Below are 72,089 nucleotides of genomic sequence, written 5' to 3'. Positions count from 1 at the left end.
TGTGCGCACGCGTGTGTGCATTTCTCCTATGACCTACAGATGTCTCCAGTCCTCTACAGCTGTTGGTGTTCCAGCGCCATTTGCAATGCCCCAACACTCCCTGTCACTGGACAGCTGTCTAACCTAGTTTGTAGCTGCCACTTCTCAGGCACAAGTAACCAATTATTACCACATTATACCAGTTTTCTCTAATTGATTTGGCTCTCTATCAACTGTGGGCTTTCAAACCTTCCCAAACCTCCCTTCAGTACCCAAAGACTAGCATTCTTGACCATTAGTGACAAATGTGTATTCAATCTGCCCATCTCTGTAAATGACAGTGAAAGACAGGTGTTTGGTAATAGATGGTGAGAGACAGGTGTTTGGTAATAGATGGTGAGAGACAGGTGTTTGGTAATAGATGGTGAGAGACAGGTGTTTGGTAATAGATGGTGAGAGACAGGTGTTTGGTAATAGATGGTGAGAGACAGGTGTTTGGTAATAGATGGTGAGAGACAGGTGTTTGGTAATAGATGGTGAGAGACAGGTGTTTGGTAATAGATGGTGAGAGACAGGTGTTTGGTAATAGATGGTGAGAGACAGGTGTTTGGTAATAGATGGTGAGAGACAGGTGTTTGGTAATAGATGGTGAGAGACAGGTGTTTGGTAATAGATGGTGAGAGACAGGTGTTTGGTAATAGATGGTGAGAGACAGGTGTTTGGTAATAGATGGTGAGAGACAGGTGTTTGGTAATAGATGGTGAGAGACAGGTGTTTGGTAATAGATGGTGAGAGACAGCTCTTTTACGAGGCATCTGGCCAGCCAAACACTTTCCCTGAAATCTCTTCAGAATCAGAATCTAAGAGGCTCCGGAATACTGAAACCCGTTTGTTCCAACCTCTAACGCTATATCCTTTTCTGTGTTGACACTGTTCCTGCAAACATTACTTAGCACAACAGTGCCCTGTGGATGCACAACAATGCCAAGATGGACATATAAACTAATACAATTTGGTGATAGGGTATTGGCACATTTGATTATAAACATACAGTACACAGACTAATAACTACATTTTTAGCCAATGTGATCATAGTTATAAGAACCCTATTTGCTGTTATACACTGAGTGTATAAAACATTAGGAACACATTCCTAATATTGAAGAGTGTGTTTGTGTGTGTGTGCGCGTACGTGTGTTTGTGTGTGTGTGTATGCCTGTGCATGTACGCGTGTGTGTGGAATGGAGAACTTGATTAGCTGGGTCTGTCTGCGGATGAAAGCAGAAACCTTCTGTCCCTGAAAACTCCCTCAGCCATCTCTATGCTCGAGCATGACTGAGCCTGCTCCCATGCTACGATGCTGTGGTTCTTCATATTCTTCTGTCTGGTCACTTCAAAAACATTCCCATGGAGTGGTCCCATGGACTTTTAAAGCTGACCTTCTTGGCTTTCATAAGCAGAATGTGTGCTTTGAAATAAGCGACAGCATGGCATCTTTATTGGCAGAGACTGGTAACATTGGCCAGACATGGCCACTACTATCCCCTCAACACTGTGGAAAATTAACATACAAAAAGCCCCTTGTGAAATACCATTCAGGGAAGGGCTCTGGTAGTCAAACATGCTGTTTGAGAGAGAGAGAGAGAGAGAGAGAGAGAGAGAGAGAGAGAGAGAGAGAGAGAGAGAGAGAGAGAGAGAGAGAGAGAGAGAGAGAGAGAGAGAGAGAGAGAGAGAGAGAGAGAGAGAGAGAGAGAGAGAGAGAGAGAGAGAGAGAGAGAGAGAGAGAGAGAGAAGGAGAGAAAGACAGACAGACAGACAGACAGACAGACAGACAGACAGACAGACAGACAGACAGACAGACAGACAGACAGACAGAAGTAAGTAAGTAAGTAAGTAAGTAAGTAAGTAAGTAAGTAAGTAAGTATTTGGTCACCTACAAACAAGCAAGATTTCTGGCTCTCACAGACCTCTTTAAGAGGCTCATCTGTCCTCCACTCGTTACCTGTATTAATGGCACCTGTTTGAACTTGTTATCAGTATAAAAGACACCTGTCCACAACCTCAAACAGTCACATTCCAAACTCCACTATGACCAAGACCACAGAGCTGTCAAAGGACACCAGAAACAAAATTGTAGACCTGCACCAGGCTGGGAAGACTGAATCTGCAATAGGTAAGCAGCTCGATTTGAAGAAATCAACTGTGAGAGCAATTATTAGGAAATGGAAGACATACAAGACCACTGATAATCTCCCTTGATCTGTGGCTCCACGCAAGATCTCACCCCGTGGGGTCAAAATGATCACAAGAATGGTGAGCAAAAATTCCAGAACCACACGGGGGGGATCTAGTGAATGACCTGCAGAGGGCTGGGACCAAAGTAACAAAGCCTACCATCAGTAACACACTACGCCGCCAGGGACTCAAATCCTGCAGTGCCAGACGTGTCCCCCTGCTTAAGCCAGTACGTGTCCAGGCCCGTCTGAAGTTTACTAGAGAGCATTTGGATGATCCAGAAGAAGATTGGGAGAATGTCATATGGTCAGATGAAACCAAAATATAACTTTTTGGTAAAAACTCAACTCGTCATGTTTGGAGGACAAAGAATGCTGAGTTGCATCCAAAGAACACTGTGAAGCATGGGTATGAGATTTTGAGTGAAAACCTCCTTCCATCAGCAAGGGCATTGAAGATGAAATGTGGCTGGGTCTGTCAGCATGACAATGATCCCAAACACACCGTCCGGGCAACAAAGGAGTGGCTCCGTAAGAAGCATTTCAAGTTCCTGGAGTGGCCTAGCCAGTCTCCAGATCTCAACCCCATAGAAAATCTCTGGAGGGAGTTGAAAGTCCGTGTTGACCAGCAACAGCCCTAAAACATCACTGCTCTCGAGGAGATCTGCATGGAGGACTGGGCCAAAATACCAGCAACAGTGTGTGAAAACCTTATGAAGACTTACAGAAAACGTTTGACCTCTGTCATTGCCAACAAAGGGTATATAACAAAGTATATACCAAATACCAAATACTTATTTTCCACCATAATTTGCAAATAAATTCATTAAAAATCCTACAATGTGATTTTCTGGATTTTTTTCCCCTCATTTTGTCTGTCATAGTTGAAGTGTACCTATGATGAACATTACAGGCCTCTCTCATCTTTTTAAGTTGGAGAACTTGCACAATTGGTGACTGACTAAATACTTTTTTTGCCCCACTGTATAGCCACCTCACAAGTCATACAATGAGTTTCAACTTGCACCCAGCTCTTTGTTGAATTCCATAGAATTTTCAGACTTTTTGAGTCGTGTAGTATCTCAACATAAAACATGCTCTTTTGCAAGCTACCTTTTAAGGTTAAACTATTGAAAAAAAATCATTAGTCTTGTTTGTTTTGTTGGCGCCTAGACGGGAGAGTTTCCAGGTGTTGTGTGTGTATGTGTGCATAAGTCTGGACCATTTGTAAGGAGAGAAAGTCCCCAGAAAAGGAGAAGTTAGACAGACTTCCCTTCATTCTGCTCGCGGAGAATACTTCACGCTCCATATCACCTAGCCCTGCCATGACAGATCTGAATGAGACATAGGCACTAACCATGATATCACTACATAAACAACACTTGAACATACAGTCTGAAACCAGACTCGTTGTATACGCTGAAAGGTTGATTGGGAACAACGTATAGTGAGTGTGTGGGCTCGTGCATGGGAGGTAACACATGGGTGCCTTTGTATTCGTGTATGCACATATGTGTAGGTCTGTGTGTTAGTGTCTGTGTGTTAGTGTCTGTGTGTTAGTGTCTGTGTATTAGTGTCTGTGTGTTAGTGTCTGTGTGTTAGTGTCTGTGTGTCTCAATTTGAGTGGACATGGTCCGTTGAGAAAATGCTTAGGAAGAACATCAGCCAGTCAGTAGTAGATAAGCAAGAGTTAAGAGGTAGATAAGATAAGATATGATTGAGGCCTGCACTGACATAAACTAGAACAGAGAGCTACAGTATGTACACAACCACAATGTCAGGGTTCTCTTTGTATGGAACATGACTGTACAGCACTGACTAACATGTCTTGAAATAGTAGTTTGGATTGCAAACATTTTCAAAGCACTGAACCAGACAGACAGCAAGATTGGGGTGGGGAGAGAGGGAGAGAGAGAGAGAGAGAGAGAGAGAGAGAGAGAGAGAGAGAGAGAGAGAGAGAGAGAGAGAGAGAGAGAGAGAGAGATGATTTGATAGTGATTTGTCCTTTATGGGCAGGTCCTCATTAGTAGCAAATGGAGCATTAGTTTTTGATAAATGAAATATTTGAAATACCTGAAAAATTCCAACTATATTTTCTACTTCTTCTGGCTTATAGTTAAATACTGTAGTTATCCCGCTACATTAATAAGCCAATGACACATACTAATTGTGCCTGACTAAAAGCATAAATCATATTACATAATCAGATGTTGTTTTATCAAATGGCGGTTGGATCTTTTTTCGAGAGAGTTATGAGAAACGAAATCTCTCCTTATATGTTCTTGGGTGTCCTCCAAAGGTCTGTTTAAGCTAGGGTGAGGTTTGAGAGACACTCAATCACACTGCATGAGGTCATGAGAGCCAATGTGGGGTCTTCGGCAGTAATGCACAACACAAACCACATTTCTCTAAAGGTCCTTGCAACTAGCAACGTCTGCAGATATTCTCCACCATCTATAATTTAATAAAGAGATGCTCTTCTTTTTTGACACCACACTCCAAAAAGCAAGTCCTGCAGGCTCCAGATGTGTCTTATCTTGATTGTTGTCCAGTAGAGTGCTGCAAGGACAGACCTAGTTAAGCTGCAGCTGGCCCCGAACAGAGCGGCACGCTTCGCTCTTCATTGTAATCAGAGGGCTGATATAAATACTATGCTGCCAGTCTCTCTTGGTTAAGAGTTGAGAGACTGACTGCATCACTTCTTCTTTTTATAAGAAACAATGTGTTGAAATTCCCAAACACACACTTACCCCAACAGAGCAAATTCAAGAAAGTGTACAGTATTATACAGAGCCATTATTGCATGGAACTGCTCAAACCTGGTTCCAAAAAACAGATAAAGTAACACCTCAAGGCACAACACCTCTTCCCCTATTTGACCTACATCATTTACGTGTCTGTATTGATATGAAGGCTATGTGTGCCTTTTGTAAAAAATAAAATAAAAATTTAAAAAGTAATGTTTCATGTGGACCCCAGGAAGAGTAGCTGCTGCTTTTGCAACAGCTAATGGGGATCCTAATATAATATACCAAATACCATAGCTAGCCTAATGCCCAGTAGTGACAGATAGCGAATGGTTTCTTCAGTCGGGTCTTCTCAAGGCTTCTCCTCCTGCTGTTACAACAGCCCCACAGCACCACTCTCTGGACACAGTGTGTAAATAATCTACAAACAGACTGACTGAAGCCATGTGATACATCTGGTAATAGTGCCATACTGTTGTTTTGCTATTAACTTAATTTAAAGACTATACAAATTCCTTTGTTAAGTTGTGACAGAAACAACAATCGTCCTGCTAGCTGAGTTATCAAGGCGAAGTGATTTGAACACACTTCTTCAATTGTATGAAAACAAAACAAAAAAATACTGCCTCAATAAATACTGCAAAGTTGTAACTTGCCTGATGTCTTTGGAAGGGGACAAAAAGCTATTGCTCATCGTTCCTCTATTTAAGTCTCAGGTAATGACATGTCGATGTTGTGGTTAATGGATGGGGTAGAAAGGAGCAAGTACATCTTGTAATATACAGGATTTCTAGATTAGCTCTGTCAGAAGTCAGTGATGTCATCCTGAGTTGGAGTGCTGATAAGGAAATTGCCGGTTTGTGGCTGGCCACGTCATGTTGATCTGTGAACACGCACACACACACACACACACACATCAGTGAGGGTGGGTGGTGTTATGTTGCATGGGAGAGGAATGTACAGTTTATTTAACGTCCTGTCATTCAACAGGATGTTCTCAGAGGGGTCACTGTGTTCTAAAGAGATGGAACCTGTAGAAAGTGGGAAAGGTAACAATGACTAAACTTTGTTTTGCTTAGTCAATTAAATGAATAGTGACGTGTGTGTCTGCGTTTTCGTGTCTGCGGAGTATGAAGTAGACGGAGATACACTTACTTTTGAGGCTCTTTGGTCCACTTTAGAATACTAAAAAACAAATATTAGTTACAGTATTTATTTATATGTGTGTTTGTTGTGTGAAAATATGTTGTATTTACGGTGCAAAATAAATGGACCCTTAACACCACCAGAGGATGTTATCACTCAGGTTGTAAAATTTGATTTGATTTGATTTAGAAAAGCTCCCTGTACTGCTCTCTCTATCATTTAAAAACCCATCCTCTCATTCAGCTTATTATTAAAAGAGGACATCATTTTGCCTCTGATCGTGATTTCACAGCATCCCTTTACCTCATTGGTCGTAATGAGAGACACACACAAACACTGATTATTATGGGATGGAATGAAGCAGTCAGGGCTTCGGGTTCGGGGCTCTGCTCTACCTCCCTAAATCAGTTCTGCGAACTCATGGATACCATTTTCATGTGTCTGTGTCCAGTATGAAGGAAGTTAGAGGTAGTGTCGCAAGCCAATGCTAACTAGACTAGAGCAATGTGCTAGCAGATACACATAGACTTCCTGTCATCTGACCATGAGGAAGTAGATAAAGGGCATCATTGCCAAAATCCCTTTAAGCAGCGTAAGAACTCCAGTGCTGTGTCTATAGAGGCTATTGACTTTTCAGGGAAAGAGAGAGAGACCGCCATGCCACCCTGAGCCTGCCAAGTTTCCTTTCCTCAGCATCACTGTTATGTCCTGTCCTCTAAACTAATAACTAATAACATCTCCATCCCGATCTGTAATGGAAACAGGGATTTTTTAAAACGGAAAACAGTGGCTGTTAGTGGTCGCCATAGTTGGTGGAAAGATGCTATAGGCTACCTCACCTGTCAACATAATAAAGTTCAATGACGGTAATCATTGACGGGAAAGGAAATGGTTGTGTTTTGAGACATTCAAATGTCATGGCTTACATAAGTAGAGAACATGAAAGAGTCATAGATATCGTAGCTCTGAGGGTATAGCTGTGCTCTGTCTTTTTCCAGAGTCAGTGTCAGCTGAGGTTAGAGAACTAGAACAACCTCCCAGCCAGTCAGCCCATCTCTGCCCATACCACCGCCAGCCCAGTCAGTCCATCTCTGCCCATACCCCCGCCAGCCCAGTCAGTCCATCTCTGCCCATACCCCCGCCAGCCCAGTCAGTCCATCTCTGCCCATACCCCCGCCAGCCCAGTCAGTCCATCTCTGCCCATACCCCCGCCAGCCCAGTCAGTCCATCTCTGCCCATACCCCCGCCAGCCCAGTCAGTCCATCTCTGCCCATCCCCCGCCAGCCCAGTCAGTCCATCTCTGCCCATACCCCCGCCAGCCCAGTCAGTCCATCTCTGCCCATACCCCCGCCAGCCCAGTCAGTCCATCTCTGCCCATACCCCCGCCAGCCCAGTCAGTCCATCTCTGCCCATACCCCCGCCAGCCCAGTCAGTCCATCTCTGCCCATACCCCCGCCAGCCCAGTCAGTCCATCTCTGCCCATACCCCCACCAGCCCAGTCAGTCCATCTCTGCCCATACCCCCGCCAGCCCAGTCAGTCCATCTCTGCCCATACCCCGACAGTCCATCTCTGCCCATACCCCGACAGTCCATCTCTGCCCATACCCCCGCCAGCCCAGTCAGTCCATCTCTGCCCATACCCCCGACAGTCCATCTCTGCCCATACCCCCGCCAGCCCAGTCCCCATCTCTGCCCATACCCCCGCCAGCCCAGTCAGTCCATCTCTGCCCATACCCCGACAGTCCATCTCTGCCCATACCCCCGCCAGCCCACCCATCTCTGCCCATACCCCCGCCAGCCCAGTCAGTCCATCTCTGCACATACCCCCGCCAGCCCAGCCAGTCCATCTCTGCCCATACCCCCGCCAGCCCAGTCAGTCCATCTCTGCCCATACCCCCGACAGTCCATCTCTGCCCATACCCCCGACAGTCCATCTCTGCCCATACCCCCGCCAGCCCAGTCAGTCCATCTCTGCCCATACCCCCCAGCCCAGTCAGTCCATCTCTGCCCATACCCCCGCCAGCCCAGTCAGTCCATCTCTGCCCATACCCCGTCCATCTCTGCCCAGACAGTCCATCTCTGCCCATACCCCCGCCAGCCCAGTCAGTCCATCTCTGCCCATACCCCCGCCAGCCCAGTCAGTCCATCTCTGCCCATACCCCCGACAGTCCATCTCTGCCCATACCCCGACAGTCCATCTCTGCCCATCAGCCCAGTCCCATCTCTGCCCATACCCCCGCCAGCCCAGTCAGTCCATCTCTGCCCATACCCCCGACAGTCCATCTCTGCCCATACCCCCGACCAGCCCAGTCAATCCACCCTAACATAGCTCTGTGTAATGGAAACATGTCTACAGCACAGCGCTGCAGACACAACACTGAGTTCAGCAGGAGGGAAGACAGTCAAAGAGGGGATGCCTTCAACACACGCGTGCATCCCACACACACATACTGAAGGGCATGCATAGCGCGGTGCCTGTGACTAATGCCCTGATAAAACAGCTCTGACAGTGTTTGTCTGCCTATACACTCTTAAAAATAAAGCTTAAAGTTGGAACCAAATAAGGTTCTTCAGAGTGAGGCCATAGGGGAACCATTTTAGGTTCTCTGAAGAACCTTAAATGGGATGGTTCTTTCTTCTTTGAAGAACCATACACACTCAACATATTATTAGCATATTTCCCAGGGTGCCTTTCAGGTGGATTTTAGCGTTACCAGTACCACCCATGACTGTGTTTGCTAGTGACAGAGACATTGACGTTTCATTCATACATTTTCAGTTGTGTGTCCTTTATCAATTGAGATCCTAAGTGAATGTGTTGTCATTCTAAGTAAATTATTCAAGACAAATCAATACATATTTCACAAGGCCTTATTTGGAGGGCCTAGTTTTACCCTATTACAGTGGCCTGAAACTCATGGTTTACAGGCCACATCAGGCTGGAAAGTCACATTATGCTGGCTTGCAAAGTGATGTGTAATTCCTATTGGAATCCAGCCAGAGCGGGTATATTCACCTGGCAGACATTCAGAATGACTGCCAGGGTAGGGAAGACTAAGATATGAGACTTCCTAAAGCATCTCAACTGGAACAACCATTTCAGTAGCGGGTAAATTAAGTCCAAGTAACAGATTGGTTTAGTTTAAAAATCTTATTTTATTCTAGTAGCATAACATTAATTTATCAATCAATCTACATGAAAAATAAACTGATATTTAAAAAAAAAATTTTTTTTAATTTGACCTTTATTTAACCAGGCAAGTCAGTTAAGAACACATTCTTATTTTCAATGACGGCCTGGGAACAGTGGGTTAACTGCCTGTTCAGGGGCAGAACGACAGATTTGTACCTTGTCAGCTCGGGGGTTTGAACACAAACATGAAAAAAACTACCTGGAATAGAGCATGCTGAAAAATATTAAATTGATGTGTGTAGTTTTTGTTCAACCCTGGTTTATATACACCAAACATAGGGTTATTTTATACCACTGACTGTTAATTTAACTATTTACCGTGTTTTAAATGGCCAATGCAATCAAAAATAGATTTTCATTTGTTAATTTGTTAATTTCCACACTATAAGGCACTTTCAGTGAAGGAGCTTTTTGAAAAGACCTGCCTGAAATTTCAGCCTGTTTTGATGGCCTGCTTGGTGACATTAGGTTTGGAACTCTTTCTTATTGGTCTATTAATTAATTTACCCCACCTGGTGATGAAAAAGTTATCCAAGGAACCTTAAGAGCTGAGGAAGAACCATTTAAGAACTTTCCTTTTTTTTGTGTAGGTCACAGTCTGCATAGCTTACCGTATATTATGAGGTAGGTCGGCACAAGCTAGTGGTGTAAAGTACTTGTGTAAAAATACTTTAAAGTACTACTTAAGTAGTTTTTGGGGAACAAATTACATTTATGTTTTTGACAACTTTTCCAATTCATGCACTTATCAAGAGAACATTCCTGGTCATCCCTACAGCCTCTGATCTGGCGGACTCACTAAACACAAATGCTTCCTTTGTAAATTATGTCTGTGTGTTGGAGTGAGCCCCTGGCTATCCGTAAACCAAGAAAATTGTGCTGTCTGGTTTGCTAAATATAAGGAATGTGAAATGATTTATACTTTTACTTTTAATACTTAAGTATATTTTAGCAATTACATTTACTTTTGATACTTAAGTATATATAACTCAAGTATAATTTTACTGGGTGACTTTCACTTTTACTTCAGTCATTTTCTATTAATAAGGTATCTTTACTTTAACTCAAGTACGACAATTCTGTACTTTTCCCACAACTGGCATAAATTAATGTACTGTATAATAATTTGGCCCTGTAAAGAAATGACCACTAACTACAACTTTCTTTGATCATTTGTTTTTGTCTTTAGAGACCTTGGGGTGACAAGCCATGTTTTCCTTCTAACCACATGCACTCAGTCTCTATCCTCATATGAACTATACAGATAGAGACAAGTAGCTGGCCTCCCCATCCTTAACCTCCCCCCTCCGCTCCTTCGCTTGGAAGACACATCAGTTTTGTCAGCTCCGTGGGGGCGCAGGCGGGCACTCTTTGCTGTGCTGCTGTGACCCACATCGTGCCCAGGGAGATGCCAGTATCAGGAAGATGGGCGTCCCGTGTACCATCCCATGCCCAGTCCCTCAGCCCACGCTGCCTGCTTTAGTGCTTTCATCTTAGAGCTAGTTTTATCTCTATCCTAAAGTCTGATTCAGGACTGATTCACGTTGGCTGCTCTCCTACAGTGCTGCAGTGCTTTAAGTACAGTGGCAAGAAAAGTATGTGAACCCTTTGGAAATACCTGGATTTCTGCATAAATTGGTCATAAAATTTGGTTGGATCTTCATCTAGGTCACAACAATAGACAAACACAGTCTGCTTAAACTAATAACACACAAACAATTATACGTTTTCATGTCTTTATTGAACACACTGTGTGAACAGTCACAGTGCAGGGTGGAAAAAGTATGTGAACCTTTGGATTTAATAACTGGTTGACCCTCCTTTGGCAGCAATAACCTCAACCAAACGTTTTCTGTAGTTGCGGATCAGACCTGCACAACTGTCAGAAGGAATTTTGGACCATTCCTCTTTACAAAACTGTTCAGTTCAGCAATATTCTTGGGATGTCTGGTGTGAACCTCTCTCTTGAGGTCATGCCACAGCATCTCAATCGGGTTGAGGTCAGGACTCACTTCAGTGACTGGGCCACTTCAGAAGGCGTACTTTTTATCTCCACATATAGTGTTGTGTGTTCCTTCCAAACAACTCAACTGTAGTTTCATCTGTCCACAGAATATTTGCCACTATGCTAGTAGCGCTGTGGAACATCCAGGTGCACTTTTGCAAAATTTGGACATGCAGCAATGTTTTTTTTGGACAGCAGTCGCTTCTTCCGTGGTGTCCTCCCATGAACAACATTCTTGTTTAGTGTTTTACGTATCGTAGAATCGTCAACAGAGACGTGAGCATGTTCCAGAGATTTCAGTGCTGATCTTTCTCCATTTATAGATCACTTGTAGAGATACTTTGTAACCCTTTCCAAGTGTAAGACCCTTTCCATTGTGTTCTCCAGTCTCATAAAACATGAAGAGAAAAAGGCTCAGTGCTGTTATCCTTGCAAGGTGATGTATTGAATGGTCTTGAGAACTTTGACCCCTACCTTTTTGAGAATTTGTCTTAACTTGATAAACAAAATCACTTTCTCTAAGCAATTGTATTAACAATTGTAACTCTGTGTTGTTGTATGTGTCAAACTGCTTTGCTTTATTCTTGGCCAGGTTGCAGTTGTAAACGAGAACATGTTGTCAACTAGTCAACCTGGTTAAATAAAGGTGGAAAAAAATATATAGTATAAAATGATATGCTTTTGTGGAGCGTACAATATAATTATTTATTTTATACAGTATTTTTTGCTCATCTTTATCAAGGGTGTGAATCATTTCAGACCCCACTGTATATTTACTCCTCTACACTGCACAGTCCTTGTGCTATGTGAGCTACAGTGGCAAGGAAACGTATGTGAACCCTGGAATTACCTGGACAAATTTGATCTGATCTTCATGTAAGTCACAACAATAGACAAACATAGTGTGCTTAAACTAATAACACACAAATTATTGTATTTGTCTTATCTATATTGAATACATCATTTAAACAGTCACAGAGTAGGTTGGGAAAAGTAGGTGAACCCCTAGGCTAATGGCTTCTCCAAAAGATAACTGGAGTCAGGAGTCAGCTAACCTGGAGTCCAATCAATGAGACGAGATTAAAGATGTTGGTTAGAGCTGTCTTGCTCTATAAAAACCACTCTCAAAATGTGAGTTTGCTATTCACAAGAAGCATTGCCTGATGTGAACCATGCCTCGAACAAAAGAGATCTCAGAAGACCAAAGATTACGAATTTTTGACTTGCATAAACGCTTCGAACACACCGACTACGTCATTGCATCACTGCTGCATAATATTTTGCACAGTTGGGCAACTATACTGATACAGGTATCTTTTGCAGATGGTCGCATCCGGTTGGACACATGGAGAAGAGAATAATTTCGCAGTATCCTCAAAACCGTGTCCTTTTGACACAACTGCTGACAGCTACAGGGATATAAACACAAAAAATGCTGCTTGGAGACAAGTGTCCACGATAGTAGTGTTGTCAGTTAGGTTTAGTAGTGAGCTTGTGCTAGATGTGGCTAGTTAGCTAACCTAGCCAATGAGGTGTGTGTGTGTGTGTGTGTGTGTGTGTGTGTGTGTGTGTGTGTGTGTGTGTGTGTGTGTGTGTGTGTGTGTGTGTGTGTGTGTGTGTGTGTGTGTGTGTGTGTGTGTGTGTGTGTGTGTGTGTGTGTGTGTGTGTGTGTGTGTGTGAGTGTGAGAAATAGTCATACAGTGGAACTCATTGTATGACTTGTGAGGTGGCTATACAGTGGGGCAAAAAAAGTATTTAGTCAGCCACCAATTGTGCAAGTTCTCCCAATTAAAAAGATGAGAGAGGCCTGTGATTTTCATCATAGGTACACTTCAACTATGACAGAAAAAAATGAGGGGAAAAATCAAGAAAATCACATTATAGGATTTTTAATGAATTTATTTGCAAATTATGGTGGAAAAATAAGTATTTGGTCAATAACAAACAAGCAAGATTTCTGGCTCTCACAGACCTGTAACTTCTTCTTTAAGAGGCTCCTCTGTCCTCCACTCGTTACCTGTATTAATGGCACCTGTTTGAACTTGTTATCAGTATAAAAGACACCTGTCCACAACCTCAAACAGTCACACTCCAAACTCCACTATGGCCAAGACCAAAGAGCTGGCAAAGGACACCAGAAACAAAATTGTAGACCTGCACCAGGCTGGAAAGACTGAATCTGCACAAGGTAAGCAGCTTGGTTTGAAGAAATCAACTGTGGGAGCAATTATTAGGAAATGGAAGACATACAAGACCACTGATAATCTCCCTTGATCTGGGGCTCCACGCAATATCTCACCCCGTGGGGTCAAAATGATCACAAGAACGGTGAGCAAAAATCCCAGAACCACACGGGGGGACTTAGTGAATGACCTGCAGAGAGCTGGGACCAAAGTAACAAAGCCTACCATCAGTAACACACTACGCCGCCAGGGACTCAAATCCTGCAGTGCCAGACGTGTCCCCCTGCTTAAGCCAATACATGTCCAGGCCCATCTGAAGTTTGCTAGAGAGCATTTGGATAATCCAGAAGAAGATTGGGAGAATGTCATATGGTCAGATGAAACCAAAATATAACTTTTTTGGTAAAAACTCAACTCGTCGTGTTTGGAGGACAAAGAATGCTGAGTTGTATCCAAAGAACACCATACCTACTGTGAAGCACGGTGGTGGAAACATCATGCTTTGGGGCTGTTTTTCTGCAAAGGGACCAGGACGACTGATTTGTGTAAAGGACAGATTGAATGGGGCCATGTATCGTGATATTTTGAGTGAAAACCTCCTTCCATCAGCAAGGGCATTGAAGATGAAACGTGGCTGGGTCTTTCAGCATGACAATGATCCCAAACACACCGCCCGGGCAACAAAGGAGTGGCTTCATAAGAAGCATTTCAAGGTCCTGGAGTGGCCTAGCCAGTCTCCAGATCTCAACCCCATAGAACATTTTTGGAGGGAGTTAAAAGTCCGTGTTGCCCAGCAACAGCCCCAAAACATCACTGCTCTAGAGGAGATCTGTATGGAGGAATGGGCCAAAATACCAGCAACAGTGTGTGAAAACCTTGTGAAGACTTACAGAAAACGTTTGACCTCTGTCATTGCCAACAAAGGGTATATAACAAAGTATTGAGATAAACTTTTGTTATTGATCAAATACTTATTTTCCACCACAATTTGCAAATAAATTCATTAAAAAATCCTACAATGTGATTTTCTGGATTTTTTTTCTCATTTTGTCTGTCATAGTTGAAGTGTACCAATGATGAAAATTACAGGCCTCTCTCATCTTTTTAAGTAGGAGAACTTGCACAATTGGTGACTGACTAAATACTTTTCCCCCAACTGTATAAGTGATGTTAGTTAATACCCCTGAAAACTTTCCCAAATAATCATGTTTGAAAGAGCGCGAGTGTGTATGTCAGGTAAATAGTAATAGAAATGGTAGATACTACTGTACCCCTTGATAATTTGGTCAGATAACCGTGTGTGTGTGTGTCTATGTCTACAGTAGGTAGTCCTATAGTTATGCTAGGTAATGGTTTGGCTTATCATGTTCATGTCTATGTAGAAGAAGACTGTAGAAGGAAGTGGTGAGGACTCGGGGACAGGTATCAGAGAGAGAGAAGGGCAGAGAAAGAGAAGAATAAGTCCAGGTCAGCAGCTTCAGGCCAGCAGCCTTGAAACCCTCTACAACGTCTACATCCTCCACAAGTATGACCACCATGGAAGATGATGAAATGGACAGCCAAGAGTACAACTGAATATGTACCCTTGTAGTTGTAGAACTGCGAACCTGAGCACGGTGGAGCCTGGATTACTACATGTTTCCCTTCAATGGAGCCAAGACAGTTGGGGAAATTCCACCTCTCCAGGAACTCAGCAGCGATAGCCCTCCAGTCTTCCTCCATGGGGACAGGAATGTATTCACCAACCAGACAGTCCCAAATGGCTTGTTCCACAGAGGGGACAATGCCTACCACTGTGGACCATCTAACTCGGAAGCTGAATCCGATGGTCCTGTAGGAGTCCCCTGTTGCCAAGAATCTAAAATATAATTCCAAATAATTATCAATATTGTGTGTAACTTGAATTCCACCCACATATTATATGAACTCATATATCTACCTCATTACTGTTTATTATGCTCTACTAATTATATTGTAATACTCATCAACCATCAATAAAAATGCCTTGAAACAGTACAATTCAGTCTATGATTATATCAATAAAATGTAGCCCAGGCCAACTCTACTCTTAGAAAGAATGGTACTATCTACTTAAAAGGGTTCTCTGGCTGTCCCCACATGAGAACCCTTTGAATAACCATTTTTGCTTCCAGGTCATATCCTTTTTAGTTCCAGGTAGAACTCTTTTGGTTCCAAGTAGAACACTATTGGGTTCCATGTATAACCTTTTCCACACAGGGTTACACCTGGAACCAAACAGGGTTTTCCTATGGGGAAAGCAGAATGATACTTTTGGAACCTTTTTCACTAAGAGTGTATGTGAGTCCAATAAGAATGTAATGAATGACTGTAACTATATTGAAGAACAATGGGTCCTGGAGAAGACTAGCCTACCTTCATCAGGGAAGAATGCACCTCAACTTTATTTTCTTTTGGTAACATTGCATAATTAAAAAAGGATTATAAACCAACTTTGGTTTATTAACCAACTTTAACATTCTGTAAAAGTACATCTGATGTCAAATAGGGACTATTAACTAGAGAGCCCTTTAGCTAGCTAGGTTGCACATTAAAAAATGTATCAAATATCAATCAATTATGGTATCAAAGGCTTTAAAAATTAACTAGAATTTAGCTTACCGGAAACAAATCGCCAGGCGTTCAACTGGGCTGATGGACTCCCGGTAGTTGGTATCCATCCGGGTGATCCTGACTCCAACCATCTGTTGCAGGTGATCGAACTCGCTTAGGTCCAGACGAAAGTAACTTCGGAATTCCTCTCCACACAGTCGAAGCTCTTGAATTAGACGGTGGAACTCCCCTGTCTGCTTTCGGGACTTTAACCATCTCTGGACCCACACAGACCTGCGCTCTCGGCGGGGCTGGTCCCGGTCCAACAGCACGATCAAGACCACCTTCCTCAACGTTGGTCTCATTGTTGAAAGAGCCTACTCTGATATCTTGACTATTTATTATTGCATTTTGCTCTGCATTTTTTAGGGAAATTATAATATAGGCTCTCACAATTAATTTGTGGATGTCATCGAATAAATAATATACAGTGCCTTGCGAAAGTATTAGGCCCCCTTGAACTTTGCGACCTTTTGCCACATTTCAGGCTTCAAACATAAAGATATAAAACTGTATTTTTTTGTGAAGAATCAACAACAAGTGGGACACAATCATGAAGTGGATCGACATTTATTTGATATTTCAAACTTTTTTAACAAATCAAAAACTGAAATATTGGGCGTACAAAATTATTCAGCCCCTTTACTTTCAGTGCAGCAAACTCTCTCCAGAAGTTCAGTGAGGATCTCTGAATGATCCAATGTTGACCTAAATGACTAATGATGATAAATACAATCCACCTGTGTGTAATCAAGTCTCCGTATAAATGCACCTGCACTGTGATAGTCTCAGATGTCCGTTAAAAGCGCAGAGAGCATCATGAAGAATAAGGAACACACCAGGCAGGTCCGAAATAATGTTGTGAAGAAGTTTAAAGCCGGATTTGGATACAAAAAGATTTCCCAAGCTTTAAACATCCCAAGGAGCACTGTGCATGTGACAATATTGAAATGGAAGGAGTATCAGACCACTGCAAATCTACCAAGACCTGGCCATCCCTCTAAACTTTCAGCTCATACAAGGAGAAGACTGATCAGAGATGCAGCCAAGAGGCCCATGATCACTCTGGATGAACTGCAGAGATCTACAGCTGAGGTGGGAGACTCTGTCCATAGGACAACAATCAGTCGTATATTGCACAAATCTGGCCTTTATGGAAGAGTGGCAAGAAGAAAGCCATTTCTTAAAGATATCCATAAAATGTGTCGTTTAAAGTTTGCCACAAGCCACCTGGGAGACACACCAAACATGTGGAAGAAGGTGCTCTGGTCAGATGAAACCAAAATTGAACTTTTTGGCAACAATGCAAAACATTATGGTTGGCGTAAAAGCAACACAGCTCATCACCCTGAACACACCATCCCCACTGTCAAACATGGTGGTGACAGCATCATGGTTTGGGCCTGCTTGTCTTCAGCAGGGACAGGGAAGATGGTTAAAATTGATGGGAAGATGGATGGAGCCAAATACAGGACCATTCTGGAAGAAAACCTGATGGAGTCTGCAAAAGACCTGAGACTGGGACGGAGATTTGTCTTCCAACAAGACAATGATCCAAAACATAAAGCAAAATCTACAATGGAATGGTTCAAAAATAAACATATCCAGGTGTTAGAATGGCTAAGTCAAAGTCCAGACCTGAATCCAATCGAGAATCTGTGGAAAGAACTGAAAACTGCTGTTCACAAATGCTCTCCATCCAACCTCACTGAGCTCGAGCTGTTTTGCAAGGACGAATGGGAAAAAAATTCAGTCTCTCGATGTGCAAAACTGATAGAGACATACCCCAAGCGACTTACAGCTGTAATCGCAACAAAGTATTAACTTAAGGGGGCTGAATAATTTTGCACGCCCAATTTTTCAGTTTTTGATTTGTTAAAAAAGTTAGAAATATCCAATAAATGTCGTTCCACTTCATGATTGTGTCCCACTTGTTGTTGATTCTTCACAAAAAAATACAGTTTTATATCTTTATGTTTGAAGCCTGAAATGTGGCAAAAGTTCTCAAAGTTCAAGGGGGCCGAATACTTTCGCAAGGCACTGTACTTGGCAAATAAGTGAATTCAAATGTAAAGAAATTCTCCAGTCAAACTGTTTTTATTATGTTGCCCACAATTTTTTACTGGATATGTGTGCAGCAAAAATTAAACATTGGCATTTTGCTCCTTTCTGTCAAGTTTACGCATGCAATTTGATGCAGACATTCGATAAATCCAACGTATGCACCACACAGCTGCATGCTGTGTGCAAGGCAAACGCAGCGTTCCATTGGAAATGAATGTACTTCTGGTGTATCAAAACGCAATGACGGAGTCGGTATGTTCAAAGCATTAGACCATTCCTCCATACAGAATCTTTCCAGATCCTTGATATCCTTACTCTGCACTTATGGACTGCCCTCTTCAATTCAAACCACAGGTTTTAAATTAGGTGAAAGTCCAGAGACTGAGATGGTCATTGCATAATATTGTTTTTGCGGCCAATTAACCAAATGATTTGTGGATTTTGATGTGTGCTTGGGGTTATTGTCTTTCTGGAAGATCCACTTGCGGATCTTAGTATAAAATCATTTAATTTCCCAATGTTTTGGTGCATACAATACAGCTCAAACAAGTACACAAATAATAATAGAACATCTAGAAATGTCAGAACCGATCCAATTAACAACCCAAATAACACTGTATCAGTAATCCAAATGCAATCTATGTGAATATTGTATATACTGTATAGTAGACTATCTTACATGAGTATACTTACTGGCCTATTGTGTCTTGCCTGAACCTTATGTAACAGACTCATACCCTACTCAACATTAATCACAGCGGGATACTGTTCAGTTCTTCTCTCTTTTCCATCACTGAACACCAGCACTTTAGAGATAGCTCCGAGAGCACTACTACCCACAAACCCTCCTCTCTCTCTAATGGTCCTGCAGTGCGAGATGAAGTCTTAATCTCTGACCCCATGCTGACGCAGGGCAGATGGCCGCCATCCCGCCAACAAACCATGGAAACGACCACTCTAATGTCAGATATGTCATTCAAAGTACAGTAAACACTGAAGAAATGTACAGCACACAGGAAGGTAAGGTACTGGAAGATGCATGCTGCTCTGCATAGATCCTACTTCTGCAGTGCACAGCACTCTCCCTGTGTAACTGAGGCAATAAGGGGGTGCAGCGAGACAAGGAATTCCCCAAAGATCTGCCCTTTGATTCACTGATAAAGGTATGCTTACCTATAGTATATGATGGACGCTTCCCAACTCATCATGTGATTTTTTTTCTCATGGGCAGCCAACTATCTTTCTGAATTACAGCAGAACAATTGACTTGCTCCCTCCCAGGCCCTTGTCCTAAGACTACCATTTACTTATTAAAGTCCTGGCCTGCCACCCACCCACCACCCACCTCCCATCTCAACACACTCTCTCTCTCTCTCTCTCTCTCTCTCTCTCTCTCTCACACACACACACACACACACACACACACACACACACACACACACACACACACACACACACACACACACACACACACACACACACACACACACACACACACACACACACACACACACACACACACACACACACACACACACTACACACACACACTGCCAATCTCCATCCCTTCTCCTCCTGTCTGTCTCTGGGAGACCAGGAGACTATGGGGGAAGGAGACTGACAGTGACAGACTACTGCATATTTAATGTGTTCATACTTTCCCAGCTGTGGGTGATGAATGTTTGATGTGCTCTATCATCCCAGTGGCCCTAAGACAATGTTTCCCAAACTCTGTCCTTGGGACCCCAAGGTGTGCACGTTTTGGTTTTTGCCCTAGCACTACACAGCTGATTCAAATAATCAACTAATCACCAAGCTTTGATCATTTGAATAAGCTGTGTAGTGTTCGGGCAAAAACCAAAACATGCAATACTTGGGGTTCCGAGGACGGAGTTTGGGAAATGTTGTCTTAAGACAACATGACCATGCCCAGCCCTGGGGCTGTATTCACAAGTATTAGAGTGCGTGTTAGAAATGAATGAAGTAGCGTTACTAGCACACGAAACCGTCCTCCCTCAAGTGTCTTAGACGATTGTCTCACCTCAAAAGCTAGCTATTGAAGCAACGCAACAGGATACTTAAATCTGAGGAGTACATTTCATACATCTCCATGTGCTGCATTCACCCCTCACCCCAGCGCAACTGTAGATCCGGGTAACGGCAACCACTGTAAAGAACGTCACGCTGCATGCTTAGTGAGTACCACTTCCTCCTGATTTGGCTCACACTGAGGCTCAAACTCAGGACCTCTGCTTTGCTAGCACATGTGACCACCCTCCTGAAGCGGCTTAACAGTCAGCGCCTTGCAAAAGGCTAGCTAGTCGCTGGCGCAAGTGGGGACACTTCAGGGTGAGGAGTACGTTTTACACATCCCCATGTGCAACACATGCATTAGCCGAACATCAATGTTTTGATATTTGAGAGTCATTATTTCAAACATGAATAGAGCCTACACTTTCTAGTGCTGTTTTGAGCTTCTAACATGGTAGGGATAACAAAGAACGTAGTGGTTTGTGACTCACAGGAGCAGCAGCTCACGATAGGCAATTCATACACACTCAACACCGCCAAAATACAACCAACCATCAATCTGATTGAAACTAGGCCCTAGTCTCTTTTCATTCCCAAAAGCTGTCTGGCTTTTCATGTCCTTGCCGTTTCAATATTATTTTCATGTCAAAAGCTTTTTGTTTTCCGTGACAAAATCAACAAACTGTCAAAGACAGTTTCTGTCCTAATAAAGAAGAACACATCTGTTTATCGTGATGTATGAGGGAAGCTGGATAATTACATTAAGGGAACACTAGGGTAGCCATGTTATTATCTGTGTGTGTATATATACAGTACCAGTCAAAAGTTTGGTACTCATTCAAGGGTTTTTCTTTATTTGTACTATTTTCTACATTGTAGAATAATAGTGAAGACATCAAAGCGATGAAATAACACACGTAGTAACCAAAAAGTGTTAAACAAATCAAAATATATTTTATATTTGAGAGTCTTCAAAGTAGCCACCCTTTGTCTTGATGACAGCTTTGTACACTCTTGGCCTTCTCTCAACCAGCTTCATGATGTAGTCAACTGGAATGCATTTCAATTAACAGTGTGCCTTGTTAAAAGTTCATTTGTAGAAATTCTTTCCTTCTTAATGCATTTAAGACTATCAGTTGTGTTGTGATATGGTAGGGGTGGTATATACAGAAGACAGCCCTATTTGGTAAATTATGGCAAGAACAGCTCAAATAAGCAATTACAAATGACAGTCCATCATTACTTTAAGACATGAAGGTCAGTCATGGAAAATGTCAAGAACTTTGAAAGTTTTTTCAAGTAAAGCTGCAAAAACGATCAAGCGCTATGATGAACATATTTTATGTACACGCTGCTATTTCCCAGTTGTGCCTTCTTGCCAGGTCGCCCTCGCAAATAGGTTTTTAACCTCAATGGGTATTACCTGGTTAAATTAACGTTCAATAAATGAAAATGAAACTGGCTCTCATGAGGACCACCACAGGAAAGGAAGACCCAGAGTTACCTCTGCTGCAGAGGATAAGTTCATTAGAGTTAACTGCACCTACGATTGCAGCCCAAATAACTGCTTTACAGAGTTCAAGTAACACACATCTCAACATCAACTGTTCAGAGGAGACTGTGTGAATCAGGCCTTCATGGTTGAATTGCTGCAAAGAAACCACTACTAAAGGACACAAATAATAATAAGAGACTTGTATGGGCCAAGAAACACGAGCAATGGACATTAGACCAGTGGAACTCTGTCCTTTGGTCTAATGAGTCCAAATTTGAGATTTTTGGTACGAACCGCCGTGTCTTTGTAGGTGAACAGATGATCTCTGCATGTGTGGTTCCCACCGTGAAGCATGGAGGTGGAGGTGTGGTGGTGCTTTGCTGGTGACACTGTCAGTGATTTATTTCGAATTCAAGGCACACTTAACCAGTATGGCTACCACAACACTCTGCAGCAATACGCCATCCCGTCTGGTTTGGGCTTAGTGGGACTAGCATTTGTTTTTCAACAGGACAATGACCCATAACACACCTCGAGGCTGTGTAAGGGCTATTTGACCAAGAAGGAAAGTGATGGTGCTGCATCAGATGGCCTGGTCTCCACAATCACTGAACCTCAACCCAATTAAGATGGTTTGGGACGAGTTGATGCGCAGAGTGAAGAAAAAGCAGACAACAAGTGCTCAGCATATGGTGGGAAGCTGGTTGAGAGAATGCCAAGAGCGTGAAAAGCTGTCATCAAGGCAAAAGGGTGGCTACTTTCAAGAACCTAAAATCTAAAATATATTTTGAGTTGTTAAACACTTTTTTGGTACTACATGATTCCATATGTGTTATTTCATAGTTTTGATGTCTATTTCATAATATTTCAAATAAAGAAACCCCTTGAATGAGTAGGTGTGTCCAAACTTTTGACGGGTACTTTATGTGACATATCACTTTTCAGTAGTAAACTTGCACAGAAATGAAAGTAAAGGGCAGAAGGTGCTGATAGAGGAGAGCTTTAGGTTACCGACTCATCATCTTGGTATTTGTGGGAATGACAGGTTCTGTGACAGCAGCCAGTATCAGGGCAGTGACAGCGCAGACAGAGACAAGCACAGTACTTGAGGCAGAACCAATGGATCATACCTGAGATGATAAGAGCTTCTACATAAGACTGCCATGACACACACATACACACAGAGAGAGAGAAAGAGAGGGAGATGGAGAGAGACAAAGAAAAAGAGAGAGAAAATAGTACAATTAAGATATTACACTTATATCCTTTCTAAAACATTGGTAGGCCAATATCAATAGGCCTACACCTGCATTAACAAATCTTCAAACATATAAAATAGTCATGGCACTTACCAAGATGAGTGGGTCACAAAATTTGATTATAGAAAATTAGGCCTACACCAAAACATTTAGGGCATTCATCAATCTCCCGCTAATCAGTTTCCGGGGAGTTTGATTCGCTGCGAATGACGTCAGCTGTTAGCCCTCTCCTCCCCTGGTTACTGATCATGGCACAATGTCTAGGAGTATAAAACGCAGGACCACTCCTTTCACGGCGTCTGGTGACTTCCTCTCATTTCCGTAGCTGGACAGGGGTGTGTGTTGCCCCGTGTAAGCGAGGATGGCGACGCTTGTGGAATCTGCAGACATTGAGACTTTAAGCAGTTCGAGCAACGTTATGGCATCCCCAATGTCCGCGAGTCTCTCGCACCGTTTTGACGACAACAAATTTTACCTGCTTGTGGTTATTGGAGAAATAGTCACGGAGGATCATTTGAAGTGTGCCATTGCGGATATAGAAAAAGGTAAGAAGACAGGGAGGCTACAGCCTTGCCCGGTGTTGAGGAGGTGGTGTAAGCTATCCACAGCCTAGGTGGTAGCAGCACAAGCATCACTTTATGTGTCGAATGCTTTGTCATACAACTATAGCCGACTTTCTATTCTTATTTGGAATATTGTGAAAATAACCACATCATGCGCCAAGTCTGGATGTCATGTTTTGTAACCTTGAACTTACTTTATGTACAACACAATCTCATTTGGGATACATCGACCTCCATAGGCATTAGGCTATAAAGCAATAGGCCACCTGAATGGAAAACTTAATGATTTTGTTGTTGTTGAAGTGATGTGATATTGCTGGTTGCGCGCACAGCCCCTCCCAGGTGGTATCTGCAAATCTGTGGGAAGCGCAAATCAAACAGATGGCATCCGTCGACACCCCAACAACCTTTTCCCCGCACCTCTTCTCCCTGTCTCCATACACATTCTATATAAGGACTGCAGGCTATACCTTTCCAAAGCACAAACTATTCTGCAGTGTTACTTTAAATCAGCCACACGTGGTAAAGATGCCGAGAATGATTCAGCATTCTTATTGTGCGTCAGTAAAAGACATATTATTTTTCTTGAGATGTGATGCGCACCAGTGAGAGGGTATCGACCACCTAGCGTCTGCTTGTTTTGTGTGGTGCATCCGTTATTTCGTTGTCAGAAATGTATACATAGGCCTATTGTTATAAAGGGGTCCAACCCCATTGTCCCTTCTACCTATGCGTAAATCCTTTTTAAAAAAAAACATATTTTCGGTGTTAAACAGCCTCGTCTACACAGTGCATTCTCAATTACTGAGACAGCTTTTCTTCCACTGTGTCCATTTACAGAACAACAAAGGAAGGTGTAGGCTACTTATTGGCAGGTGTGGGCACTCCAATAGTACCGTATTTTGAACACGGTGTTGCTTTGTCTACGTGCGTGAAACCCCTCCTCTTGGTGCTGCATCTTAAATCACCCACCGTGCCCGCCCCAGCGGGACCCATCCCATCCCCATCCCTGCTTTCTTGTTTCCGCATCCAGCTCTCTCTCATCCGACACCGGCATGTAGGCGTGGCCCACTCCGCAATGCGGTCCCTACGGAAAGTCGTAGGGAGCGCTATTCAAACACAAAGGGCGTTTCTGATTGACAGGCTACTGGGGACAGAGGTTGGTATGACAAGAAGAAACTATGGCGGAAGAACGAAATGTGTGGGCGGAAGAACAAAATGTGTGGGCGGATTACGGCACCATGTTTCATAAAATGTTGGAACAAAGGATTAAAAACCTGCTGAGGCCTAATTCAAAGGAATGATATCTTTGAAAATTCATGCTATGGTTTTCCTACTGTCCTTTTTGTTTACAGTATAAACACACTATTAATAAAGCTTTCATAATTTAGTCCATGTGAAACATTCAATTACCTGTTATGTTTATTAGATCGGACAAAGTAGGTTTTCAGGCATATAGGCTAATTGTTATTATGGCAAATATCATCATATACCTACTACGCAAAGAATGAATGATTTTTTTAAAGGAAAAACGAGACTTTTGTTTTGAAACATTATTATTGTTAGAATTATTGTGTTTGGTAGCTTATTATTACTATTAAATATCTGTGATTTGAATGGGTTGATGCTACTAGTGCCATGACCTCATGTCAAGTCAAATATCAATCAGGAATTGTACACAACTGCAACAGTTCCAGTAATCCTTCGTCATCTTCCAGGAAGGCATTGTTTCTCCTGTTGAATCATGTTCCACCTTATTATTTTCCTAAATACTATTTTTTAACTGCACTGTTGGATCACTGTTCTTAATGTCTTGTATTATATTGACTCTTTTTTATATATAGGCACTTCAGAAACTATTTTTATCACCCATCTACACACAATACCCCATTATGATAAAGTGAAAACATGTTTTTAGAAATGTTAAAATTGATTGAAAATGAAATATAACAATATCTCATTTACATAAGTATTCACAGCCCTGAGTCAATACTTTGTAGAATTATCTTTGGCAGCGATTACAGCTGTGAGTCTTTCTGAGTAAGTCTCTAAGAGCTTTCCACACATTGATTGTGCAACATTTGCCTGTTATTCTTTTCAAAAATCTTCAAAAACATTCACTGTCTTCTTGGTAAGTAACTCCAGTGTAGATTTGGCCTTGCGTTTTAGGTTATTGTCCTGCTGAAAGGTGAATTACTCTCCCAGTGTCTGGTGGAAAGCAGACTGAACCAGGTTCTCCTCTAGGATTTTGCCTGCGCTTAGCTCCATTATGTTAATATTTTATATTTATCCTGAACAACTCCCAGTCCTTAATCATACAAGGATATCATAACATAATGCAGCCATCACTATGCTTGAAAATATGGAGAGAGGTACTCTCCATATTGGTCTATTGGATTTTCCCCAAACATAACACTTTGTATTCAGGACAAAAAGTTAATTGCTTTGCCACTTTTTCCCAGTATTACTTTAGTGTCTTGTTGCAAACAGGATGCATGTTTTGGAATCTATTTATTCTGTTCAGGCTTCCTTCTTTTCACTCGTCATTTAGGTTAGTATTGTGGAGTAACTACAATGCTCTTGTTCCATGCTCAGTTTTCTCCTATCACAGCCATTAACCTCTAACTGTTTTAAAGTCACCATTGGCCTCATGGTGAAATCCCTGAGCGGTTTCCTTCCTCTCTGGCAACTGAGTTAGGAACGACACATGTATCTTTGTTGTGACTGGGTGTATTGATACACCATCCTAAGTGTAATTAGTAACTTAACCATGCTCAAATGGATATTCAATGTCTGTTGTCGTCGTCCCCCCCTCCACAATTTAGATTTTTTTTTGTAAAACATAATTCCACTTTGATATTGTGTGTAGACCAGTGACAAAAAAATCTAAATGTCGTCCATTTGAATTCAGGCTGTAACACATGAGAATACTGTCTAAAGGCACTGTATATATGATATGTAGATTTTATCTGTAATATTTTATGAATTGAATTGGGTCAAGTTAGTAGCCTTGCATTGGTGTGGCTTTGCAATTGTATTTTAGCAACACAGGAAATGTTCCTATTTTCCAATAAAGTTCATCAGAGTTTAAACACACCCAGTTTCATTACAGTAAGTAACAGTGTCATGTACAGAGGATAGATGACAACAGAACCCAGGTTATGACTCAGCCTTCGCTAGCAGCACCACCCGCAGCCCCTGGCAAACTAAAGCTAAAGCACTTTATAGATATTTCCTATTATAGATTTCCTCTCTCATGCCAAATGGTACATGTTCATTACAGGACAGACCCAATGAAATGGAAGAGTGAGACCAACTTTGAATAGATGCCGGTGACATTGAGACTCATGAATTGAAAAAATCTGGACCTTTTGCCAGCTACAAGCCAAAGCCAAGGCCCTTGATGCAAAATCTATGGGGAATATTGATTGTGTGCCAGCCTCTGCCAGGCTAGCCTAGTGATGGATGAAGTGGGTTCTGCCCTCATGTCATTCTTTCCATTGATTGTTTTGTTTTCTGTGCAGGCATTCGCTCATGGGACACCAACCTCATTGACTGTAACCTGGATCAGGAACTAAAGCTCTTTGTCTCCAGACATTCAGCCCGTTTCTCTGCAGATGTACGAGGTAAGGTCAAGCACAAAAATGTGAAGAAGTGACAATGCAATCTTGCATCTCTCTCTCTCTCTCTCTCTCTCTCTCTCTCTCTCTCTCTCTCTCTCTCTCTCTCTCTCTCTCTCTCTCTCTCTCTCTCAATTCAATGGGCTTTATTGGCATGGGAAACATATGTTAACATTGCCAAAGCAAGTGAGGTAGATAATATACAAAAGTGAAATAAACAATACAAATTAACCGTAAACATTACACATACAGAAGTTTCAAAACAATAAAGACATTACAAATGTCATATTATGTATATATATATATATACAGTGTTGTAATGATGTGCAAATGGTTAAAGTACAAAAGGGAAAATAAATAAGCATAAATATGGGTTGTATTTACAATGGTGTTTGTTCTTCACTGGTTGAACGTTTCCTGTGGCAACAGGTCACACATCTTGCTGCTTTGACTGCACACTGTGGTATTTCACCCAGTAGATATGGGAGTATCAAAATCAGGTTTGTTTTCGAATTCTTTGTGGATCTGTGTAATCTGAGGGAAATATGTGTCTCTAATATGGTTATATATTGGGCAGGAGGTTAGGAAGTGCAGCTCAGTTTCCACCTCATTTTGTGGGCAGTGTGCACATAGTCTGTCTTTACTTGAGAGCCAGGTCTGCCTACGGCGGCCTTTCTCAATAGCAAGGCTATGCTCACTGAGTCTGTACATAGTCAAAAGCTTTCCTTAAGTTTGGGTCAGTCATAGTGGTCAGGTATTCTGCCACTGTGTACTCTCTGTTTAGGGCCAAATAGCATTCTAGTTTGCTCTGTTTTTTTGTTAATTCTTTCCAATGTGTCAAGTAATTATCTTTTTATTTTATCATGATTTGGTTGGGTCTAATTGTGTTGCTGTCCTGGGTCTCTGTGGGTTGTGTTTGTGAACAGAGCCCCAGGACCAGCTTGCTTCGGGGACTCTTCTCCAGGTTCATCTCTCTTTAGGTGATAGCTTTGTTATGGAAGGTTTGGGAATCGCTTCCTTTTAGGTGCTTATTGAATTGAATTTACATTTCTGGATTTTGATCATTATTGGCCTAATTCTGCTCTGCATGCATTATTTGGTGTTGTACACAGAGGATATTTTTGCAGGATTCTGCATGCAGAGTCTCAATTTGGTGTTTGTCCCATTTTCTCTCCTCTCTGTCTCGCTCTCGCTCTCACTCCCTCTGTCTCACTCTCTTTCTCACTCCTTCTAACTCTCTCTCTCTCTGTACTGTGGTTAGTTACTAGGTGCAGTAACCCCCAGCAGTGTGTGTACAGTGTGTGATCTCTGAGCTGTCTGAGATTGTATTATGTATCCCTGGATCTGCAGTGTCAGTGGTGAGATTTGCCATGTCCCTATAGTGTGGGCAGTGAAGGAGTAGTCCTAATGGACTAATGAGTCTATAGCTAGCAGGACATCTGGTGGGCAGGGTGCCCTTGACTGGGAACAGACAAGAGGTCCCATTTTTTGTAACCTTATGCCATACTAATAACCTACATGTTATTTCATTGTAATTACACTGTGAACATTGCTTTTATTAGTATGTATCTATTGCACAGTACGACCCACAGTACGCCTCTCTCCGAAGAGAGATCTCACTGAGAGAGGCGTTGATCTCAGTGTAGGAGAGATGTAGGAGAGAGGTGTTGATCTCTGTGTAGGAGAGAGGTAGGAGAGAGGTAGTAGAGAGGTGTTGATCTCTGTGTATGAGAGAGGTAGGAGAGAGGTGTTGATCTCTGTGTAGGAGAGAGGTAGGAGAGAGGTGTTGATCTCTGTGTAGGAGAGAGGTGTTGATCTCTGTGTAGGAGAGAGGTAGGAGAGAGGCGTTCATCTCTGTGTAGGAGAGAGGTAGGAGAGAGGTAGGAGAGAGGTGTTGATCTCTGTGTATGAGAGAGGTGTTGATCTCAGTGTAGGAGAGAGGTGTTGATCTCAGTGTAGGAGAGAGGTAGGAGAGAGGTGTTGATCTCTGTGTAGGAGAGAGGTAGGAGAGAGGCGTTCATCTCTGTGTAGGAGAGAGGTAGGAGAGAGGTAGGAGAGAGGTGTTGATCTCTGTGTATGAGAGAGGTAGGAGAGAGGTGTTGATCTCTGTGTAGGAGAGAGGTGTTGATCTCTGTGTAGGAGAGAGGTAGGAGAGAGGCGTTCATCTCTGTGTAGGAGATGTAGGAGAGAGGTAGGAGAGAGGTGTTGATCTCTGTGTATGAGAGAGGTAGGAGAGAGGTGTTGATCTCTGTGTAGGAGAGAGGTAGGAGAGAGGTGTTGATCTCTGTGTAGGAGAGAGGTAGGAGAGAGGTGTTGATCTCTGTGTATGAGAGAGGTAGGAGAGAGGTGTTGATCTCTGTGTAGGAGAGAGGTAGGAGAGAGGTGTTGATCTCTGTGTAGGAGAGAGGTAGGAGAGAGGTGTTGATCTCTGTGTAGGAGAGAGATAGGAGAGAGGTGTTGATCTCTGTGTAGGAGAGAGGTTGGAGAGGGGTGTTGATCTCTGTGTAGGAGAGAGGTAGGAGAGGGGTGTTGATCTCAGTGTAGGAGAGAGGTGTTGATCTCAATGTAGGGCTGTCTGTCTTTTGGCTGAGGAGGTGAGGGCACACTCATGCTGAGCCCTTTGAAGACATTAGTGCCAATGGGCTGCGTGTGCATGTCTGTGTGTGTGTGTGCCTGTACGAGCTCACCTCTCTGACCATGGGCTGTGTCATTGTCAACCGACAGCTGGTGAATCAGCAGTTTGTATATTTACATACCTAGAGGTTTGCATATTTAATTTGATTTGATCACCCATGTCAAGCAAATGGTGTTGTGATGTCAGTTACGCGGGAGTGTCCACGTAGATAAAGTCGATTGCATTGAATATTCTCCACATCAATGGAATATTTTTCATTTCATAATAAGAAACTGTAGATGACAAATAAACCTCACATATGATACATACAGATGTAAACCCTAAACCAGTGGGCTGTCTTTTTACAGGGTCTAGCCAAAAAGCATGATATCGACTGCTAAGCAGTGACACAGCAGGAGTCTATAACCATTTCACTTTCACTGCACTGAGCATGAAAAGCTTTTGGCTTTTATTCTTCTTCTGAGGTACACTCTGCCCTCCTCCTTGTCCCCCATTTTTATTTTCTCTCCTCCATGCTTCCCGGTTCTCTCTTTCCTCCAAGCAGCCTCTCCCTCTCCCCCTCCCTTTCTTTGTTTGTTGTTGCCATGCAACGTGGTTCAGATGCAGAGGAGACTCCTGGGTAATTAGCTGAATGAACCCCCCAGTGGCCTGGGTCTGGGCTTCAGAATAAAGGAGGGAGGGAGAGAGGGATATATAGGAGGGATGAACGGATGGAGGTAGGAAGGTAAGGTAAGGATAGAGAGATTAACTCCCCGGTGGCCTGGGTTTCACAATAAAAGGAGGGAAGATAGAGGGAACGAGGGAGGGATGGAGTGGTGGAGAGAGGGAGGAAGGAAAGAGAGGGATGGATGGATGAAGTGTAGAAGAGAGGGATGAATTCAGTGGAATATGGTGAAAACAGAGACTTAAAGAGTCAGCGATACATAAGCAGCAACACTGGCTATGTCTGTCAGGGAGGAATGGTTTCCTCTTTCACTTTCGATGCATAGGCACATCTCTCTCTCTCTCTCTCTCTCTCTCTCTCTCTCTCTCTCTCTCTCTCTCTCTCTCTCTCTGCCTGAGGAGTTGCTCAGTCAGTCAGCCAGTGTAATCTAATCTGGTCTTTAATATTGACTGAATTTAATGCCTATCAAAGGACTTTAAAAATGAGCTCATATGGGTTCATTTTTATTTTGTCCCATTTCATTATTTTTGTTGTTGAAATTCCTCAAATAAACTCAGAAAAAAAAGAAACATCCCTTTTTCAGGACCCTGTCTTTCAAAAATGATTCGTAAAAATCCAAATAACTTTAGGGTTTAAACACTGTTTCCCATGCTTGTTCAATTAACCATAAATGAATGAACATACTCCTGTGGAACGGTCGTTAAGACACTAAGACACTACTGTGATTATTATTATTTGACCCTGCTGGTCATCTATGAACATTTGAACATCTTGGCCATGTTCTGTTATAATCTCCACCCGGCACAGCCAGAAGAGGACTGGCCACCCTCCCAGCCTGGTTCCTCTCTAGGTTTCTTCCTAGGTTCTGGCGTTTCGAGGGAGTTTTTTTCTAGCCACCGTGCTTCCACATCTGCATTGCTTGCTGTTTGGGCTTTCAGGCTGGGTTTCTGTACAGCACTTTGAGATATCAGCTCATGTAAGAAGGACTTTATAAATACATTTGATTTCATTTAAGAGCTTACGGACGGTAGGCAATTAAGGTTACAGTACATCAGAACATCATACATGCGGGACAGGTACAGGATGGCAACAACAAATGCCCGAGTTACACCAGGAACGCACAATCCCTCCATCAGTGCTCAGACTGTCTGCAATAGGCTGAGAGAGGCTGGACTGAGGGCTTGTACGCCTGTTGTAAGGCAGGACCTCACCAGACATCACCGGCAACAATGTTGCATATGGGCACAAACCCACCATCGCTTGATCAGACAGGACTTGCAAAAGGTGCTATTCGCTGACGAGTCGTGGATTTGTCTAACCAGGGGTGATGGTCAGATTTGCGCTTAGGAGGAATGAGCATTACACCGAGGCCTGTACTCTGGAGCGGGATCGATTTGTAGGTGTAAGGTCCGTCATAGTCTGGCGCGGTGTGTCACAGCATCATCGGACTGAGCTTGTTGTCATTGCAGGCAATCTCAACGCTGTACATTAAAGGGAAGACATCCTCCTCCCTCATGTTGTACCCTTCCTGCAGGCTCATCCTGACACGACCCTTCAGCATGACAATGCCACCAGCCATACTGCGCAATCTGCGCGTGATTCCCTGCAAGACAGGAATCTCAGTATTTTGCCATGGCCAGCGAAGAGCCCCGATCTCAATGCCATTGAGCATATCTGGGACCTGTTGGATCGGCGGTTAAGGGCTAGGGTCATTCCACCTAGAAATGTTCGGGAACTTGCAAGTGCCTTTGTGGAAGTGTGGGGTAACATCTCACAGCAAGAACTGAAACATCTGGTGCAGTCAATGAGGAAGAGATGCACTGCAGTACTTAATGCAGCTGGTGGCCACACCAGATGCTGACTGTTACTTTTGATTTTGACCCCCCCTTTGTTCAGGGACACATTATTCCATTTCTGTTAGTCACATGTCTGTGGAACTTGTTCAGTTTATGTCTCAGTTGGTGAATCATGTTATGTTCATCCAAATATGTATTAATGTTAAGTTTGCTGAAAAGAAACGCAGTTGACAGTGAGTTTCTTTTTTCTTCTGAGTTTACATTATTTGGAGCCACTTAGTTTTTTTGTCTATAGCTTTCAGTCAAATTAGGCCTTTTATCATTAGATGAATAGCACTCATTTTTAGGCTAATCTGCATGTCATTGTGATAGAGAATACGAGCTGCAGGCAACAACTCAATTAAGTCTTAATCACTCCATTGTCTATGATTGTCTGTGATTGTCTGTGATTGTCTGTGATTGTCTGTGATTTGGTTCAGTGGCAGGGTGGGTAGAGGTCAGTGGAGGCCTCTCGTGGCAGAAAAAAAAGTGAAACATTTCAAAAAGTATTATTTTGAGAGAAAACTACACTAAATATATTCACGTCACCAAATAACTGATTAAAACACAATGTTTTGCAAAGAGGGTCTACAGTAGCCTCAACAGCACTCTGTAGGGTAGCACCATGGTGTAGCCGGAGGACAGATATTTTCTGTCCTCCTCTGGGTACAATACAAAACCTAGGAGGTTCAAGGTTCTTAGCCCCTTCAGTAAACTTACACAGTAATTATGACAACTTCTGGAGGACGTCCTCCAACCCATCAGAGCTCTTGCAGCATGAAGTGACATGTTGTCCACCCAATAAAAGGATCAGAGAATGAATCTAGTACTGAAAGCATAAGCTACAGCAAGCTAGCACTGCAGCACATAAAATGTGGTGAGTAGTTGACAGAGAGAAACACAATAGTTGGGCAGTTTTAAATAAATACATTTCTTAAAAAATTAAGGGGAAACAGCAGAAAGAGAGTGATAGCTATATTTCATTGTTAGGAGTTAGGAGTTAAGAAAACGGCCCTTGCCTTAATTGTCAAAAAAGTGAGGAGAGAGGAAACCCCAACATAATTTGTTTGGTATATAATCAATAGCCTAACTGTTAAATGTGCCTGGCTTTAGAAATCATCCATATATAACTACAGAAATAACACAGATCCTGCTTCTGTTGCCTGTTTGAGTGTTTGTTTAATAACCTACTGATTCCGTGAGCGGATAAACAATTTCACAAATTCAACTGTTTTTAACCTTTGCTATGCTGTAACAAAGGCTTTACACATTTATTTAGTGTTGTTTACACTGTTCCAATTTGTCAGAAAATTATATCTATAATAATAATAACCCTCCTTTTTCTTGATATCCTTATTGTTATTTATTACTATTATTATTATGATCATCATTATAATAATAAGTAATGCCATTGTCATTAGTAGGTTTAGTATAGCAGCCTTGTATAACCACCATTGAGCTGCAGGCCTAAGAGCTTCATGCTGTTAAGTGTTAATACTGTAACTTACTTAGGCCTATATTTCAATACTTATTATATAGGCTACAGTACTCTATGGATCAATCATTCATTCATTTATGTCATCACACAGAATATGAGTCATTCATGATTTGAAATGCAATCAAGAATTTTAGATGTAAAATAAAATAACAAATTGACACTTGAATAATTAGCATAAACAATAAATAAACCGTTCCATTCATGAAATTGCATTCACGATTGAATATGACTGCTTTTAGTCTTTGCTGTAATAAAGGCTTTACAATAAATCAATAAAAACCATTACAACAGACTCTCTGGTACGCTTATTTAGTGTTATTTACATTGTTCCAAACGGTTAGAAAATGATATTGTAATCTAACAGCACCTGTTTAACACACATAATATGTATGCAGTGTTTGCTCTTTACCTTCTTTTTCTTGATCTCCAGTATTTTCCACAACTAGTCACATTTATTCCATACATCAGAGTTCCCCTTTACCTCCTGAGCAACCAGTAAACATTCCCCCATTTCGAGTTATTTTGTCACATCCTTTGCATCCATTTTGCTGTCACATTTGTCACGGTTTTCGGAGTTTGTTATAACCAATTTATTGATGTGATTATGATATGCTATAGGTCAGGCCCTATTGGTCACGTGCATGTGATGCATACATGTGCCACGTAAAGAGAACAAGGGTTGAGGGAGTAGGTTTGAGGGATTTTGGTATCAGAACTTTTCAGTCAGAAATGGCTGTAATTATGTTGCAGCTTCAGCATGATAAACACTGTTGATGTTCTGTGGTGTCGCTGCATCAGGGAGGAGAGAGACACAACGGGTGCTAGTCAGTCACTGTCATTTTTTTATTTACACAGTGCAGCAAGTCTGAGCTCGGTCCGGCACAATCAAATCAATTGCGGCCCGACTCCTTCTAGTCATTTGTATATCTTTATTATTTCATCAAACAGTGTGCTTAAATCATCAGACAAGCTCTGTGCATATAGTTGATTTGATTCAAACACATAGGTTGTCTCTATATATGGAAAAATACATGTTTTAAAATTTTGACCAATCGATTGGTCGAAAGAACAGACGACTCTCGGTCAAGCAAGATTTTTTTTAGTCGGACAGCCCTACAAGGCGGTAATGAATGTGTCACTGTCTGTCACCTTGATTACTCCAATTTGTCTCTCGACCTACGTTATAAACTTTAATTCGTAGTCTAGGTCGTAGCAACCTCATGATGAGTATAGTGAAAAATGTTGTATCATGTAGTAGTCTTTACCTATTGATGTTACATTGAGCTGGGTGAATGGAATACGAATGACAGTCATCCAATATGCTGTAATAGAAATAAGGCCATGTTCATAAAAAAATACAAATCCCCCTCCCTAATCTTAAACGGCACCGACTGCCACTGATAGAGATAATTCTGTCTGTCTGATGCCTGCAAGGCTGTCAATCCTAGACAGAGGATGGGTGCATTATCTCTCTCTCTCTCTTTCTCTCTCTCTCTCTCTCTCTCTCTCTCTATGATTCTCATTCTCTACTTTCCCTCCTTCCATTCTTGTCTATTCCTGTCTCTGTCTGTCTCTCCCTCCATCGCCTTTTTACATGTTTGTCTCCCTCATTCATCTGCTTTTCTCCTATGCCTGACTCGGCACCCTCTAACCTTTCTCTCTCTCACTGGAGTAGACAGTAAAAAATGAATAGACAAGAGATGCCGATTTTCCCTGTGTTTCAGTATAAGTTTTGATAGTCTAATAATATAGTGACAAGGAGTTAGGATATGTGTATGCTATTGTGTATGTATATGTGTATGTAATTAAAGATAATCGAGATAATAAGCTCCCAACAGAAAAATGACGAGGAATGTCTATTAGCATTTTGCATACTGTATAAATGTGAGTGTTTTTCATGTAGAAAATGTGGTATGCTGGTATGCTTTTAAACTGCCTTCATTGGTCTGGTTTTAACCCTGCTTCACCAATAGATCAAATTAACACACAATTTAAGCAAATGCACCTGTGCTAATGTTAAGCTTTGAAAACATAAAACGCCTACATACTAATAGTGCTATTACACACAGTTAATGAAAACAATTTCATCCTGCATAAACAGACATCTGGAGAACATGGATGTCACTAGTTGTTTTTTCTCGCATGAAGCATGATCGGTCCTCAACAGAGGGAGAGAGGGAGAATGCAATTACCGGTCTGCTTGATAGATGATCTGCTGTCCATCAAATTGTGTCAGCTAGCACAGACCCGTTAGAGCAGGGGTGTCAAAGTCAAATGGACGGAGGGCCAAATAAAAAATTTAGCTACAAGCCGAGGGCCGGACTGTTCGAATGTTCATTGAAAAATTTTTAAATGACGCATATAGTCTAGTGAACCTAATTGAACCTACTGAAAACCTAACAAATATATTCCAATATGATCAGATAAATAAAGCAATATTTTCTTATGGCTCTGTCAGTAATCTTTAATTTTCAACAGACACAAAAGACAAATTTCCTTTATATAAAAATCCCCATAACATGAACATTAAATGAAAGAAACCGGTATTCAAGGCACCATCAGTAGCCTATATTTTCTATTTTAGCAAAAGTGGGCTAAATTTACTTCAAAGAAAAAAACAATAATAGCAATTTTCTATCATCCACTCAACTGAAATATTTTTAAAATATAATTGGATTGAAATACAATAAAATAAAGTGCAAAAATCTATTAATCAAAAACAACACTTTGTTTAAGGAGAAGTAACATGCAGTGAAAACAAATATTAAACTTTAACTTTTAAACTTGAACTGAGTAAAAACTCTAAATATGTGATTGCACAGTAATGTTCACTTGTTTGAGGTTGAGGGTGATACTTGGTGGTGTCCCATCTTTTCCACAAGTTCATCAATGTTCGGGGTAAGGCTCTGAGCTGAGGAAATCCTCAGAATTGAGTGGAGGTGTTCAGCAGTAAGTCGACTTCTGTGTGATGTTTTGTTCAAGTTCATCAAAGAAAACAGTTGTTCACACAGGTATGTGCTGCCAAACATAGACAACGTTTGAGCAGCCTGGATGCGCAGCTGGGGCATTGTGTCGGGGAGGAAACGGGCGAACTCCGCAGCACCCACTGCCGCATATTTTGCCCTCAGTGCATCATTGCATTGGAGGTCAATCAACTCCATTTGGAGGTTTGGTGGTGAGCTTTCCACGTCAACAGCAAATGGGTTACCGAGCAGTTCCAACCTGCTTTTTTGTGCTTCAAAGTCAGCAAATCGGCGTCGAAAGTCAGCGGCAAGCATACCTATTTTATCAGCCAACTGTGCGCTCGGGAACGCACTGGTAGAGAGCTTCTCTTTCATGGTCTGGCAGCTGGGAAAGTGGCTCAAATTTTCTTTCCGCATCTGCGTCTCCCACAGAGTCAGTTTGGTTTTAAATGCCTTCACTGTACTGTACATATCAGAGATGACACGATCCCGACCCTGCAGCTGCAAGTTCATTGCATTCAGATGACTCGTAATGTCACACAGAAAAGCCATTTCACACAGAAACATTTCGTCTCGGAGTTGTGTTGTGTCTTTCCCTTTGCTGTCCAAGAACAGACAAATCTCCTCACGAAGCTCGAAACATCTTTGAAGCACCTTTCCCTGGCTTAGCCATCGCACCTCTGTGTGATAAGGCAAATCACCATGCTCCGTTTCTAACTCCGTCAGAAATGCCTTGAACTGGCGGTGATTCAAACCTTTGGCTCTGATAAAGTTAACTGTGCGCGTGATGATGCTCATTACATGCTCCATTTTCAAGGCTTTACCGCACAACGCTTCCTGGTGTATGATACAATGATAAGCTGTCAGCTCACCTGTCGCGTTTTCCTCTTGCATCTTTTCCCGTATCTTCGCCACCAGTCCGCTCCTGTGTCCACACATCGCAGGTGCTCCGTCGGTTGTCAAACCCACGAGTTTTTCCCAAGGCAGCTCCATCTCATTTACACATCTTGACACCTCTTCATACAAATCATGCCCCGTAGTTGTGCCATGCATAGGACGTAAAGCCAAAAACTCCTCTGTCACGCTTAGGCTGGAGTCCACTCCGCGGATGAAAATTGACAACTGGGCAATGTCAGAAATGTCGGTGCTCTCATCCACAGCCAAGGAATATGCAATGAAATCTTTTCCCTTTTTCACAAGCTGCTCTTTTAGATTGATGGACAACTGGTCTACTCTCTCGGCAATGGTGTTTCTGCTCAGACTCACATTTAAAAAGAGTTGCCTTTTTTCTGGGCAAACTTCGTCACAAACTTTAATCATGCAGTTTTTGATGAAATCCCCCTCCGTAAATGGCCGGGCTGATTTAGCGATCTCTTCTGCCAAAATAAAACTGGCCTTGACAGCAGCCTGGCCTTGTGATTTGGCTTTTTTGAACAGAGCCTGTCGAGATTTGAGGCCTCGTTTTAATTCCTCTGCCTTTTGTAGCCTTTGTTCCATGTCCATATTCTTGTTTTTGTCCGCGTGTTTCGTTTCATAATGTCGTCTCAGATTATACTCTTTCAGTACCGCCACACTTTCTCCACACAGAAGACACACAGGTTTTCCAGCTACCTCCGTGAACAAATACTCCGACTCCCACCTTGTTTGAAACCCCCGGTTCTCAGTGTCCACCTTCCGTTTTGCCATTTTTGATGGGTATCTGAAAGTTAATTTTACTGTGATGCTGACAACTGCTGTGCCAATAAATATTGAAATGAAGCAGCCTACTGCTCGGTGCGTCACCGTTGCATTGTGGGAAATGTAGTATTGGTGCGTGTAAAAGATCTGCGGGCTGCCGGCTTGCTGCGGTCTGCGGGCCGGTTCTAATAATAAATCAAGATCATCCCAGGGGCCGTAAAAAACCTTCTCGCGGGCCGGATGTGGCCCGCGGGCCTTGACTCTGACATATGTGCGTTAGAGGAAGGAGGGACAGGGAATTAGAGAAAGGAGGATGGCGAGAAAGGAGAAGGATGGAGGGAGGGAAAGCAGAGGAATGGAGGGAGGAGAGCCCCACTGCCACACAGGGAGTTAGCTATGCAAACAGCAGATGGCTCTATGATACTGTAAGTTTCCATTCCTGTTCTCAGTCTTTGCTGCAGACAGCAGAGCTAACTAAAGAACAACTGGAGAATGAAGAAGTCACTTCTCGCTCAACACCCAATCTATCAACCCTTCTTGCCTTCTGGGATGTGATAGAGAAAGACAACATGGCAGATTCCAATCAATATTAATGAAAAAGTCAGATCAGTTTGTCATGCTTTAATTTCCTTCAGATCAGATTGTCATGGATGTACTGTAATGTATATGAGAACATGAAGCATGAGCCCATTTGTGGAGAACTTTAAAGATGATCTATATATCTAGATAATGCAATAATCAACAACATTCTTTGTTTTATTACGAATTTATTTATCACACTTCAAGTCGCTTGACATGTAGCTTTATAACTAATGAGGTGTGGTGGTTTTACTGCCGAAGCATCACCCAGGTGGGAGCTTCATTTCAGTTGACGATCCAACTTATCTACGGAGGAGGAGGAGGAGCTGTAACTATAGAAGACCATGAGGTGCCAGATGAAGAGCTCTGTGGCCTGTCAGTCATGTCTCTACCTCTCTGTCTGTCAGATGTCTCTACCTCCCTGTCTGTCAGATGTCTCTACCTTTCTGTCTGTCAGATGTCTCTACCTCTCTGTCTGTCAGATGTCTCTACCTCTCTGTCTGTCAGATGTCTCTACCTCTCTGTCTGTCAGATGTCTCTACCTCTCTGTCTGTCAGATGTCTCTACCTCTCTGTCTGTCAGATGTCTCTACCTCTCTGTCTGTCAGATGTCTCTACCTCTCTGTCTGTCAGATGTCTCTACCTCTCTGTCTGTCAGATGTCTCTACCTCTCTGTCTGTCAGATGTCTCTACCTCTCTGTCTGTCAGATGTCTCTACCTCTCTGTCTGTCAGATGTCTCTACCTCTCTGTCTGTCAGATGTCTCTACCTCTCTGTCTGTCAGATGTCTCTACCTCTCTGTCTGTCAGATGTCTCTGTCTCTACCTTTCTGTCTGTCAGATGTCTCTACCTTTCTGTCTGGCTGTACCATCTGGGCTCCCTCCTCTCAAGATACTATGTCTCTGAACTGTCTATCATCTACATCTGTGGAAGACCATCACCCAAGAATGGCCAGATCCCTAAATGTGTTTTGTTGAATAGATTTGTGTTTATTTTGTTTTTAAAGTGACTTTGAGATTCTACTTGTAATGAAAAGTGCTATATAAATACATCTATTGTCATTATTAATGCATGCAATAGATTAGATCACCAACTATCTTCAGCCGTCCTAGCTGTAAACTGAGTTGTTGCAGTTGCCATGGCTATTAATAATCTGCAATTGTGTCCTCCTCTCAAATATGAGAATGGATTGAATAGACTGGTTGTTTTGTGGCAACATTTTGCACTTCTATTTTGAGTTCAGTACAATTTGGACAGTGTCATTATTGTGGACCAACAGCCGTACCAGGCACTGTTACATTTGCTAAATCAGTCTGCTGTAGTCATTTTTTCTTCTGTCTGCCTTTTCAGCAAAATAGCCTAAACAGTGTCTGGTTTAGAGAGGAGAGGGGGGATAAGGTCAAGCCATTGGAAATGGTGCCTAGGGACTGTGAAATGTCAAGGGACCTCTGGATTCAGTTGAAAGAAAGATGAGGTGACAGATCGACGGGGGATGGATGGATACGAAGACAGACAGTAAAGATCTAAAGAGAAATAGGACCTCAGCTGAAGAGCAGATTGATCGTACTTGCGTTCCAAGATTTTTCTTACACAATGGAGAATATTTTCTCTTATTTCATCTGTTATTTTAAAGGAACTCCCTTGCCTAGTGGCTTAGTGATTGGACAACTAGCTAGTACGTAGCTAGCTGGACAATTTTTCTGCTCAGTCATAATGATAATGTGCAGTGATGCGTGTCACATTACCTCCCCTCCCACTGAGAGGGTTTGGAGGGGGTGGAGGAGGGGAGCAGAGAGGGGCCTTTTATCGACAGAGCCACTGTAAAGGTTAGGGGTCAATCTAGCTTCAGTGGCCCTTCCTTTTTCATTTTCTCTTTCTTTTGACATAATTTTCCAAAAGGGGAATGGCCATGTTAGTTGTGTTTATAGAAAAATACTTGCTACGACTGTGGCCTAATACTCCTTGTAGCTTAGTTTAAGGATTTTGTTTTGGGGTAGTTCCCCATGTTCTCTGTAGAAAAGTCAAGTAGGGCAATAACCAAAACACTTTACACTCTACATAGAGAACCAGAAAGAGGGGACAAAACACCTACTTTTCCATTCCATTAGCTTCAGCCTGCTAATACAACAGGGGCAGGTAGAGAAATAGCCTGTTTGTGTAGTTTGTGTATGGAGATAATTACGGACAAGCTAAAGGTTGTTTCCCTCAGTCACTTAGTATTCTCATACAGAAATCCTGAGGCTCTAGTTATAGGGTGCCGGTTCTGCTGGGCTTGAAACATTCTCCCTGGGGGTTTAAAGTAATATATCTGATGCTGTTACGCCAGCCTTAGAAAACAAATGAATACACAGCAAGTGAATACAGTATTAGCTCCAGCTTTGAAATGCACTAAGAGGTACAGTACAGCGTTAAAGACACACCAGTTAATTTTGAACTTGAACTGAACTTGTTCCACAATATTAAAATCACAAATCTCTCCCTGGAATAATAATGATAAGCACTATGGATTTCCAACAGCAGTCTGAGTGTCAGTAGCTAAAGCTGTAGACCCTATAGGGAGCTATCCAATACAAGAACCACCCATACATGACATAACATTTCCACCATAAATGATTAGACTAGGGGCTCTATTCAGTCTGCACTGCGGAAGTTCAGCTTTACAGCGCAATTTACATTTAAAGGCAATGTTACCACTTTAGCGGAGACTGCAGTCGCGGTAAACGCATAGAAATAGAAATGACCTTTACATTTCTATTTGGAAATGTGTAAACGCCTCAGTGATCCAGATTGAATAGAGCCCTAGGAGATGCGTCTGCGCAACATATTCCTCCTTTCTAAATTATAGTGCCGCATCCTTGGCAGTTGAAGACAGGATATCCAACTAAAAAGAGAAACATTACCATCTAGCTGAATCTATTCCTCTGATATGTTAGGCCAATCATGATGTTGGAGCCAGTCTAGTGTTAGCGGCAGTGAATAGAGCACATCCTCCACAGTGGGGGACACTCCTCAGGGAGAAGCAATAGCAGGAGGGTTAATGGGTACAGCTGTGTGATGAGGAGGTGGATCTATATAGAATATGAAATATGTACGGATGAATCGGCCCTGCAGCCAGAACCAACTGCAGTACGGAACCCGAGAGACCAGACTCTCTCTCTGAGATAACGTCTATTCAACGTACACTGAACAAAAATATAACCGCAACATGTAAAGTGTTGGTCCCATGTTTCATGAGCTGAAATAAAAGATCCCAGAAATTGTCCATACGCACAAAAAGCTTACTTTGCTTACATTGTGTGCACACATTTGTTTACATCCCTGTTAGTGAGCAACAGCATGATCATTACACAGATGCACCTTGTGCTGGGGACAATAAAAGGCCACTTTAAAATGTGCAGTTTTGTCACACAACAAAATGCAACAGATGTCTCAAGTTTTGAGGGAGCGTGTCCACCAGAGCTGTTGCCAGGGATCTGTACACAACTCCTGGAAGCTGAAAATGTCCCAGTTCTTCTATGGCCTGCATTTCTGGGAGAACGAGAGAGACTAGAGTTGTTAGATAAAACTGAAACTAAGAGAGTACAAAGAGACGGTTCCTTCTCACTGATTCCCTGGTTGACTTGGGAGTGGCTGGGGTGGGTGGTTGGTGACAGGGTAAGGGGGTAATTGTCTGTGTGCATCCTTGACAAGTGAGTAATTCTTATCTGCTGCAACTGTAGCCTCTGCTTAATAGGGCCATATTAAGTTTGGGATTTTGGCAGTGAGGCCCTTTATCTACTTCCCCAGAGTCAGATAAACTTGTGGATACCATTTTGATGTATCTGCATCCAGTATGAAGTAAGTTAGAGGTAGTTTTGCGAGCCAATGCTAACTAGCTTAGTGCAATGACTGGAAGTCTACAGGAACAGCAGGCTAGCTGTTCCCATAGACTTCCAGTTGTTGCGCTAACACCAGTTAGCAATTTCGCTAACACTAGTTAGCAACTTCCTTCAAACTGCACGTACATATCGGAGCTGACAAGTTGAAAAATCTGTCAATGTGTCCTTGAGCAAGGCACTTAACCCTAATTTGCTCCATGGGCACCGTACTACTATGGCTGCACTACTACCCTAAAATTTCACTGCACCAATCCAGTGAATGTGATAATACAACTTTAAAAAAATATACACTACCGGTCAAAAGTTTTAGAACACCTACTCATTCAAGGGTTTTTCTTTATTTTTACTATTTTCTACTTTGTAGAATAATAGTGAAGACATCAAAACTATGAAATAACACATATGGAATCATGTAGTAACCAAAAAAGTGTTAAACAAATCCAAATATATTTTATATTTGAGATTCTTCAAATAGCCACCTTTTGCCTTGATGCCAGCTTTGCACACTCTTGGCATTCTCTCAACCAGCTTCACTTGGAATGTTTTTCCAACAGTCTTGAGGGAATTCCCACGTATGCTGAGCACTTGTTGTCTGCTTTTCCTTCACTCTGCGGTCCGACTCACCCCAAACCATCTCAATTGGGTTGAGGTTGGGGGATTGTGGAGGCCAGGTCATCTGATGCAGCACTCCATCACTCTCCTTCTTGGTAAAATAGCCCTTACACAGCATGGTGTTATGGGTCATTGTCCTGTTGAAAAACAAATTATATTCTCACTAAGCCTAAACCAGATGGGATGCCGTATCGCTGCAGAATACTGTGGTAGCCATGCTGGTTGTGTGCCTTGAATTCTAAATAAATCACCGACAGTGGCACCAGAAAAGCACCCCCACACCATAACACATCCTCCTTCATGCTTCACAGTGGGAACGACACATGCAGAGATCATCCGTTCACCCACACTGCATCTCATAAAGACACGGCAGTTGGAATCAAAAATCTCAGATTTGGACTCATCAGACCAAAGGACAGATTTACACCGGTCTCATGTCCATTGCTCGTGTTTCTTGGCCCAATCAAGTCTCTTCTTATTGGTGTCCATTAGTAGTGGTTTGTTTGCAGCAATCGACCGCGACCACTTTGAATAATCTCAAGTAATGGTTACTACATGATTCCATATGTGTTATTTCATAGGTTTGACGTCTTCCCTATTATTCTACAATGTAGAAAAAAGTTCAAATAAAGAAACTCTTGAATGAGTAGGTGTCCTAAAACCTTTGACATGTAGTGTATATATATTGGTATCCACTACTTCATCTGACTCTGGGGAAGTAGATAAAGGGCCTCATAGCCAAAATCCTGAACTATCCCTTTAAAACATGCTTTTACAAGCACCCATAATCAGAAAAATCAAACAAGCAGAAATAATTAAAGCATTTCATTTTAGATTGATCTAGACATTGTGTTGATCGTTTTTCCCCCATAACACACGTTGATTTAGTTGTTCTGTATCGCTGTGTTGTTTTCAGGGCAGAGAATTCTTCACCACAAAAGCAGCGTTCTCGAGACCGTAGTGCTTATCAACCCCTCAGATGAAGCTGTCAGCACTGAGGTAAGTACATTCCATTCAAACACACCTGGGTTACGTTCAGTAGGGCACATTTTAGCAAAAGGCTTTGCAAAAGACCCAAATAAAATATGTTCTTATTGAACGAGCTCAGGTTAGCACCTCACTGTTTCAAAATGTTTCAAAGCACTTCAAAACATTTTCCCTTTACTGAACACAACCTTGGATAGATGGAATGGTACTGTATGGTCTCATTGATATTTTCTATACTCCTTTATGGAGACATTTCTACTCTTGATCTGTTTGTTCCTCTCAACTTACCTCCTTCTCTCACACTGCAAGAATGCGTACACAAACATACTCTTGACTCCCATACATAGAAGACATCTTCATAGACATAAACACATTTCAAAGCAACTGCAACTTGAAATGGATGACTGCTTGGCACGCTTAATTGGCCAATTATCTTCCCCAGTCCTTTGTTTTCTGCTACTCTGCTATGTGGACTAGAATAGAAACATCACAATAAGAAGCTCTGGGGACGAAGAAGACTGCCTTGGTTTACTCAACCAACAGATAGTTTCTCAGATTCTGGCCTGGAATCTAATCTAAATACTGACCGAATAGTGAAACATGAGAGAGAGATTAATTCTATTCAATTTGGATTCAAGGTTACTGTTTTGTCGCTATATATATTTACTTAGTAGTGCAGCATTTTACTAAGTGAATTCACTAGAAATTACTAGAAGGTTCAAAATTGAAATAAGAAACAGAAGGCTGTTACACAAGGGTAGATCTATCAATCCTTTCTTTCACTCTTCCAGCTTCCCTTCCTGCCTGGCGGTGTCTGCAATCTGTGCATTAATAATATCTCACAGTACTGCAGGTTTGACCCTGTCTAGCATTCCGGAACAGTCCATGCCTGTGAAGAGGATAAAAGGCTGGGCACTTGAGAGCGAAAGAAAGAGAGCGAGCGAGAGCGAGTACCCTAATTATCTAATGGATTTGATTGAAGTGAAATGGGTGATATTTCTAATCAGGATTGTTGGCAGTAAAAGCCTAAGTGGACATTGACATGACAAATTCACTTTGAAATGGACTACAAGGATTACAGACATAAAGTACAACATTTACTGTTGCATCAGACTTTCCTATTTTTACAGCTAACAGCATTTTCCAAGCTCACAAAGCTTGTCTCTGAGCATAAACGTTTAATTAAATTTAAGTTAAGTTTCATATTAGCTATTATTATTTTTGTTGTCATTTAGCAGACACTCTTATCCAGAGTGACTTACAGTAGAGTGCACACATCATACTGGTCCCCCGTGGGAATCGAACCCACAACCCTGGCGTTGAAAGCTCCATGCACTACCAACTGAGCAATACGGACTGTGATTGCAAAATAAATTCATGCCACAATTGCACGGAAACTGCAATGATACAGATGTGGCTTTCATTCTGACATGTTTGCCCTTTTTTTCTGCACAGGTTTGTCAGATGATCTCAGACACAGCCAGAAACAAGCTGCTGGTGCTTTCAGGACAAAGCTTTGAAAACACAGGAGCACTGATTTTGCAGTCTGGCTCCTTCTCTTTCTTCAACTTCATAGATATATTCACAGACCAAGAGGTGAGTCAAATTGAGAAAATAGTTTGCTAAGCAATTACTGTTTCATTATAATGTTACAGTTTGCAGTACTATTCATGATCTGCTGAAGTTTACTGACCTCCCAATGAGCAAACCTCGTGATTACATCTGATTGAATACAATTCCTCTAATATCTGTCATAATTGTGAAAATCCCATGTCTCCAAATCTCTCTCTCTCTCTTATCCCCAGATTGGTGAATTACTTAGCACTATTCGCCCAGCAAACAAGGCAAGCCTAACCCTGTATTGCCCTGAGCAGGGTGACTGGAAAAACTCAAACTTGGACAAACACAACCTACAAGACTTCATCAACATGAAGCTCAATTCACCACTGATACTCCCAGAGATGGAAGGTCTCTCAGAGTTCACAGAATACCTGTCGGAGTCAGTAGAAATCCCATCGCCATTTGACATGCTGGAGCCTCCGACCTCTGGCGGTTTCCTGAAGCTCTCAAAACCATGCTGCTACATTTTCCCCGGCGGCCACGGTGACTCTGCCCTCTTTGCGGTGAATGGGTTCAACATGCTCATCAACGGGGGCTCCGACCGCAAGTCCTGTTTCTGGAAGCTGGTGAGACACCTAGACCGGGTAGACTCCATCCTCCTGACCCACATCGGGGACGACAACCTGCCAGGCATCAACAGTATGCTTCAGAGGAAGATGGCTGAGCTGGAGGAAGAGCAGTCACAGGGTTCCCAAGCTACTGGCGACTGGTTGAAGAACCTCATATCCCCAGACATTGGGGTTGTGTTCTTGAACACCCCTGATAATCTGGGGAACCCTGCTGAACCCAACTTCAGGGTGAGGAGGAACATTGAAGAGGCAGCACACACACTCCATTACCTGAGCAAGTTGAATCTGAGGCCCGAGCCTTTGCAGAGGCCGGTCGGGAACACTATCGAACCCATCATTCTGTTTCAGAAGATGGGTGTGGGGAAGCTGGAGATGTATGTGCTGAACCCGTCGAAGAACAGCAAGGAGCTGCAACATTTTATGAAGCAGTGGACAGGCAGCGAGAAGGACAAAGCCACTGTTATTCTGCCCAATGGAAAAGAATCTGAGCTCCCAATTTCTTATATGACCTCAATCTCTTCCTTGATTGTGTGGCACCCATCAAACCCTTCAGAGAAGATAGTACGTGTCCTGTTTCCAGGCAATGCCTCTCAGTATCACATTCTTGAAGGTTTGGAAAAACTAAAACACTTGGACTTCTTGAAGCAGCCAGTTGTCACCCAGAAGGAGCTATCTTCTAACTTGGCACCAGCTCTAAAGCAAGCAAAGCTGAAACATAAAACTGACAGCAAGGAGAGCTTGAAGTCAGTCTCTAGGCCATCACCAAGCAAAAGTTTCAAAAAGGAGTCAAAGGAGGAGGCTCCAGAGAAGGCAAAGACAGATGCAGAATCGGCTCAAGAAAAGACTAACAAATTTGAGAAAAAAGACAAACCTTTGGTGAAAAAAGAAAAAGCGAAGGCACCGGAAAAAGAAGTGAAGGTGAAAGCAGAGCCAACTACCGAAACTCCAGAAAAGAAGAAGGCTGAAATGAAACCAAAAGCCCTTAAGGAGAAGATTATCAAAAAAGAACCCAGGAAGTCTGTAGAAAAGAAAAACGATGAAAAGGAGGTAAAGAAAGAAGTAGTGAAGAAAGATGATAAACTAACATCTAAAAAGGAAGAAACACCCAAAACGGAACAGAAGCAAGAAACACCCAAAAAGGAACAGAAGGTGAAGAAAGACATTTTAAAGAAAGACAGAGATTTCAGGAGGGATTCCCCCATGAAGGTGAGGAAGGAAGAGAATAAGGAGCAAAAGAAAGACATAAAGAAGCCATCCAAGGATTTAAAAAATACTCCATCTGCTTTAGGCGAAGGGAAAAAACTTGCAGCAAAACCAAAACCTCTGAAAAAAGATGACACGACAAAGAAAGACTTTGGAAGCCCTTCCAAGTCCAAGCCAAAACCGAAAGTCACCAAGAAGGACCTCAAGGCCACAGATGCTAAATCTGCTGTTGCAGGAGCTGCAGCTGTCACAGCAGGAGTGGTAGCCACTGCCACTTGTGCTGCAGAGGTCCTTGAGACAGATAGAGCCATGATGTCTTCTCCAGAGGACCTCACTAAGGACTTTGAAGAGCTCAAAGAAGAGGAGATTTTTCAGGAAGAAGAGCCGGTGGTGATTCACAGAGAGGACCTCATGCACTCTAAGGAGTCCCCTGAAGCAGCAGAGTCTCTGGATGAGGGGATCACAACCACTGAGCATGAAGGAGAAAGTGGGGAGACTCCAGAGGAACAAGAGCATAAAGGGAAGTTGAGCGGCAGCGGCAGTGAGAGGTTTGAAGATGAAGGAACTGGGCTAGATTATGAAGAGAAGGGAGAGACAGAAGAGGTCCATGAGCCAATGAGAAGGGAAATGGACAACCATAAACATGCTGATGACAGTGAAGATGAGGACTCTGAGGACGAGGATGCAGAGCCAGACCAATGTGGAAAAGATCTTAACAGAAATGAAGGAGAAGTACAGAAGTGGGGCCTGTCGGTGACACCCCCTCCAAAAACTTCTGAGCCTCTCTCTCCGTCTGCATCTATTCATGATGAGACACTTCCAGCTGGCTCTGATGACGAAGCAGCCTCAGATGATGAGAACCGTGATGAGGCATACACTGCTACATCTGGCCACACCCAGTCAACTATTGAGATCTCCAGTGTGCCAACTCCAATGGATGAAATGTCCACTCCAAGGGACATTATGAGTGATGAGACTACTAACGATGAGACAGAGGATTCTCCCTCTCAGGACTTTGCCAGGTTTGGAGGAACAATGTTAGGAGACCTTGAGAGGAAGCGGCTGTCTCCACTACACGACGGCCCAGAGTCAGACCATTCAAAGAGCGATGCCACCGAAGGCAGGGACTACAACGCTTCTGCATCCACAATATCTCCACCATCGTCACTGGAAGAGGACAAAGAGGAAGGGTTCAAGTCCGACAAATTTGGTCTTGATTCAGCAAGCTCTATACTCACCACAACTTCACCTCTCATCCGCTCCCCTTCAGCTCCCAAAGGAACCTTTGACTCATATTTATCTGGATTCGCGGCACCAATTGAACTGTGCACAACACTTTCAGGATCATCAAAGGCAGCAGCTGGGTCTTCTACTAGCCCAGATGACAAGACATTGGAAGGTACCACCTCACCTCATTCCTCTGGTCACACCCCTTACTTTCAGTCTCCCGTGGATGAGAAGGCTGGCTCTATAGCACCTGCAAATGACCATGGGCCTGTAATTGTAGAAGTTACAAGTGATAAAGAAGATTCCAACAGGGTCAGCCCCATGGACGACCCAATTCCTGACCACACCTCGAATGTAGAGAAGGTGCTGTCCCCAATCAAGAGCCCGCCACCTGTAGTAGAAGGAAAGTTACACTTTGATTTAGATCATATGTCAACAATGCACTCGAGTCAAGATGAGAAGAAAAATGGGGCTAGCGACAGTACCTCATTCTCATCCACAAACCCATTCGCAGGTTTCAAAGAGGAGAGTAAAATGTCGATCTCGGAGGCAACCACGTCTGATAAATCGGGTAGCCCTGTAGATGAGGCTGTAGCAGAGGACACTTTTTCACACATCGCCTCGGCTTCCACTGCCTCACTGGCCACCAGCTCATTCCCAGAACCTATGACAGATGACGTTTCCCCTGCTCTCCATGGTGAAGCCGGTTCCCCTCAATCAACAGAGGTGGAGGACTCCCTATCTGTCTCTGTGGTTCAGACTCCAACCCCTTTTCAGGAGGCAGAGGTCTTTCCTAAGGGGGAGAGCCCCAGGCCCATGTCAATATCTCCAGACATCTCACCAAAGACAGCCAAATTAAGGACACCAGTGCAGGAGCCTAAATCCCCAGAGCATTCCACCATGTCATTTGGCCAGGAGTCCCCTGATCACTCATTAGCCCTAGATTTCAGCAAACAGTCTCCAGAGCACCCTTCTGCAGGCAGCCTGCGCGCCACAGAGAACGGACCAACAGAGGTGGACTACAGCCCCTCAGAGGGGAATGATCTGAGATCCTCCGAGCAGTACAGACCCACTGTAGACAAGCCTATGCTTTTCAAAGACAATGACTCAGGTCGCGCCACTTCTGCTTCCCCATCAGACGCATCTCAGTCCACCCCCTCGACAACTACGCCTTGTCAGATGAGGGAAATGTCACCGGGCTTAGCCCAGCAGATGGAAAAATCCCCTGCCACCCCGAAAGGGTCTTCCCCCTCTTCCCCCTCCTATTCTTGCTTCACTCATAAAACAGATATGCCCCTAGGAGCAGAGACTAATCCCTTCAAATGTGGTGGAGATTCCAAATCCCCTGTCAGCCCCAAGGTTCCCTCCCCATCCTACATACCACTCTCTTTCAACCACTCCGACTATAAGAAGTGTGCAGGTGGTTCCAAGGACCCAGACTCCTCCCAGAAGAGCCCCTCTCCTGGGTCTAGGACAGATGTTGACCTTTGCCTTGTGACCTCTTGTGAGTACCGCCACCCTAAGACAGAGCTATCCCCATCCTTCATCAATCCCAGTCCTTTGGAGTACTTCATGAATGAGGAGAACCCTCTGGAAGAGGAAAAGCCTCTGGCTAAGTCGGGTGGAGGACCTCCACCCCCTGGTAGTAAACTCCATGCTAAGCAATGTGAAGAGACCCCACCAACCTCCATCAGTGAATCCGCCCCATCCCAGACGGATTCGGATGTTCCCCCTGGGACAGAGGAGTGTCCCTCTATTACTGCGGACGCAAACATAGACTCTGAGGATGATTCTGAGACACTACCAACAGACAGGACCCTGACTTACAGACATGCTGATCCTCCTCCCGTGGCTCCCAGGGACTCTGCTCCGTCTCCAGCCCACCCAGATGTCACCATGGTGGATCCGGAGGCCGACAAGCCCCCCGCTGATGACGACAACCAGACTAAGGACAAGGACTCAAAGGCAGAGGGAGCTGAGAAAGCTAAGAAGAAGAAACTCACCAAGACCAAGTCCTCCTCACCAGTCAGAAAGACTGGCCTTTCAAAAGTAAAGGATTCAAAAGCAATGGCCTCTCCTAAGAAAAGTGTAGGAGAAGGGAAAGATGCCAAAAATGCAACCAATAGCTCTGCATCCAGGGGTGTGAAAAGTGCCACATCAGGTAAGACTCATATATTTTCTTACTTGGTCATGAGTCTGGAAGCGTTGGTTAGTTTCTGATTGTTTTTCATCCATTATGTACATAGATTTTCTAACAAAGCTGCATCTCTGTCTCAGGTTCCGGTAGTGGAAAGGCAGCAACTGCAATACCCATACCCAACTGCCCTCCCATGTACATGGATTTGGTTTACATCCCAAACCACTGCAGCGCCAAGAATGTGGATGCAGAGTTCTTCAAACGGGTCAGGTCATCCTACTATGTAGCAAGTGGCAATGACCAGACAGCCCAGGAGCCCAGCAAAGCGGTCCTGAACTCACTGCTGGAGGGCAAAGCCACGTGGGGAAACAACATGCAGGTACAGTGAGACAGTCAATTTAACAGAATAACCATGTTATAATCCCATAGTATCAGAGAGAGAGGTGCCATAGAGAACATAGACAAGACTTAAATAGTATACATTGAGAAAATACTGTCAGAAACTTTTTTAGCTCAGAGTTTTGTGAAAAAAATTGTATGCAAACCCTAACCCTTCTTTGTTGGCAGGTGACCCTGATCCCAACTCATGACTCAGAGGTGATGAGGGAGTGGTACCAGGAGACCCATGAGAAGCAGCAGGACCTGAACATCATGGTGCTGGCCTCCAGCTCCACCGTGGTCATGCAGGACGAGTCCTTCCCCGCCTGCAAGATAGAGCTGTGAACCTGATCCTGGGCCTCGTTCCATTCTAAATTATGCTTCTCTTCTTCCCTTAACTTCTCCCTTCACTGGAGTGTGCACTCTATTGACGTTCCAAGACGTTTCTGTTAGGGAGCACCTTCTGATGGAGGGAAGGGGTCGTAGTAATTTGGATTGGAACAACCCTCTGGACTCTCCTGATCAAATGATCTAGTAACCGAGAGATCTAGTGATCAAATGGATCATGTTGTTAGTGGTATCTTTGAGTTGGGGTGAGGGATGACGTAGACATAGAGTAAATGTAAACGCATGTCATTTAAACAAAGGCTGTGTGCCAACATTAATGAAATATACATAGCCTTCATTAAAATAATGTTCTGGTTTGAAAAAACAATGGCAAACATAATTGTTTTAATGAAGTCCACAATACCCAAAATAAGTATCTGACACAAGTATCAGCTTTGTGGAGCACTTTGAGTAAGGAAATGTCATAGCAATATCCTGTACGGAATGGAAAATTGTATCTGACAACTATAGAGAACATAAAATGAGAACATAGAATGAGAACATAGAATGCTCCAACTGTATAAATTGGTGCTCTTGACGTAGATTGATTTCTTCAGAAAACAAAATTTCCCATGAGCACCAATTATCAATTAATTATCAAGTCAAAACAATATAGAAAAATTCATGAGAATATACTTGTTCATACTGGGGACAAAAAAAGGTCTGTCAATAATACAAAATTATTGAGATATTATGATGAAATCTATTTGTCCTCAAGGTTGGGACTACGCGTCAAAATATGTACAATTCTGGTACATGCCGTTACTTTCTTAATGTAATCCATTACAGTTACTAGTTACCTGTCTAAAATTGTAATCAGTAACATACATTTTGGATTACCCAAACTCAGTAATGCAATCTGATTACTTTTGGGTGACTTTCCCCTTTAGACACATTAGAAGAAGACACAAAGGATCCATCAAAACGCATTTGGTGTGTCATCCTATTGATCTCTGACTTGTGGCCACACTCACTGGTGGAACAACCTTAAACTTGCGCCTTTGTTCAATGCTGAATTGAATGTCATTGAGAGAACAGAAAGGTGTCAATGTATTTTTCGCAAACATCCTTTCTGAATTGAAAAAGTAATCCAACTAGTAGTCATCTAGTTTTTCAAAAGTATCTGTAATCCGATTACAATACAACTGATTACAGTCACAGTTTTTCCCGTGGAATGTATTCAGTTATTTCCCATGTAATCAGTTACTCCCCCGAGTGTGATTGTAGGTCATCAAACAATGCCTCAAACCACTGATTATATCTCTGTCTATAAATATAACTCATCTATCAAATTGATTTAACCCAGCTGCATACACCAAAGGTTCGAGGAAAACACGTTTAAGTTATTGCCTTAGGAAGTGAATTGAATGTAAAAGATTGATGCACTGAGGACAAATAGCCTATGTAAGAATTATTAGAAAACGTAAAACACAATTTAACAACAGTCCGTCCCCAACTGTCAGATAATCTCTGTGTAGAGATAGTTTAGTTTGATACTGATGGAGTAAATAAATAGAGCAAGATGAAGTTTCAACTGCACTGAGGGGCCTATGAAACATTACACATGTTTGTCTTAATTCATTGTAATTATTTAGAGAACAAGACAATTCTAGTCAAGATTTGCCCATGACTCTGACACTATCTTGATTTAGAATTACGCTGCAGGCTTTGTGATCCTGTTCAAGCAAACGATTGTTGATTTGTCTTTGTTAACATCAGTTAATGCAAACCTTTTCTTCGGAGGCCATGAATTTTGTTATTTCATCTCAGTGTATTAAGAGTTGTTATTTAATTTAATTTATTATTGGCTAACTTTTAAAATGTAATCTAGTCTCTTAAAGATATACAATATGAAAGGTATGTGTATAATCAGCCAAACTTAATTTCAAAAGCGCGTTGTTTTAAAATAATGTCTTATGTTCAGATTGGATCTTTATAGCTTATTGGTTTCTATTGATTTAAATAGAACTCTATGTAGTGTACTGTAAACTTCTGCTCAGTCCGTCCTCCCTAGCCAAGTAAAACTCAACTCCATGATGTACTTCACATCAATGGAGTTGAGCGGAGATGAGAGTGGATGGACTGGAGCTCCGACGTCACAAAGGTTTTTAACAAAAACGACGGATTTCAGCACCCACAAAATAGCCCGGGGAGGGGCCTGTGGATCTCTCAGTCCGTTCATTCATAAGTTAGTCACGTTATATCTCAGACAGCTGCATCATTCGTGGGGGCTACATGTTTACTGTTGCCTTGTTTTATGTGATTTTGGAGCTCCTGTTCGCCCACACTAGTCGCTGTTGAACTCTGTTTATGTGTGGTACACAGGGTAGTTCAGTTTTACTTAGCTAGTCCTCCCCAGCATTTTGTGTCGAACCACAAATGGAGCCCTAGCGACTGCTTGAATGTGCTAGAATATCTTCAGGCTTGTGAAGTGAGACACTTTCCTAACCTTACATTTTTCTCTTTTTAAAACACTGTACTATAATTATAAAAAGCTTTGTAGCAGGGTGAATGGTTGGAAGAAATATGCATGAGTAATAAGCTTTTTTTCTCTTTAAGGATTGGGGAAATCTGTTCATATCTGCCAAAACAACAACTCAAGGCTGTGCTAATAGAAATGAAGACATGCATTAAGATTTGGTTGTTCCTTGAGGTGTTGCCAGCTATGCCATAATGGCATGGAGTGAAAAGGCCCTATCTCCTGACTATGTTGGCAATTTTAAGATCTTTAAATCTGCCTCATCATATTCCATGGCCCTAGCTACTCAAGGAGGATATGTAATACCTCGGCCTACCACAGGTCTATTTAAAGCAGGGGTGAGTATACCATTTGTGGTTGCAAGATGGCAGCAACTCTGCCAAATCCCTATGAGTCAGGTAAAGCTCTGTATAGATATGCCTTGAGAAGAGTAAAACACGGGGGAGAGTGACTGTTTTGGGTATGAGTTGGGGTGTGAAAGACAAAAAAACGAGACACTTTTAAAGCCAGGACAAATGATGATAATCAAACACCAACCGTCTACATCAGCCAAACAATTTAATGACCACGCCTATAGGGAGGCCACCAACATACTACAACCGTCCACCACTCAGAACAAACGGTCACTGGTTAAGTAAAAACACACATAGGCAAAATATTACAGTCAACCAACCCGGGCCTGGGACTTAGTTACTGCCTCCACAACAGGTCTCCATGGCAACACATTTATCCAGTTGTCCTGTACAGCTCTGCAACCGGATAATTTAATCATAAGCATGACCATCCTGCTGTTCTACCACAAACTATAGTGACCGACCGACCACACACCACTCTTTCTTGATCTTTCCTCACTCAACTACTGTACTGTATTCCTTGCTCTATCTTCCTCTATTTTGGGTGATTGTTAATACTGTCTGTCTGCAACTGTGTGGTACAAAATTGTCTTGTGATCCCTGCATCCTCTCCTTTTCCAAACTCATATCTAATGTAGCGGTTAGTTTCTAGTGAAAGTATTATTTAGTGCTTTTCTGATATTTGTGTGCAATGTCTCCTCTCCCTCCTATGGGACATTTGATGTAAAGCCTACTATTAAAACCTAAATAAAAAAAAGAGCCACAAACTCTTGTGGAAAATCATGAATCTGTCTCTTTTTTCTTGAATGAAGGTATATTCGGAAGTAATGGCTTAATGATAATGATGATTACGATGATGACATCAACAAGAAGAATGGACTCACTATACAAGCTTATGGTGGTGACCTAAGGCTCATAAAACAAAACAGGGCTGAATGGCTCAACTCATGACCCAATGAAAAGCTGTGCTTTTCTCAAAAATACATGACAGAGAGACATGAGAGCAATCCTTAATTGTGTGGGTGCTTCACCCTAATGGAGAGGCATTAGCTCTTTACCGACAGGTAGGGAGGGGTCAGACTCAAAATCAATACATTACATCAAAATAAACAGCAGTAACACAAACCCTCTACCCCATAGGAGCGAGGAAGACCATTGGAGCAAAGCAAACCCCCCCCCCCCCTACCAACCAAACAACTGTGGACAGAGACAAAAGGTTGTTGTAGCTATAATAACTGCTCTCGTGGACTGTAGATTCAGAGACACACAGTTTCCTGGCTGTGTGGAGGCTGGCTGGTAGGTTAATGGTTAACATCACTTCTGGGAGTGTGATTGGCTATAAAAGGACAATGAGGCCCCAGGCAGAGACAGGCTCCATGGCCTTCAGGATGACAGGTGTCCCTGACAGGCAGAAAGCCCAAGCAGACAGGCCCAGCAAGGGGATTTATGATCCCGAGAGATGGGAGAGAGATTGGAGGAAGAGGTGTAGAGGAGGGAGAGAGAGATGGGGTTTGGGATGAGAGATTGGAGGGAGACAAGGGAGGAGAGATTCGAGGCTCAGACAGTCACCCTGTTTGTCATGTTGTCCCCACAGTGCTTGGTAGGGGCATCAGCCTGGCTTGAGACACATTTTCCCATAAGAGACATGTTGGACAGATTTTTAGGCAATGAGGGTGTGAGAAGCATGACAATGTAATCATTTTACTCTTGCTGAAAATGAAACCTAAAAGATAGAACAAGCAATAAACAATCAACATCGAAACTGATGGAATAAAGAATCAACCAACCAATAAGATATATGGAACCTGGAAGCATTGCACCTGCAGATGGTCTATAGCCTTCTCAAGGTGACCTTTCTCATGGCAACATTAACAGCACAGCAGCATTGTTAGCAGGTGTCTGTCAGTCTAGGTCACAAACATACGTTTCGGGGGAGGGTGTTGGAACAGAGTCCTAATGAGTTCATTAGACGGGGAGATAATCAACGGGGAGATAATCAATCAACACTTCCAGATTAACACACACACACATGCACACACACATTAATTGTAACCCCTCCAGAGTACAGTAATTAACCGGTTGCTGATAGAGAAGTCCCCTGACTAATTGTCCAGCCCAGGAGCCATATGGGGTCATTCTAAGTGCAGAAATGTGCAGTTATTTGTCACTTGCAATCTACAGTGTAAAAAACATTAAGAACACCAACCTAATATTTTGCCCTTTGAACAGCCTCAATTTTTCAGGGCATGGACTCTTCGTGGTGTCGAAAGCTGGCCCCCGTTGACTCCAATGCTTCCCACAGTTGTGTCAAGTTGGCTGGATACACACAGGAAACCTTTGAGTGTGAAAAACCCAGCAGCGTTGCAGTTCTTGACACAAACTAGTGCACCTGGCACCTACTACCATACCTTGTTCAAAGGCACTTAAATATTTTGTTTTGCCAATTCACCCTCTGAATGGCACACATACACAATCCATGTCTCCATAGTCTCAAGGCATAAAAAGCTTCTTTAACCCTCCCCTACACTGATTGAAGTACTTTTAACAAGTGACACCAATAAGGGATCATAGTGTTCAAGTAGATTCACCTGGTCAGTCTATGTCATGGAAAGAGCAGGTATTCTTAATGTGTTGTACTCTTAGTGTATTTTATTTGATTTAATATAATAATATATGCCATTTAGCTGACGCTTTTATCCAAAGCGACTTACAGTCATGTGTGCATACATTCTACGTATGGGTGGTCCCGGGAATCGAACCCACTACCCTGGCGTTACAAGCGCCATGCTCTACCAACTGAGCCACAGAAGGACCACCACCACACTGAGGGAAAACATAGCATTGCTAAATCCTCAACAGGACAGGGTGTTGTAATTTTCAGGAATTTAAGAATATTTCATTAATTGAAGACTTCTTATCCCCCAAAAAGCATATGTGTGTATATTCAACTTTGGGGAGGGTGGGAATACTGTAATGTCTTTAATGGCCCTTTAATGGCCCAGTGCAGTTAAAATTCAGTTTTCCTGTGTTTTATATCATATTGTACAACAATTGATGAAACTAACACTGTAAAAGTGTGACTTTTTTCTTGTCAGTGTTATTTCCTGATAGTTGCTGGTTGAATATACATTCTACACAGAACCTTCTCATCAGCAGGTTTTCATTGGTGGGAGTTTCAGCTTTCCATGGTGACATCCCCATGCGGTAAATTGGTTAATAGACCAATAACAAAGAGAGTTCAAAACCTCTCTGCAAATAACAGCTAGTTTTCACTCCCAGACAGTCCTGGCCAAATCTTTGCTTGAGAAATAGTTTTTTTGCTAAAATGGTATTTTTACCCATTTTAATGGAAATCTATTACAGTAAGGTACTTAATTGTTACCCAGAAATGATTTGATATTGGTATAAGAAATGGCTGCATTGGGCATATGACACCTGTACATACAGAGGTTGAAGGGTTGTGCAGGTTGTATGATTTACTCAATTAGAATGCATACAAATTAGAATGCATATGCAGATGTAGAAACTCTTGGAGTGTAGCAGCCTCACTAAAGTGAACCCACATTGATTTAAGGTGGACAAAAACAATCTTTTAAGAAAATACTATATATTATAAATGTAAGAGAATCTTACGATCACCCCTTCAAAATAATTCATTCATCTTCACAATTAAAGACAAACCACTAGTCACTGAGTTGTTTCATTCACTTTAAAAGGACATAGGTGGTAAACCGCCCACTACTAAGCACCATAGTAGGTGAGAGAGAAACTCAGGACATGTATTAATGATGATGGCACAGGCTCACCCCGGGCCCTTTCCAGCACCCAGACGAAGAGCACACAGGGATAAATCAAAGAACAGCCATTCGCTGGTAGAATAATTTGGCAGAGAGTCAGAGGAAGAAGTCTGGGTCACAAACTGGACCCATTGTATAAGCTATGTGGCGAGGTCCACTAGCTATGTCTGTCTGTACAAACCCTGCAGTATGTTTGAATGACTGTAATTGATGGTTCCATGTAAGAGAAAGGTCATTATATAAATTGAAGACAGAACATTAAATGAGATTAAGAAATGTATGTGCAAATCAAATGTATTTATATAGCCCTTCGTACATCAGCTGATATCTCAAAGTGCAGTACAGAAACCCAGCCTAAAACCCCAAACAGCAAGCAATGCAGGTGTTGAAGCACGTTGGCTAGGAAAAACTTCATAGAAAGGCCAAAACCTAGGAAGAAACCGAGAGAGGAACCAGGCTATGAGGGGTGGCCAGTCCTCTTCTGGCTGTGCCGGGTGGAGATTATAACAGAACAGTTGAAACTGGAGCAGCAGCACGGCCAGGTGGACTGGGGACAGCAAGGAGTCATCATGCCAGGTAGTCCTGAGGCATGGTCCTAGGGCTCAGGTCCTCCGAGAGAGAGAGAGAGAGAGAGAAAGAGAGAAAGAGAGAATTAGAGAGAGCATACTTAAATTCACACAGGACACCGGATAAGACAGGAGAAGTACTCCAGATATAACAAACTGACCCTAGCCCCCCGACACATAAACTACTGCAGCATAAATACTGGAGGCTGAGACAGGAGAGGTCAGGAGACACTGTGGCCCCATCCGAAGATACCCCCAGACAGGGTCCAAACAGGAAGGATATAACCCCACCCATTTTGCCAAAGCACAGCCCCCACACCACAAGAGGGATATCTTCAACCACCAACTTACCATCCTGAGACAAGGCCGAGTATAGTCCACAAAGATCTCCGCCACAGCACAACCCAATGGGGGACGCCAACCCAGACAGGAAGATCACGTCAGTGACTCAACCCACTCAAGTCACGCACCCCTCCTAGGGACGGCATAAAAGAGCACCAGTAAGCCAGTGACTCAACCCCTTTAATAGGGTTAGAGGCAGAGAATCCCAGTGGAGAGAGGGGAACCGGCCAGGCAGAGACAGCAAGGGCGGTTCGTTGCTCCAGAGCCTTTCCGTTCAACATCACAATCCTGAGCCAGAATACACTCAATCATATGACCCACTGTAAAGACTTAAAGGTTGAGACCGAGTTTGCGTCTCTCACATGGGTAGGCAGACCATTCCATAAAAATTGAGCTCTATAGGAGAAAGCCCTGCCTCCAGCTGTTTGCTTAGAAATTCTCCGGACAATTAGGAGGCCTGTGTCTTGTGACGTATGCAAAAGTCTTTCTAACCATCAAGTGGAATAAGTTACATAAAAACCAGCGTTTTTTAAGGTCTATGAGGTCTTGCAAGAAGTACATACTGCATCAGAGACTCCACAATGTCACAGATACTTCAGCAAGGGATGTACTGTTAACCAAACAGGACGTGGGAGGAGAGGACCAGCAACACAGAAGAGGGGGTAGTGTCAGGAGAATGTGTCTAGTCAAGGACACACACCAAGGCCACAGCATCTGTCAATGTGCATGGGAGAGAGAGGAGAGAGAATTAGATAGAATGAGAGGGAGAGGCAGGACAGACAGACAGACAGACAGACAGACAGACAGACAGACAGACAGACAGACAGACAGACAGACAGACAGACAGACAGACAGACAGACAGACAGACAGAGACAGACAGACAGACAGCAGAGAGAGTGGACACCGACACACATACTGTAGAGAGCAAGAGGATGAGCTTAACTCTTCACCACCAGTGTGTTCATGAAGTGCAGGCAGCATACCAATCAGCCAGTCTGGGGTATTCCAGGCTGTGTGAGCCTCTAAACCAGTCTGAGAAAATAGTTATCCCCCAGGGCATCCTGTGCTTTATTACTATTACTAGATATACTACTACTAGATATACTCCTATTACTACTACTACTAAATCTACTACTACTACAACATCTACTACTACTGTTACTACTCCTAATACTACCTCTAGATATACTACTACTAGATATACTACTACTAGATCTACTGCTACTAGATATACTCCTATTACTACTACTACTAAATCTACTACTACTACAACATCTACTACTACTGATACTACTCCTAATACTACCTCTAGATCTACTACTACTAGATCTACTACTACTAGATCTATTACTACTACTATTACTAGATATACTACTACTAGATCTACTGCTACTAGAGCTACTACTAGATCTACTACTACTACATCTACTGCTAATGATGCTACTTCTAGATCTACTACTATTACTACAAGATCTACTACTACATCTACAACTACTGCTAATAATGCTACTTCTAGATCTACTACTACAACTATATCTACCACTACTAGAGCTACTACTACTACTAGATCTACTACTACTACATCTACTGCTAATGATGCTACTTCTAGATCTACTACGTAAGCTTAACTTTCTGAACATTCGAGACGTGTAGTCCACTTGTCATTCCAATCTCCTTGCATTAGCGTAGCCTCTTCTGCAGCCTGTCAACTATGTGTCTGTCTATCCCTGTTCTCTCCTCTCTGCAGAGACCATACAAACGCTCCACACCGCGTGGCCGCGGCCACCCTAATCTGGTGGTCCCAGCGCGCACGACCCACGTGGAGTTCCAGGTCTCCGGTAGCCTCTGGAACTGCCGATCTGCGGCCAACAAGGCAGAGTTCATCTCAGCCTATGCCTCCCTCCAGTCCCTCGACTTCTTGGCACTGACGGAAACATGGATCACCACAGATAACACTGCTACTCCTACTGCTCTCTCCTCGTCCGCCCACGTGTTCTCGCACACCCCGAGAGCTTCTGGTCAGCGGGGTGGTGGCACCGGGATCCTCATCTCTCCCAAGTGGTCATTCTCTCTTTCTCCCCTTACCCATCTGTCTATCGCCTCCTTTGAATTCCATGCTGTCACAGTTACCAGCCCTTTCAAGCTTAACATCCTTATCATTTATCGCCCTCCAGGTTCCCTCGGAGAGTTCATCAATGAGCTTGATGCCTTGATAAGCTCCTTTCCTGAGGATGGCTCACCTCTCACAGTTCTGGGCGACTTTAACCTCCCCACGTCTACCTTTGACTCATTCCTCTCTGCCTCCTTCTTTCCACTCCTCTCCTCTTTTGACCTCACCCTCTCACCTTCCCCCCCTACTCACAAGGCAGGCAATACACTCGACCTCATCTTTACTAGATGCTGTTCTTCCACTAACCTCATTGCAACTCCCTCCAAGTCTCCGACCACTACCTTGTATCCTTTTCCCTCTCGCTCTCATCCAACACTTCCCACACTGCCCCTACTCGGATGGTATCGCGCCGTCCCAACCTTCGCTCTCTCTCCCCCCGCTACTCTCTCCTCTTCCATCCTATCATCTCATCCCTCTGCTCAAACCTTCTCCAACCTATCTCCTGATTCTGCCTCCTCAACCCTCCTCTCCTCCCTTTCTGCATCCTTTGACTCTCTATGTCCCCTATCCTCCAGGCCGGCTCGGTCCTCCCCTCCCGCTCCGTGGCTCGACGACTCATTGCGAGCTCACAGAACAGGGCTCCGGGCAGCCGAGCGGAAATGGAGGAAAACTCGCCTCCCTGCGGACCTGGCATCCTTTCACTCCCTCCTCTCTACATTTTCCTCCTCTGTCTCTGCTGCTAAAGCCACTTTCTACCACTCTAAATTCCAAGCATCTGCCTCTAACCCTAGGAAGCTCTTTGCCACCTTCTCCTCCCTCCTGAATCCTCCTCCCCCTCCCCCTCCTCCCTCTCTGCAGATGACTCCGTCAACCATTTTGAAAAGAAGGTCGACGACATCCGATCCTCGTTTGCTAAGTCAAACGACACCGCTGGTTCTGCTCACACTGCCCTACCCTGTGCTCTGACCTCTTTCTCCCCTCTCTCTCCAGATGAAATCTCGCGTCTTGTGACGGCCGGCCGCCCAACAACCTGCCCGCTTGACCCTATCCCCTCCTCTCTTCTCCAGACCATTTCCGGAGACCTTCTCCCTTACCTCACCTCGCTCATCAACTCATCCCTGACCGCTGGCTACGTCCCTTCCGTCTTCAAGAGAGCGAGAGTTGCACCCCTTCTGAAAAAACCTACACTCGATCCCTCAACAACTACAGACCAGTATCCCTTCTTTCTTTTCTCTCCAAAACTCTTGAACGTGCCGTCCTTGGCCAGCTCTCCCGCTATCTCTCTCAGAATGACCTTCTTGATCCAAATCAGTCAGGTTTCAAGACTAGTCATTCAACTGAGACTGACTGCTCTTCTCTGCATCACGGAGGCGCTCCGCACTGCTAAAGCTAACTCTCTCTCCTCTGCTCTCATCCTTCTAGACCTATCGGCTGCCTTCGATACTGTGAACCATCAGATCCTCCTCTCCACCCTCTCCGAGTTGGGCATCTCCGGCGCGGCCCACGCTTGGATTGCGTCCTACCTGACAGGTCGCTCCTACCAGGTGGCGTGGCGAGAATCTGTCTCCTCACCACGCGCTCTCACCACTGGTGTCCCCCAGGGCTCTGTTCTAGGCCCTCTCCTATTCTCGCTATACACCAAGTCACTTGGCTCTGTCATAACCTCACATGGTCTCTCCTATCATTGCTATGCAGACGACACACAATTAATCTTCTCCTTTCCCCCTTCTGATGACCAGGTGGCGAATCGCATCTCTGCATGTCTGGCAGACATATCAGTGTGGATGACGGATCACCACCTCAAGCTGAACCTCGGCAAGACGGAGCTCCTCTTCCTCCCGGGGAAGGACTGCCCGTTCCATGATCTCGCCATCACGGTTGACAACTCCATTGTGTCCTCCTCCCAGAGCGCTAAGAACCTTGGCGTGATCCTGGACAACACCCTGTCGTTCTCAACTAACATCAAGGCGGTGGCCCGTTCCTGTAGGTTCATGCTCTACAACATCCGCAGAGTACGACCCTGCCTCACACAGGAAGCGGCGCAGGTCCTAATCCAGGCACTTGTCATCTCCCGTCTGGATTACTGCAACTCGCTGTTGGCTGGGCTCCCTGCCTGTGCCATTAAACCCCTACAACTCATCCAGAACGCCGCAGCCCGTCTGGTGTTCAACCTTCCCAAGTTCTCTCACGTCACCCCGCTCCTCCGCTCTCTCCACTGGCTTCCAGTTGAAGCTCGCATCCGCTACAAGACCATGGTGCTTGCCTATGGAGCTGTGAGGGGAACGGCACCTCAGTACCTCCAGGCTCTGATCAGGCCCTACACCCAAACAAGGGCACTGCGTTCATCCACCTCTGGCCTGCTCGCCTCCCTACCACTGAGGAAGTACAGTTCCCGCTCAGCCCAGTCAAAACTGTTCGCTGCTCTGGACCCCCAATGGTGGAACAAACTCCCTCACGACGCCAGGACAGCGGAGTCAATCACCACCTTCCGGAGACACCTGAAACCCCACCTCTTTAAGGAATACCTAGGATAGGATAAGTAATCCTTCTCACCCCCCTAAAAGATTTAGATGCACTATTGTAAAGTGGCTGTTCCACTGGATGTCATAAGGTGAATGCACCAATTTGTAAGTCGCTCTGGATAAGAGCGTTTGCTAAATGACTTAAATGTAAATGTAAATGTACTACTAGATCTACTACTATTACTACAAGATATACTACTACATCTACAACTACTGCTAATAATGCTACTTCTAGATCTACTACTACAACTAGATCTACTACTACTACTAGATATACAGTGAAATACAGTGAAAGGCTTACTTATGAGCCCCTGACCAACATGCAGTTTCAAAAAAATATGGATAAGAATAAGAGATAAAATTAACAAGTAATTAAAGAGCAGCAGTAAAATAACAATAACGAGACTATATACAGGTGGGTACTGATACAGAGTCAATGTGTAGGTAGAGTTATTAAAGTTGCTATGCATAGATGACAACAAAGAGTAGCAGTGGCGTAAAGAGGGGGGTGAGGGGGGGGGCAATGCAAATAGTCTGGGTAGCCATTTGACTAGATGTTCAGGAGTCTTATGGCTTGGGGTTAGAAGCTGTTTTAGAAGCCTCTTGGACCTAGACTTGGCATTCTGGTACCGCTTGCTGTGCGGTAGCAGAGAGAACAGTCTATGACTAGGGTGGCTGGAGTCTTTGACAATATTTAGGGCCTTCCTCTGACACCACCTGGTATAGAGGTCCTGGATGGCAGGAAGCTTGGCCCCAGTGATGTTCTGGACCGAGCAGTTATACTACTACTACTACTATTAGATCTACTACTACTAGATATACTACTATTACTACTACTAGATATATGTCTACTACTAGATCTACTACTGATAGATCTACCACTATTACTACTATTAGATCTACTACTACTATTATTACTACTACCAGATATACTACTACTGGGCGAAACTCCCCAAATACAGGTGTGCCAAGCATATAGCGTCATACCCAAGAAGCCTCGAGGCTGTAATCGCTTCCAAAGGTGCTTCAACAAAGTACTGCGTAAAGGGTCTGAATACTTAGGTAAATGTGTTATTTCTGTTTTTTATTTGTAATACATTTGCAAACATAAAAAAAAACGTTTTTGCTTTGTCATTATGGGATATTATGTGTAGATTTTAACGTAACAAAATGTGGAAAAAGTCAATGGACTGAATACTTTCCGAATGCACTGTATATACACTACATTACCAAACGTATGTGGACACCTGCTTGTCAAACATCTCATTACAAAATCATGGGCATCAATATGGAGTTGGTCCCCCGTTTGCTGCTATAACAGCCTCCACTCTTCTGGGAAGATGTTGGAACATTGCTGCGGGGACTTGATTCCATTCAGCCACACAAGCATTAGTGAGGTCGGGAACTGATGTTGGGCGATTAGGCCTGGCTAGCAGTCAGCGTTTCAATTCATCCCAGAGGTGTTCGATGGTGTTGAGGTCAGGGCTCTGTGCAGGCCAGTCAAGTTATTCCACACCGATCTTGACAAACCATTTCTGTATGGACCTCGTTTTTTCCCCCCCTAACTGTTGCTACAATGTTGGAAGCACAGAATTGTCTAGAATGTCCTTGTATGCTGTGCATTAAGATTTCCCTTCACTAGAAATAAGGGGCCGAGCCCTAACCATGAAAAACCACCCAAGACCATTATTCCTCCTCCACCAAACGTTACAGTTGCCACTATGCATTGCGGCAGGTACGTTCTCCTGGTATCCTCCAAACCCAACGGTGTCTAGCGTTACACCACTCCAGCCAACACTTGGCATTGCGCATGATGATCTTCAGCTTGTGTGTAGAAGCTCGGCCATGGAAACCCATTTTAAGAAGCTCCTGACAAGCAGTTCTTGTGCTGACGTTGCTTCCAGAGGCAGTTTGGAACTCGGTAGTGAGTGTTGCAACCGAAGACAGGCGATTTTTACACGCTTTCAGCACTCTGCGATCCCGTTCTGTTAGCTTGTGTGGCCTACCAATTCGCAGCTGAGCCGTTGTTGCCACTAGACATTTCCACTTCACAATAGCAGCACTTTCAGTTGACCGGGGCAGCTCTAGCAGGGCAGAAATGAGATGAACTGACTTGTTGGAAAGGTGCCATCCTATGACGGTGACATGTTGAAAGTCACTGAGCTCTTCAGTAAAACCATTTTACTGCCAATGTTCATCTATGGAAATTGCAAGGCTGTGTACTCGAGTTTATACACCTGTCAACAACGGGTGTGGCTGAATATGTCAAATACACCCATTTGAAGGGATTCCACATACTTTTGTATATATAGTGTATATTTATATATTCTTATTTTATTTTTTCATTTTTTGGGGGGGGTGCACAAAATAATTTAGGCAACAGGGATCTTGATCCAGGAGGGGATTGAATGTCTCTGCTGTAACCAAAAAGCTTAATCTTCACATCTCGCCACTTAGCTAGCAAGTTAGTAAGCCAAATGCATAGCCCTGAGCTGCATGTCATTTATTTGACACATCTTAGATTTCTTGTAGTTATACTTAACTTAACTAATAAGCATTGGTGTAGAACGCACCCCCAGAGCCCCCAAAAAAAGAAGAAATGTAGCGATTTAACAACGGTATTCAAAAGTAGGTATTTCTCAATACCCCAGTATACAGTATAAATGGTATATCGCCCCAAGCCTAACTACTACCACTAATACATCTACTAATACTACTACCTATATCTTCCACTTTCCATGTGTCACAACAACCTCTACACACTGGGTATCTTGTTTACAGTCCCATCAGTTGGTTAGCTGTGTCAATTCCATCTGCTGTGCTAAATAGATAGAGGGGTTGAAATGCTATGTCCATCTTTTGTCATTGCGTGACTTGGCTACTGGACAAGGGTTCATGTGAGATGTCAACAGGGTCAAATACAAAACTTCAGCTGCACTCGACATGACATCTCTTACCCCTCTCTCTGTGTTGTTGTCCCATTATGACCCAGGAGCCTCTGTCTACAGTGGGACCATGTCTGACTGACCCTCAGGGGCCTGTCCTGACTAGCTTTGCTATGTGCTTGTCCTGCTCTCTCTATTGCTCTCATTCTCAAGGACAAAAATAAATCCTTATTTTTTTATTTAACCAGGCAGGTCAGTTAAGAACAAATTCTTATTTACAATGATGACCTACCGGGGAACAGTGGGTTAACTACCTTGTTCAGGGGCAGAACGACAGATTTTTACCTTCTCAGCTCAGGGATTCGAACCAGCAACCTTTCAGTTACTGGCCCAGTGCTCTAACCACTAGGTTACCCCTTACTGGGGAATTCACTCATTTCCTGGAACTCTGGTATTCTGTGGTGATTTGTTCCACACATTTGGGCTAGTCTATAATACTTTGCATCACAATGAGAACAGAACATCCAGTATCCATCTGGTTGTGGACATGGGTGAGATACAGAAGAAATTAACATTGAGGTCACTAGATTTGTGAGTCAGAAATACAGATAAATTCAAGATAAATCTCTCAAGTTATATCACACGCTTGCACGCACATACACATGTACACACACACACACACACACACCTCTGCCACCTCATATCATAAATAACCCAATGCATTGAGAAGAAGCCCTAGCTATGTCTGATTGGCCGGGAAGATGAAATCTCAGCGGGATGGATGAGATGGGATCCTGTTGCTACAGCAACGGAGGTGAACCTCCCCCCACTCACCTCGCTCTTAGTTCCTCTATGAGACAGTTACCTCATAAGTGGAAAGAGCTCCGAAACATCCATCTATCACAGAGGCGACCAGCATTTACACAGCTTCATAATGACATCACTGAGGCCTGCAGGTCCCCTGACACCTAATGTCTTTAATGTTTCCCTACTGTCAGAGGAGGCGGCCTGGGATCAGACAGAGAAAAGAGAGGAAGATTAATGACAAAATGAAGTCTGTTTAATGCCTCGTGTCTCTCAGTCTCCCACCAAATTAGTTTTTTGACAGGCAGAGTTTCTCTGTGATACTGACCTTCAAGTTTCATTACAGAACCATGTCATCAATTTATGATCCTAAAATAGAGAGGTCAGTTAGATCATTTTTCCCACGATCTGGACTTGATCAAACAAACACCATGTAGAAAGCTTGGTTCATGAGAGGACAACTATTCTGCTTCAGTTAGTTTTTGCATCAACACATTTTCCTTTGATACAGGCAAAGATGACATTCCCCATGGGACGGCGCTGCCTATTCTGCTCAAAGAAAGGCCCCTTTACAAAATCCTTGCAAGATATAATTCTACCAGTTAACTGTGTCATAATAGGCGGACGACTGTTAGATCCTGAGATTGGGTCTGCTCTGCTCTCACAACATTTCCTCAACAGACAACAAAGGAATCCCTCTCTGACACAAAATAATCGCAGGCAATACACACACACACAGACACACACACATATTCACGCACACACCTACACACACACGCCCACACCGAGAAGAACAAAGGAAGAGGATACAGGCTACACTGGTCTACAGTGATATGAAACTGTTGATTATGTAAACTGGGTTTTTAAAACAGCGAAATTATCGTCCTCAACCCTTATTCAACAATCACACAGTCAGAAATATGAGGATTCTCATTCAATATGGCTACAGATGAAAACATTCCCAATGTTTACTTTCTCAACCAATCAACTATCTGCTCTCTTTATGTATTATCCAATAACATTACAGTATATCTCTCTCTGATTTGTCCAATCCACAAAGGTTGTTTGATACTCCCACCACCAGGCAAAATCATCCCAAGTGTCTGAGTATCGCCCTGGAAATGAATCTGTTTTTCTTCTCTTTTCTGCAACCATATCCCTTTCTCCTCCCCAATTCATAACTCACATTACATTAGCCTCTAAATTTGCAAGGCAAGGAAAACAATATCCTGTAAAATAAAGCTTTCATCCTAGCAAACACATTTGGTTCCTTGGAAGTTGTGGGAACGTATGTTTTTGGTATCACATTGGTTCTGGGAACGAAGCTACACGTTTCCTGACTTGTAAAACAGAACGTTTTTTAAACGTTCTGAGAACAGAAGTGAAAATGTTACCTGTTCTGGGAATGTTAATTTTTAGGTTGCAGGGAGGTTCTAAGAAAGTTTTACTCTGGTTCATTGAAAGTTTTCCTGGGAGGTTTTTAGTAACACTGAGAATGGAAGTTATAGGTTATTTGGAGGTTTTTGAATAACTTCCTTAAAACTTTAACTGAATGTTTCAATACGATTTTTAATAACACTGTTATCTTATTTTTGGTTAACTTTTTTGAACTCCAAGCACAGATAGGACACAGGGCAATTAATACCTTAGGCATGAATCATGAAATTCAAACCTACGGTATATTCTTCTGTTCTCACTCCATTGCATTAGTTCACTGCTCCACCAGGATGGCGCTAGCATGCCATGTTTTTTTACTCATTCAAGGCTGTTCATTTTAGTCTATTCACACAGACCCCATTTTAAAGAAAGCAAGCACTCATTAAGATCGGGTGTGGCAAATTAGTGGGTGCGGCCAACACACCTGAACACACTTAACAAGATAAAGGATAGAGTTTTGTTGATGCTGAGAACGAATGTACAGTACCAGTCAAACGTTTGGACAGACCTACTCATTCAAGGGTTTTCATTTATTTTTTACTATTTTCTACTTTGTAGAATAATAGTGAAGACATCAACACTATGAAATAACACAGATGGAATCATGTAGTAACCAAAAAAGTGTTAAACAAATCTAAATATATTTTATATTTGAGATTCTTCAAAGTAGCCATCCTTTGCCTTGGTGACAGTTTTGCACACTCTTGGCATTCTCTCAACCAGCTTCATGAGGTAGTCACCTGGATTGCATTTTAATTAACAGGTGTGCCTTGTTAAAGGTAATTTGTGGAATTGATGTATTCTTAATGCGTTTGAACCAATCAGTTGTGTTGTGACAAGGTAGGGGTGGTATACAGAAGATAGCCCAATTTGGTAAAATACCTAGTCCATATTATGGCAAGAACAGCTCAAATAAGCAAAGAGAAACGATAGTCCATCATTACTTTAAGACATGAAGGTCAGTCAAAATGGAAAATGTCAAGAACTTTTCTTTATGTGCAGTTGCAAAATAACATCAAGAGCTTTGATGAAAATGGCTCTCATGAGGACTGCCACAGGAAAGGAAGACCCAGAGTTACCTCTGCTGCAGAGGATAAGTTCATTGGAGTTAACTGTACCTCAGATTGCAGCCCAAATAAATTCTTCACAAAGTTAAAGTAACAGACACATATCAACATCAACTGTTCAGAGGAGACTGCGTGAATCAGGCCTTCATGATCGAATTGCTGCAAAGAAATCACTACTAAAGGACACCAATACAAAGAAGAGACTTTCTTGGGCCAAGAAACATGAGCAATGGACATTAGACTGGTGGATATCTGTCCTTTGGTCTGATGAGTCCAAATTTGAGATTTCTGGTTCCAACTGCCATGTCTTTGTGAGATGCAGAGTAGATGAACGGATGATCTCTGCATGTGCTGTTCCCAATGTGAAGCATGGAGGAGGAGATGTGATGGTGCTTTGCTGGTGACACTGTCAGTGATTTATTTACAATTCAAGGCCCACTTAACCAGCATGGCTACCACAGCATTCTGCAGCGATATGCCATTCCATCTGGTTTGCGCTTCGTGGGACTATCATTTGTTTTACAACAGGACAATGACCCAACACACTTCCAGGCTCTGTAAGAGTTATTTGACCAAGGAGAGTGATGGATTGCTGCATCAGATGACCTGACATCCACAATCACCTGGCTTCAACCCGATTGAGATGGTTTAGGATGAGTTGGAAAGCAGAGTGAAGGAAAAGCAGCCAACATGTGCTCAGTATATGTGGGAACTCCTTCAAAACTGTTGGAAAAGCATTCCTCGTGAAGCTGGTTGAGAGAATGCCAAGAGTGTTCAAAGCCCTCATCAAGGCAAAGGCTACTTTGAAGAATATAAAATATAAATATGTTTAACACTTTTTGGTTACTACATGATTCCATATATGTTATTTCATAGTTTTGATGTCTTCACTATTCTACAATGTAGAAAATAATGAAAATAAAGAAAACCCCTGAATGAGTAGGTGTCCAAACTTTTGATTGGTGCTGTATTGGTTTTTAAATAACATCGTGAGACTGAACAGACTAACATTGTTCTCTGAACAGTACTAAAGTTTTGTTGTGGTTTCTATTTATTTAAATTGTATTTCACCTTCATTTAACCATGTAGGCCAGTTGAGAACAAGTTCTCATTTACAACTGCAACCTGGGCAAGATAAAGCAAAGCAGTGAGACAAAAACAACAACACAGAGTTACACATAAACAAACGTACAGTCAATAACACAATAGAAAAATATATGTACAGTGTGTGGAAATGTATTTTTCTATTTTTTTCTAGGGAAGGCAGGCAATAAATAGGCCATGGAGGCAAAATAATTACAATTTAGCATTAACAAGCAAGGAGAGATACTGGGGTGCAAAAGAGCGAGAGGGTAAGTAACAATATGGGGGTGAGGTAGTCAGGTGTGCTATTTACAGATGGGCTGTGTACAGGTACAGTGATCGGTAAGCTGCTCTGACAGCTGATGCTTAATAAAGCGATATATAAGACAGTGCTTCAGTGATTTTTGCAACTCGTTCTAGTCATTGGAAGCAGAGTGGCCAAAGGAAGTATTGGCTTTGGGGGTGACCGGTGACATATTTTTAATTTTTTTTTATTTTAAATTTTACCTTTATTTAACCAGGCAAGTCAGTTATGAACACATTCTTATTTTCAATGACAGCCTGTTATGGGGCAGAATGACAGATTGTACCTTGTCAGCTCGGGGGTTTGAACTCACAACCTTCCGGTTGCTAGCTCTAACCACTA

General features: G+C 43.0%; 1 protein-coding gene across 1 annotated transcript; it reads left to right on the top strand.

Annotated features, from left to right (window-relative positions):
- The first annotated feature begins 23,231 nt into the window (after positions 1-23,231).
- On the top strand, positions 23,232-55,616 carry LOC118387398 (microtubule-associated protein 1B-like). The gene is made up of 7 exons (XM_035775726.1): positions 23,232-23,512; positions 27,055-27,156; positions 44,406-44,488; positions 45,932-46,072; positions 46,282-51,256; positions 51,373-51,611; positions 51,800-55,616. Exons 1-7 carry the CDS (start codon positions 23,329-23,331, stop codon positions 51,953-51,955), a joined length of 5,880 nt encoding a protein of 1,959 aa, XP_035631619.1. The 5' UTR covers positions 23,232-23,328; the 3' UTR covers positions 51,956-55,616.
- Positions 55,617-72,089: the final 16,473 nt, after the last annotated feature.

Source organism: Oncorhynchus keta, chromosome 9 (genome assembly GCF_023373465.1).
Source record: "Oncorhynchus keta strain PuntledgeMale-10-30-2019 chromosome 9, Oket_V2, whole genome shotgun sequence".
NCBI lineage: Eukaryota > Metazoa > Chordata > Actinopteri > Salmoniformes > Salmonidae > Oncorhynchus > Oncorhynchus keta.
This window is presented reverse-complemented; position numbering and strand designations above follow the sequence as displayed.

Excerpts from the sequence above, each read along its gene's own strand:
- LOC118387398 (XM_035775726.1), top strand. The coding sequence starts at position 23,329 with ATGGCGACGCTTGTGGAATCTGCAGACATTGAGACTTTAAGCAGTTCG. Across the intron at positions 27,157-44,405 it reads TTTCTCTGCAGATGTACGAG|GGCAGAGAATTCTTCACCAC; the intron begins GTAAGGTCAAGC and ends TGTTGTTTTCAG. Across the intron at positions 51,612-51,799 it reads CGTGGGGAAACAACATGCAG|GTGACCCTGATCCCAACTCA; the intron begins GTACAGTGAGAC and ends CTTTGTTGGCAG.